The 71,271-nt window shown below is 33.4% G+C and overlaps 9 protein-coding genes across 11 annotated transcripts; 6 read left to right on the top strand and 3 right to left on the bottom strand.

Annotated features, from left to right (window-relative positions):
* Positions 1–3,282: 3,282 nt before the first annotated feature.
* LOC126688279 (uncharacterized) lies at positions 3,283–4,655 on the bottom strand. Its single transcript, XM_050382919.1, has 2 exons — positions 4,252–4,655; positions 3,283–3,623 (listed from the first exon to the last, which is right to left on the bottom strand). Exons 1-2 carry the CDS (start codon positions 4,588–4,590, stop codon positions 3,447–3,449), a joined length of 516 nt encoding a protein of 171 aa, XP_050238876.1. The 5' UTR covers positions 4,591–4,655; the 3' UTR covers positions 3,283–3,446.
* A 3,599-nt stretch (positions 4,656–8,254) lies between these two features.
* On the top strand, positions 8,255–9,229 carry LOC126686667 (uncharacterized). Its single transcript, XM_050380813.2, has 3 exons — positions 8,255–8,730; positions 8,816–9,082; positions 9,194–9,229. The coding sequence occupies exons 1-3, from the start codon at positions 8,551–8,553 to the stop codon at positions 9,227–9,229; spliced, it is 483 nt and encodes a 160-aa protein (XP_050236770.1). The 5' UTR covers positions 8,255–8,550.
* A 15,398-nt stretch (positions 9,230–24,627) lies between these two features.
* On the top strand, positions 24,628–26,413 carry LOC126688275 (pentatricopeptide repeat-containing protein At5g59600). The gene has a single exon (XM_050382911.2). The coding sequence runs from the start codon at positions 24,628–24,630 to the stop codon at positions 26,236–26,238; it is 1,611 nt and encodes a 536-aa protein (XP_050238868.1). The 3' UTR covers positions 26,239–26,413.
* A 5,765-nt stretch (positions 26,414–32,178) lies between these two features.
* LOC126688277 (transcription factor PCL1-like) lies at positions 32,179–35,828 on the bottom strand. Of its 2 annotated transcripts, none has more exons than XM_050382916.2 (2): positions 34,595–35,828; positions 32,179–32,493 (listed from the first exon to the last, which is right to left on the bottom strand). In XM_050382916.2, exon 1 carries the CDS (start codon positions 35,727–35,729, stop codon positions 34,635–34,637), a length of 1,095 nt encoding a protein of 364 aa, XP_050238873.1. In that variant the 5' UTR covers positions 35,730–35,828; the 3' UTR covers positions 32,179–32,493; positions 34,595–34,634. The 2 variants fall into 2 exon arrangements, with proteins under 2 accessions (XP_050238873.1, XP_050238872.1); XM_050382915.2 differs by lacking the exon at positions 32,179–32,493 and adding an exon at positions 33,219–33,547.
* A 3,422-nt stretch (positions 35,829–39,250) lies between these two features.
* Positions 39,251–43,335, top strand: LOC126688278 (uncharacterized). Of its 2 annotated transcripts, XM_050382917.2 has the most exons (5): positions 39,251–39,685; positions 40,816–40,984; positions 42,072–42,104; positions 42,235–42,329; positions 42,809–43,335. In XM_050382917.2, exons 1-5 carry the CDS (start codon positions 39,338–39,340, stop codon positions 43,013–43,015), a joined length of 852 nt encoding a protein of 283 aa, XP_050238874.1. In that variant the 5' UTR covers positions 39,251–39,337; the 3' UTR covers positions 43,016–43,335. The 2 variants fall into 2 exon arrangements, with proteins under 2 accessions (XP_050238874.1, XP_050238875.1); XM_050382918.2 differs by lacking the exon at positions 42,072–42,104 and having other exon boundaries at positions 39,253–39,685.
* Positions 43,336–44,352: 1,017 nt separating this feature from the next.
* On the top strand, positions 44,353–49,829 carry LOC126688271 (uncharacterized). The gene is made up of 5 exons (XM_050382906.2): positions 44,353–44,587; positions 45,774–45,835; positions 45,941–48,061; positions 48,174–48,264; positions 49,154–49,829. The coding sequence occupies exons 1-5, from the start codon at positions 44,479–44,481 to the stop codon at positions 49,753–49,755; spliced, it is 2,985 nt and encodes a 994-aa protein (XP_050238863.1). The 5' UTR covers positions 44,353–44,478; the 3' UTR covers positions 49,756–49,829.
* Positions 49,830–50,690: 861 nt separating this feature from the next.
* On the bottom strand, positions 50,691–55,554 carry LOC126688272 (protein TOC75-3, chloroplastic). The gene is made up of 7 exons (XM_050382907.2): positions 54,262–55,554; positions 53,056–53,277; positions 52,851–52,958; positions 52,542–52,733; positions 52,192–52,440; positions 51,438–51,692; positions 50,691–51,233 (listed from the first exon to the last, which is right to left on the bottom strand). Exons 1-7 carry the CDS (start codon positions 55,459–55,461, stop codon positions 50,994–50,996), a joined length of 2,466 nt encoding a protein of 821 aa, XP_050238864.1. The 5' UTR covers positions 55,462–55,554; the 3' UTR covers positions 50,691–50,993.
* An 852-nt stretch (positions 55,555–56,406) lies between these two features.
* LOC126686017 (pentatricopeptide repeat-containing protein At4g13650-like) lies at positions 56,407–58,579 on the top strand. The gene has a single exon (XM_050380028.2). The coding sequence runs from the start codon at positions 56,508–56,510 to the stop codon at positions 58,071–58,073; it is 1,566 nt and encodes a 521-aa protein (XP_050235985.1). The 5' UTR covers positions 56,407–56,507; the 3' UTR covers positions 58,074–58,579.
* Positions 58,580–61,945: 3,366 nt separating this feature from the next.
* LOC126686308 (low-temperature-induced 65 kDa protein) lies at positions 61,946–65,936 on the top strand. Its single transcript, XM_050380348.2, has 4 exons — positions 61,946–62,074; positions 62,899–63,153; positions 63,527–64,456; positions 65,760–65,936. The coding sequence occupies exons 1-4, from the start codon at positions 61,981–61,983 to the stop codon at positions 65,801–65,803; spliced, it is 1,323 nt and encodes a 440-aa protein (XP_050236305.1). The 5' UTR covers positions 61,946–61,980; the 3' UTR covers positions 65,804–65,936.
* Positions 65,937–71,271: the final 5,335 nt, after the last annotated feature.

Here is a 71,271-nt window from a genome sequence, read left to right as displayed (position 1 = left end):
ACTAACTCTTTCATTGAGTTTTATAGATTCAGTGACTGTGTGCTTTAAATGATGCGTACTTCTCCATATCGGCCTCAATGAATTTTGGTTTCACCGACTTTTTTGCGGTCTGAAAATGATTGTCGCACACAAATGTGCCTGACATGTTCTCCTTCAGAGAAGCAAGTTCAGCTTTCTCACAAAGACGTTTTAGTTCTGCAATTGTAAAGAACTTCGTATCTTCAGCTATTCCTTTAAGATTAACATCGCATCCTATCTTTATTTAATACAAGATGGATGGATTTCTTGCCCTGCCAAAACGCCTTGGACGCATAAGAGTAATACGATTTGTGGCAGCTAACATAAGAATTCCCTTACCGAAACAATGCTGCTTAATATGAATTTTATAAGTGTGAGAAGGGGGCGCGAGGGGGCGAGGGGCGGTAGGCAAAACTACAATATTAGACTTTCTTAAAAGTATATAATTCATATTAAAAAGGTATAAAATTAGTATGAGTTTATTCGAATAAAAAATGTGAATGGGGAGTTTAAAGTTCAGTACAACTAGAATTAACAGATAAAATACGCTTAAAAATAATTCTAATAAAATTAAATTCTAAAATCTTTAATTAATGCACTGCTTAGATAAGAGTTTAATTTATACATGACCCGTGACTTTGCTAACATATAAGCTCTAATAAAAAGATGTAATTTATATAAATAATTATATAAGAGTAGAAAAAATTACATTAAAATCAACATTAATTCATATAAATAATTATATAAGAATTTAATAAATAATTAAACAAGAGTATAAATTTGATTTAAATACTTTTAATTGTTTTTACTATAGGCAAATCGATATGAATTAATGATTCAATAAGAGTTATTATTTAAATAAATCACTACTATTAAATAATGTACGCATAATTATCTAATTTTGAATTAGCTTGAATTTTCTGAATATATGAAAATCCCATACTTAAGAAATTCCTAATTAGAAAACTTCCGAATTTATGGAGAATTTCTAAACAAGGCCACACTTATTGGATAAGTTTTAAAAGTATATTTATTTTAAAACTATAAGAATCAAATTCAAATAATTTAACACAACCCTTTTTTTACTAACTCTTTTATTGAGTTTTATAAGCAATGACGGGAGATTGTGCCTAAGGATCACTATTATGAGTTATGACAGATACTTTGACTTTTGACAGTATGGAAGATTTGGAAGCATCAGAACAATCGAATATTTCAAAGAAAAACAAGTCCAAGCGCGGAGGTCACTTTCGATTGCTTTTCAAAAGCAGCTTTTATGTTTAAAAGTTTTAATAGAAATTTTTCTTATTCAGGCATGGATTTTTTTAAAAATTCTTAATGTATTCTTTTTTAGGATGCAATTTTTAATCTCCTCTCTAAGTCATAGGCCATAGCCTCTAGTGTGCCATCTAGTATGTGCAACTTCTTGTGTAAAAGTTTTGAGTAGGAGATCTTTGCCGCCTTTGGTAGTCTTTAATATATTTGGATTCATAAAAAAAAAATAACCCTTTTTTTAACCCATTTCTTCAATAAAAAAAGAGAAAATTTCCTACACTATACTATTTCTTATTTTATTTATATTGTTTTTTATCTTTACTTTTGTAACTTTTTTTTACAAAAAATACTTTTTTTTTCTAAATTTACAAATACCTTTTTTCACTTTTGAATAATTTATTTGTTTTTTTATAAACAAAAATCTGGTATTTTTTTAATGTGTGTATTATATTGTATATATTATGGTTTTTTAGTGTAATTATGTTTGAGTTAATTACACCAAAAATCATGACCTTTGCACGTTTTCATGAAAATAACATGATCTTTCAAATGTGGCAAATAAAGGCATAACCTTTCGTTTATGTTCAAATTCAACATTGGCACATTTTTCGGTGGATTTTTTTTGACTTGGACACTTGATAGGTGTGTCGCGTGTCCTTCCATGTCAGTAAAAACGCCCCTAATTTTGGAACAAAATGAAAGGTGATGCTTTTGTTTATCACGTTTTAAAGGTCATGTTATTTCCGTGAAAAGATGTAAAGGTCATGATTTTTGGTATAATTAACCCTTTTTTCTATTTGAATTTAGTTTTATATAATCTTTAAAAATATTGTGAATTAGTGAAGGTGGATGAATATAATAAAATTTTAAATAGAGAAAATCTATTTTTTTAAATCTATGGAGGAAATGAAATTTGGAGTATAAAATTAAATTTGATTACTATTTTGTTTATTTGTGTGGATGAGAGCTATTGGCTAAAAATTTGTCATTTTGAATATTTTTGATTAAATTGAAAATTTTGATTTTATATATGAAAACAATACTATGATATTAGCGAAACTCATATTATGCCGATTTAAGTATGAATTTTGCACTGAACATTTTTTATTATTGTAAAAAAAAATTAACAGAAGATATGTCAATCTAGAAAAATAACATTAGATTAAGAGGAATGTTTTAACTAATTCGTTACGTTTATTATTTATGTTTATATTCGTCCACTTTATTATTATATAATATTTAATTAATGTGATACATTATCTGTTTGTTCAATTCAAATTGTTATTTGTTACATTTTATCATTAAAAATATGAATTCCGAAGCGAAACAAGGGTTTCGTACTAGTACAATATAGACCTAATAGTGAAAAAAATCAAACTTTTACAACTTGTTGCAATTTAAACCAAACTTTTTAAGTTGTTGCAATAATAACCAAATTGGTGGCTAAATTAATTGTTTTCAATTAAGATATTGGACTATTATAATTTTTTGATGAACAATAATATATTAAAAGTCACAAGAAGTGACAAAAAATTCAAAAAAACTCAAAAAAATTCACACAAAAAAAAATGCAATTTGGCCATTATTGTAAAAAATAAATAAATAACAATTTGACTATTATTACATAAATTAAAAGGTTTTGTTTAAATTGCAATAAGTCGTAAAAGTTCGGCTTTTTTTTCGCCATTAAGCCTATAATATATAATTCCAGCTCATGGGTAATTTATAGTAATTGTTTCATTAGTATCGTTTCTCTTTTTCAACCATCATTAAATTATTATTTATATTTTAATTGTTTTTAAATTTATATTTTTTAATAGTTGGAGAGGGGTTGAGCGCTTATCGTTTATACCATTTGAGTTACAATTTATTGGTTTAAATTTACATTTAATTATCTGATAAAAATTATGTCTGATAAATTAATAATTTTAACAAAGAATACACATAGTATGGTTGTTCAGTAGAGTTGCCACTTAAACCGGCAAGCAATGAAAACGTAAAATTAAGAGATATTAATTCAAATGACAGTTCAGGGACCAAATGAACAAAATCCGTACAGTTGATGGATCTTAAAATGAATTAATCCAACAAAGAAACACAATTGCTCATCAAAATTGCAACATTTATAGGTTTTACATAACATTATAAATTAATCATAAATCATCAATATCATCATCATCATTAATTTTCTGTCCAAATCCTCTCGGACCATTTCTTGCCCGAATCTTTCTCTTCTTCCCACCCTTCTTTTTCTTAACTGCTGCTTCATCCTTCTCAAACTTCTCCTTTTGCCTGTTCTGTAAGAAATCAGTCACTCCTAGGTATATTACCTGCAAATCCATTTTCCCAAATTCTTTAAGAAATCATAACGAATAGCTAGATATTTCTTAAGTTGCACGGAAACAGAAATAGAACTTGAAACTAACGAAACCGTCTGACATTTTTAAGGACATGATACGTGAGAAAAACGTGTAAATAATAAATTTATTCGAATACATTATAACTATGGTTGCAAACTAAATCACGAATTTCAGCGTGATATGCAATTACAACACAAATTTTGAAACTTGACGTCAGTCACTAACTTTTATATTTTAGCAAATCAGTGTACTGAGCTAAAATAATAAAACGTAGACGTATAATTTACAACTACATCAACATCTTTGTTATTTAATGATTGGTCGATGTTTCAATTTGCCAAAAAATGAAAATTGCTAATTAATATTGTCAAGTTTTAAAATTCGTATTGTTATTGCAAATCAAATTAAAGTTCGTAATCAAATTTGCAATTATCCCCTATGACTATTCAAATTATAAAATTTTATTCATATATTTATAACAATCATTGAAAAAATCATTCAAACATATTCAAAATTTAAGTTTAAATTAAATACTAAATAATTTACAAATTTTAATACTAAATTATTTACAAATTCTGAAGAGAGAATTAGAGATTACCCCAATAGTGAGAATGGACAAAACAGCAAATGCAATTAAGAGAAGCGTAGATATAACAGTCGCCGTCGGATCATTACTAGCCGCCACTACTTCCGGTGGCGCCGCTGTCTCCGGCGGAGGCAATAAGCTGGCTTCATCAGCAGAAGCATAAATTCTCCAAATCTGACTCTTTTTTCTTTGGACTAAAAAATCTTTGGTTCGTTTAGTGGAGATAATAAATGGACGTGATGAACAATTAGAGTTGGGATAATTTTTAGAAAATTTTGGATTTGGAATGGGAAAAAAAGATTTTGATGAGTGTAGAGATGATGATGATGATGATAGTAATGTCATAGCCATGGCTCATCTGCTACTAACTCACTGCTTTGAGGTAGTCGCAGCTAGTCCCCAAGATTTGATGGATATAATTTTATGGACCAAAATGACCTTTTTGGTATTTTTATTTCAAAAAAAGTTCTAAATTTTTATTTTATTTTTATAAAACTTATTGAGCATCCTTGTGAATTTTAAATTTTTATTAATTATTTTTTTATGTTGATTTTGTTTTATTTTAGAATTATTTATAATTTTTATGATCAAATATATTATTCTAAAATATTATTTCAAATGTACTGGAATTCACAAGTTTTTTTATATAATATAATTTTTTATTTTCTGTTATGGAGTTATTATCTCTAAAAATATTTGATCTTAAAATTAATTTGATTTAAACTAAAGTTACTATTATAATAGAGTAATCACACAAATTATGCACTTTAAACTAATTTTTATATTAATATTACTTTTAAAATTATGTAAATTCAAATTAAAAAAAAAATAAAAAAGTATAGTAATCTGATACAAATCTTGATGTTAAAATTCCAGTATATAATGATTTGAATAGTGTAAATTCTATCCCGATTTAATAAATAATCAGTGAATCTAATTTTTTTTTACAAAAAAATGTTGCGGGGACGGAATTTTTACCTGTGACTTCAAGGTTATGAGCCTTGCGAGCCACCAAGCTGCTCTACCCCGCGTAATGAAGAGAAGTACCGAAAACTAATCTAATGGACAAATAAAGATTGAATGCGCCCCTCTACCATATTTGTACAAATAAAATAGCGTATTTATACAGAATGGTAAAGAGACCCCTCTACAACGGATGATTATAAAAATGACTAGAAAAATGAAAGGAAATTTTTAATGCTTATTAACTCGATCTTGTGTTTTTTTTGTCAATGTTAAATAGTTTGTGAATTGACCGATTCAAGTATGTTCTTACTTTAATTCAAGGATATTTTGTTAATTAGTTCTTACTTTAATCAATCGAGGCAAGAATTTTCAAGTTGGATTTTCCTGGAGCGAGCTTGAAAGCTTAAGTTTTATTGTTGATCTAATTTCCAAATATAGGTTAATAGTTTGTTTTCAATTTTGGGATTTTAATTATTATCTTTGCTGTCATATGTTTAGTATGTTTTAGAAATGAAATCTGGATTTAGGAAACTTCATTCAAGAATATTGTCAATAATCAAAATTATTTGATGAAATTTCTAAAAAATGATATAACAAAATAAAGGCTTAATTATGTAAAAAATCACAAACTTTAACGTGTTTTGCAAATTTAATATAAATTTTTAATTTTGGCAAATTAATACACAAACTTTTGATTTTTGGCAATTTTAGCACCGATCAATTTTTCGTGAAAAAAATGTTGATGTGTACACTGGAATATCCGGCGTCCACATCATCATTTTTCTCTATTTTTTTGAAGAAAAATTAATCGGTATTAAAATTGCAAAAAATCAAAAGTTTATGTATTAATTTGTCAAAATTGAAAATTTATGTTAAATTTGCAAAACACGCTAAAATTTATGATTTTTTTACGCCATTAAGCCTAAAATAAATGTCAGTGCGATTACTTTTATACTAATTATTACTGCAATTTTTTTTATATGAATCACTGAAATGAAACATGGAATTCAAAGATTAAAAATTAGCATAATACTCCTTCCGTTTTAAAATGGTTGTTGTTTTAACCATTTTTATATAAATTAAGTAAACAATAAATATGTCTAAATTTATAAATATTTTTATTAAATTAACCCTTCTTGAAACTGTTATCATTAATTATTATGACTCTTTTTTTATATTTTTATATTCTTTCAATGGATTAATGAGGGATATATGTAAAAAATAGCAATATATACTTTTTTGATATTCTAAAGTGACAAGTATTATAAAATAAAAAATTACTTTAAAGCGACAACTATTTCAAAATAAAATGAGTAGATTTCTTGTAATGACAAAATATTAAAAAAATAATCGAGCAGAATAATTGAGCGGAATTCGGCCAGCATTATTCTTAACAACGATTTATGCTGAAATATAATCTCAACCCTGTTAGTGAACTGGGAACTGGCCAGTGGTCCGGTCTAAAAACTGCAAAAAACGAATAGCCAGTCCAACCAGGTTGGACCCGATCAAACCGGTATTAGTTAAACCGATTGAACCGCTGATCAAACTGGACAAAGAAAATTAGCGATGGAGCTAGTCCATTTAAGATTGCTAATCAGCGATAATGAATGACTACATACTCTTGCCATTTACTATCTCGATTAAAGAATTAGCGATGGAACTACAGTCGACCCTCTAATAATTAATATACATGATGGATCAAAAATTTATTAATTATTAGAATTATTAATTTATTTAATTTGTTTTTACTTATTCATCTAATAACTTCTCTTGAAATTTTCCAAAGAAACAAAAAAGTCATAATTTTATGATATTTCAGCTTTCACCTTATAAATTAAGGTTAGTGTTACCCCAATATATTTCAATAGAAAAATCTCTCTAGTAATTAATATCCCTATAGAATATATTTTAAATTTATTAATTATTAAATAATATAATTATTAATTATCCGACGTGAAACGGAGTTGGTTCCCTCAATTTTCTATTAATTATTATAATTTTTTTTGATGAATAATTAGTATATTAAAAGCCACAAGAAGTGGCAGAGGACCAACGCATTAAGCTTTCGCACAAGAAGTGACTCACAAAAAAGCACACTAGAGGCTTAGGCAAAGAGCGAAGGAACAAAATCAAAAGTCTGAAAATAAAATACAACAAGGACTTCTAAAAAAGTCCAAACCAGAATAAGGAAAATTCCTATTACAGATTTTATAAAGATAAGCCGCCCGAGTAAAGCAAAGAAAAATCACATCCTCTTTCACCGCATTCTTGCTTTGAAAAACTCGCCCGTTCCTGCTTTTCCAAATTTCCCAAGTAATAAGATAGCCAAGTAATTGTCAAAGACCCCAATAACGACTCAAAGTGACTACGCCTTGCCACCGAAACATGAAATCTGTAAACGAATAAGGAGCAACCCAAACAATGTCTAACATATAATTATTAGAATTATTAATTTATTGAATATTAATTATTAGAGGGTCTACTGTAATATTTTTAGTCAAATAACTTGATGTCAGAATCGAATCTAAAGTTGATTTTAGTAGTATAAATTCTATCTCAATTTAATAAATATTGAATAATTTTTGTATTAATTTTTAATTTTTAAAAAGTTTGTGAATTGACCGATTCAATTGTGTTTTTATTTTAACCATCGAGGTTAACACAAGAATTCTCAAGTTGGATTCTCCATTGAGCGAGCTTGAAAGCTTAAGTTTTATGGTTGAACTGATTTCCAAATATATAGATTAACTGCTATCAATTTGAGATTTTAATTAATATCTTGGACATTATATGTTTAGTACATTTTAGAAATAAAATCTAGATTTAGGAAATTTCATTCAAGAATATTGTCAAAATAATTAAAATTTATTCGATGTATTTGTTACAAATGATATAACAAATTAGATGTCACTACAATTGTTTTTTATACCGATCGTTACTACAAACTTTTTTTTATACAAACCACTGAAATCAAAATTAGAAGTTAAGATTTAAGAAATTAACATAACTTTTTTATAAGGGAAAAGGGTCAGATACACCCCTAACGTTTGCCCTATGGGTCAAGTAGGCCCTCAACGTTTGGAAAGGTGCAAGTAGGCCCCTGACGTTTTGAAAACGTATCACTTTTCCCCTTCACGCTAACTCCGTTTCGTTAACCGTCTCTTTTTGCCAGCGTGTTAACCTCGCTGCTGACATGGACTAACCCCTCTGGCCAAACGTCTGCTGACGTGGATCGAACCCCTTAAATCATCCCCAAAATAAATCACTTAACTTCTTCTTCTTCATTTTCCCCCAAATCTAAACCTAAATTCAGTTTTTCTTCTTATTTCACAAACAGAAAAAATGGTTTACTCAACTTCATCATCGTCCATCAGGAATCGGCAAAGAACTGACGAAGAGGTGTACGAATACGATGGTGGTGACCGGTACTGTAGATGCTATTCAAACCCAATTGCTCGAGTTTATACTTCATGGACTGAAAAAAATCCTGGGCGAAGGTTCTATGGATGTCGAAGTTATAAGGTATAGGTATTTCCACTTTGTTTTGGGTTTGTTTGTTTATTCTTGAATTGCAGCTACTGAATTTAGGGTTTTTAATTTTTGTTAGAGAGGTGGTGGCTGTGATTTTTTCGAGTGGTTTGAGGAGCCTATGAGTGATAGAGCCAAAACTGTAATCAACGGTCTCATTCCCCGAAGGTCTGAAGAAGCTATCATGAATAATAATTTTTATACTTGGAGTGATGAAGTTGACTCACTGGCGAATGAAATCAGGAGTTTGAAGATTGCAGAGGAAAGAAAAAATGTTGAGGTGATTTCTGCAAGGAAGAAAATGAAGATTGCATACACTATTGCTGCTATCTCATGGTTGGTTGTTGTATGTATGGTTATGTAATGATGGCTATATAACAGATTTCTCTAAGTTTAGGATTAGTAAGTTTATGAATAATTTGTAAGTTTGAGACAATGGCTGTAATGTTATTATCAGTTTATGAGCAATATGAGCAATATGAGCAATTTATGATCCAATTAATAGTTTATGATACATTGTTTTAGTGCAATTTATGATGCACTAAGTCAAACTCATTCCATTCAAAACTGTAAATAACAAAAACTTGCATAAAAACTAAACTACTGTAAATAACAAAAACTGTCTGTAACAAAATATAACTAAAACTTCCAACAACTAAAACTTGCATTAACAAAATATAACTTATGGCAATGTTTAAAGCCATTACAAGTTCATCATGAACATCCAAAAAACAGTAACATGATCTAAGCACCAACTTAGGCAATGTTTAAAGCTGTGCTGGCAAAAAAATTTCCTAAGGAACTGCTAGGCAACCAAACCAGGCATTGTTTAAAGCCATGAATACTAAAACAACTCCTAAGGAAATTTCAAAAACAAAATTATGCACTAAATGTACAAGCATAAACCACTAGTCTTTTTTTCCCCTCTTCCTTGTATTCATTGCAACAGCATCATTCTTTTGTCTTTCTAACTGTGATCTAGTGACTGCAGCAAGTCCTTTCCACTTTAACCCCCCTCTTGGCTTGAAAGGGAGATTCTCTGGATACTTAACATCAGATCCACTTCCCTTGAAACCAATTTTTCTTGAAGCTTCACTGTCATTGCTACTGGACTTCAACCTTGACACTCTATCCTTTATTATGTCAGTCTCATTTGGTATGGAGAATCTGACATTTGGATCAGCAGCCATTGAACTCCCAGCAGCAATATGTTGTTCCCCTAACATACCAGGCTGTTAAGAAAGTTAAACATTACACATTACAACATTGTCACACCATACAGAATATCAAACATAGAACAAAGTACAAATATCAAATAACTTACATGTAAAATGGTGTCCCCTGAAACTGGATCATAACTGATTCCAGCTCCAACCTTAGGCCTTCTGAAATTATAACTTCTCCTGCTAGGTTGACTTGATTGGGTAGGTTGACTGGATTGAGTTGGATGAGATGCTTGAGTGAGCTGTGAAGCTTGAGACAATGGTTCAGGAGATTGGGCTTCAGGAGACATAGGCTCAGCATTGTCGGTTTCAGGAGACAGAGGTTCAGCATAGGAACTTGCTGTTTGAGACTGCTGCAATCCTGCCTGTGATGTTTGTCCTTGTTTCCCCTACAATAAAATAAGCAATATGTTATGATCATACATTACTGAACCACCAATAAAGAACTTATTACAAAAACAACCTTAGTAGTACCTTTTTTTTGCATGAGGCTTTGTTATGTCCTGCTTCTTGACAATGTCTGCATCTCTGCTTCTGCCCCTTTCTTGCCAGTTTCCCACTCCCAGATGTTGGATTTGGCTCATTAACATTTCTGATGCGCTTCTTCCTTGGTCTACCAGGCTGTTTTTTCACTTCTGGTGCATCCATAGGCAGGTATTGATCACATTTCATGAACTTTTTCCCAGGCACTGGTTGAATGGTGAAACTGTAGGTAGCATCATATTGGGCCCTATGGTAGTACCCTGAGATGTGATCCAGAGGCTCCATGCCTAGATGTGTGATTGCACAAATTGCATGTGGGCATGGAATGCCAGACACATCCCAAACCCTACAAGTGCATAACTTCTTATCTATGAAGACTGTATGCTTGTCATCACCTTCCCCAATCTCAAACCCATGATCACCATTCCAGACTGCCTTGCATCCTAAAGACATGTCTTTATAGTCATGGAACTTTTGCATACTTGCAGGACTCCAGTCATTGAACCATGTACTGCTCTGACTCTTCTTACTAGCTATTCTCTCCATAACCTTAATTCTGATATCCTCAAGCATGCTCACTATAGGTTTGTACCTTGCTTCCTTTATCCATGAGTTGAAACACTCAGTGATGTTGTTGTCTACCATCATTGATTTGGATCTATTGCTAAAGAATGCTCTGCTCCAGTTGTGTGGGGGGTACCAAACCAGATCTTCTGCAGCTTTCTTGCTTGTTTCCCCAATCTTCTTCAAATTATCAATGAATTCTTCTTCATAAGTACTCCATGCACATATCCAAAACTGTTTTTGCAAGTGTCCTCCACCCCATTTCTTGGACCAGTTAGCCCAAATGTGCCTAGCACACCACCTATGTTCAGCACCTGGAAGAATTTCTTTAACAGCTTTAATCAATCCCTGCATAAGACACAACAATCACACATCATAACTCATTGACAGTTTCACATAATAGTACTAAAAAAGTTAGAAAAAACCAACCTTTTGCATATCAGAAATAAGGGTAATTGATGACCCATCTCTTAGTTGTAATTCCTTAGTCAGCATTTGCAAAAACCACCTCCAGTTGCTTGTGTTTTCAGTGTCTATAACTCCCCATGCAATTGGGTACATCTGTTCATCAGCATCTTTTCCAATGGCTGCCAGTAATTGACCCTTGCAATTACTCTTTAAAAAACAGCCATCTAACCCAATAATGGGCCTACACCCATGATTCCACCCCTGTTTACATGCATCAAAGCATATAAACATGCGCTTAAAAACTCTCTTTCCAGCCTTCAAACTCCTCCTGCATACTTGTATTTCTGCTGCTGTCCCAGGATTTAATCTTTTCAAGGCAGCTGCATAAGCTTCCAAATACTGAAACTCCTTCACAAAACTGCCCTCTAACTCCTGCTTTATCATCCTCTTGGCCCTCTTACACATTATTTCTGAAACACTAACCTTAAGTTGCATCTCAACAATGTTCCTCAGTTCCTTAACCTTAGTTTCAGGGTTTTTACAAATTAGAGGTCTGAAGTGGTTTGCTAAATATTTAGCTGTAATACCCCAAAATATTTAATTATTTAATTGGACCACGTGTCCATTTTGGATTTGCCAGAGTGGCAAAATCGGAAAGTTTTCCGATAAATAAGTTTTAGTAGGTTGGTTTTGGAAAATTAATTATGAGAAAATTAAGGTTATATTTCAATTCATAAGTTAGAATTGGAATTAAGAGGAAAAAATGGCAAGAAAAGCCCAAAATAGAGTACAGGGACCAAAGTGGTAATTTAACCACTTCGTGTCGAAAATGGAACTTTTGGATTTTGACGGGAAAGTATTAATATCGGGTTTCGTATTATTTATTGGATATAAATAATACGTATAAGTTATAATAAAAGGATTTATCGATTTAGTTATGGACTAAATCGTATAAAAGAAAAGTTTAAACGATAAATGGTAAGAAACAAAAAGGACAAGGACTAAAATGGCACTTTAGCCAAATGATATAAGAAAGAAAGATATGAATCAGAGAGGGAGCAGAAGGATCGAGAGAAATGGAGGAAAATATCGACGATACCGTCGTTTCGCCGCCGTTTCGCCGTTCGACGTCCGATTCAAGTGATTTTCGCGGCGATTTCTTCAGAATCGAATCCTCTATCGATCCTAAGCCTCGTTTCAAGGTAAATTTCAAGAAATTTGGTTGAAAAGTGATATTAAAGGGCTGTTTTGTATTAGGATTGAGTATTGGTTTGAATTCGACGTTTTTGAAGTTATTATAGCGTTTTAATGAAAACCGAGATGCGGGTTTCGTATAGTTGGATGTATAGCACGTCGGGATAACTGAAAAGCCCCGGAAAACGACTTTCCGGAGGGCTGTCATGAGTGTGCGTTCGCACACATTGAGTGTGCGTTCGCACACTCCCTAAGTTTTAGGGTGTGCGTTCGCACACTCACTGTGTGCGTTCGCACACTACCCTAAACTTGGCAGATTCAAAATCCCAACGGTCAGTTTATAGATTTGCCTCTTAGGAACGCGTCTGTCAAATTTCAGCTCGATCCGACGGTTCAATTGGGAGAGATCGTCGTTTTACTAAACAGTGTCAGTGTGCAGGCAGCACCTGCGCACTGTCCTGAAAACTCCTTAAAACTTCATCGAAATGAAACTAAACCTTAAAACTTAAAAGCATTATACGTATAGGAATACGAGATTCACGTCTAATCATTAAACATTAATTATTTATCAGACGTGTCAGAGCAGAGAGGTCAGTAGACGTTGGATAGCAAGGGCATATCATTTCATCGACCATATTTGTGATTGGATTGCGGTCACTGTGAGTTGCTCTTTACTTTCGTGTATTATACATATAAAGTTATTTTATATTGATATATATACTGTTTTTACGCATCGCATGTTAGATGATTTGATTAAATATTATATGTTTCTATCAAATGTATATACGAGAACTAGTATGCGATCCGAAGAAACTAGCTACCTATTGGGTGTCAATAGGCTGTGTGATCACCAGTATCGAGTCAGTCTAGCATGTTTGCATTGAGAAATGACTTGACACAGCTTGGAGCTGTTGATGAATATGATATTTACGATTGGGTTATGATTTCGATACGCAGAGTGAACTCGGCTACGGTGTAGCCTGGAAGTCCCCGTATCGAGTGGCTGGGCCACCAGCGAGTTGGACTCGCAATTGATATTTACGATTGGATTGAATGATATATGATTATTCGAGAGATGTGTCGCATGCTAGGATATTAGTTTCTCACGGATCAAATACATGTTTATATGTTTTATATTATTGTTTTATTGAGATGCGATGCTATGTTTTTATAATAATACCGTTAGTAAACTGCGAACTCACTCAGTATTTTCCCAAATACTGACCCCTCACCTTTGATGTTTTCAGGTACTTAGTATGTGGACCTAGCTAGAGGCCAATTTTGAAGTCCAGAAGTCAGTTGTATATGTTTAGTATCTGACTTCTGTGAATGCTGCAGTAGTGGTCCCGCGTTGACAGAGTCGTAGCCTAGACAGCAGTACACATTGAGTGTACATATTACTTGCTGTCCAGTTTAGATGTTTTGTAGGCTACGTGCTTTATATGTTGTGCACGGCACTAGGTGCCAGTGATATGTTGGATACACTAACTGAGGAACATAGTACCGCGAGGCCAGTTCGTACGAGGTACGGTAACCAGAGCCCGCGAGGATAACAGAACAGTTAGTGTGAATGTGTGTGTATACATGTTATGTATACTTGCTTCTGTTGCTTTATGTTATTTGTTTATTATTTGCGAAAAATTAATAGTGATTTAAGGCTTGCTACGGGTTCCGGAGCTACCACTCCCGTTCCCTAGCGCCGGTCGCGGCTCAATAATTTGGGTCGTGACATTAGCTGAGACAATAGGGTTCTTAAAGGTCCTATAGCATTTGTGTTCTAAGTGTAAGGTTCTCAGAGTCAATCCTGGATGGTCTGAATCTTTGGACATGAACACAAGAAATTTACATCCCTTGTCTGTCACACATTTGGCCCTGACACGTCCTGGTTCATTAGGATGGATTTTTAACTTCCTACCCACAGCAACTGCATAATTAGCTATAGCTTGTCTGGCTTCTTTTGCATCTGCAAATGCCATCCCTAAGATGAAGTGTGTACTGCCATCTGACTCATTATAATTAACCCTCTCAGTAGGCACCTCTGCAAAATCACTATCACTGTCTTCATCTTCCTCATCAACACCTTCTTCTTCATCACTACTAGAGCTGCTACTACTTCCATTATCAGGTACAACCTCATCATGCTGCCCAACACTCACACCCTCAGTTCCACTCACAGCCTCACCCACTACCTCATCCTGCTCTCCAACACTCACACCCTCAGTTCTACTCACAGGATCACCCAGGACCTCATCCTCCTCCCTAACACAGCCACCCTCAGAAGGGTCAATCACAGGATCAGGTAAGACCTCATCCTCCTCCCCAACACAGCCAACCTCAGAGGGCTCACTCACAGGATCAGGTAGGACCTCATCCTCTTGCCCACTCACATTTTCAATAAACCTATCACCAAGTCTAGCAGTTCCTTGTACAGCTATAGGCAATGGACTATTTCCAATTACAGGATCATTCTCATCCTTACTAGCATAGATGATAATGTCAGTCTTCCATGAAACCCTATGTATGTGGTTCAGTATTGTTCTAATGGACTCATCATTTTCCACTATCATCAAGCCATTACTTAAAGTTCTCCCAGGCTGTAAAAAAAATATTTTAAAAACACTAGGGTAGTCCAATTCAGTAATGTACTTTCTCCTAATTTGGTCCACACTTAGGTAGTCTGAGTCAAAATTAAATTTCATATCTACTTCTCCACCCACATAATCCAAATAAGGTTCAGCAACCCAGGTCCCACCATAGTTAAAATAAACATCAATTGATTCACCCATGTCTGCCACAAACATATACAAACAACATAAAAAAACAAGTATAAGCACAGCAACCAACTTTAATGTCTCAACAACCAAGAAAGCAATAAACATATACAAAACAATTTTACACATTCTCGTGTCTGGACCACAAACAGTAACAAACTATAAACAATTCTACTTAAAGCAAACAGTTTTCAAAAACAAAATTGCAGTTAACAAATCTTACATCTACACCATGCTTAACCATTTTTCGAGAACCCACCCACTAAATCTTACAAAATACAAGGGGAAAAGAAAAACCTGTAGATTACGAAGCGCTTCCCTCGCAGTTAAAGCAGCCTTTGATTTTTAGAGTTATGAGTCTTCGATTTAGGTTTTCCTGCGACTGTGGTGAAGAGCCACGGCCACCCTCAGATTTGAAAGTATAGAGTCTTCGATTAATCTCTCCTGCAATGGATAACCCCAATTCGATTTTTCAAGTTCTGACTTCGTTTTTTTTTTATTTTGCGATTTATGTTATATTAGATTTGGAAATTAGGGTTAAGTGATTTATTTTGGGGATGATTTAAGGGGTTCGATCCACGTCAGCAGACGTTTGGCCAGAGGGGTTAGTCCATGTCAGCAGCGAGGTTAACACGCTGGCAAAAAGAGACGGTTAACGAAACGGAGTTAGCGTGAAGGGGAAAAGTGATACGTTTTCAAAACGTCAGGGGCCTACTTGCACCTTTCCAAACGTTGAGGGCCTACTTGACCCATAGGGCAAACGTTAGGGGTGTATCTGACCCTTTTCCCTTTTTATAATGATAAAATGTTAAAAAATAATTGAGCCGAAGAATTAAACTGAATCTTCGGCCAACATTATTACTTAGCATATATTTCTGATGAAATATATTTTCAATCCTGTTCATGAACAGAAACAGTGCTTATGAACAACATACTCTATATTGTTAATTGGTCAATTGTAGGCGGCATTGTTACAAAAAAATTAATTTTTATTTATCTTATCTTTTTGGGCAAACATAATACTACAACTTTGACAGCCAATAACATAATACAAAAAAAGTTTTGATATTTATGTAAGGGTTAATTACAAATTAATATACAAACTTTAGCCCAATTTGTAATTATAACACGAACTTTAAAACTTGGCAAATTGGTACACCGATTTTTATTTTTTGGCGAATTGATACACCGAACTGAAAAACACTAACGTGAACATTGTCATATACAGCCACGTGTTGTTGTATGATTGGTCGGTGTACTAATTTGCCAAAAAATGAAAGTTGGTGTATTAAATCGCCAAGTTTTAAAGTTTGTGTTGTAATTGCAAATTAGGGTAAATTTCGTGTATTAATTTGCAATTAATCCTTTATGTAATAAGACTTATCTTATTAATTGTCTAACAAAATTCAGCCTTAACTAATATATATTAATATGTATATTCAATTAAACTCGTTTTTTGCAAATCATATATCTGCAGTGTTTTTTTAGTATTTTATTTTATTTTGATATGTTAACTTTCACTAGAATTGCTGCCATAGTTGATGGCACGGGCGCCTAAAGCTCTCATCACCACTTCAACAATCTTCGCATCATTACTCACAATCATTTTCGTTCTCTCTTTGAAAGAAAGGATGCTTTGTTCTCTTAGAAGAGAAAACATAATTTTTCTCAAAAATATCTTCTTTACCTCTTTAATAAGTTATAATAATTCTATCCGCTCAAGTATTGATTGTAGTATTCGTTATTAGTAATTCATAATTAGTTTGCACCAACATTTCATGTAAAAGGTATTATTAACAAAATCAATGACCATATTAAAATATAAAAGAAAGGAAAAAAAACCTACGAGATAATTAAAAGTAAAATAATGTTGCCAGAACAATAATAAAAAACAATCGATAATATTTATGCATCCGAATACATCTACAATTACAATATAAATATATAAAGTAAGACCATGAGTAATGCATTTATTTTAATTAATAGTTCTTTTTTTTTTTTACACATTTGTAATAAGATGACATTTTAGTATTTTACTATGCAAGACAAAATAAATAGTGTGAATAGCAATACAAAATTTGTGAATTGCCATGCTATTATTATTATTATCCTTTGTTTAATTACTCATGCATTCTCTACTCTACTGAAGACCTTAACATTTAATGGATCACACTCAAAAAACTCAATCATATACCGTTTATTTCACTCATCCTCATTTGGGATCAACGCTCGTGATCAATCAGTACACAAAGGAAAATTACTGCACACCCACTTGATCATTAATGGCTTGACTTCTTCAAAACATTTTGCCGCGAAATTCATCTCGTTATACGTTGAAACTAAACAGATATTTATGCTCGTAAGGTGTTCGACAATATTCCCGAACCAAACATCTATCGATGGATCGTCCTTGTTGGAGCTTACCCCCGACATGGATGTTATCAGGAAGCGTTGATGGTCTTTTATGAAATGCAAAACGAGAGATTAAAACCTAACAAGTATGTTATTCCAAGTGTTCTTAAAGCTTGTGGTCATGTGTTCGATATCTGAATCGGAACGATTTACATGCTCTGATTTTTAAACATTCGTTTGAAGGTGATGTTGTTGTTAACACTGCATTAATTAATATGTACGCAAGATGCAGACAAGTTGAGAATGCAAGAGAAGTGTTTGATGCGATGGAAATAAAAGACTTGGTGGCATTGAATGCTATGGTTTTAGGCTATGCTCAACATGGTTTTGCACAGGAAGAATTTTATTTGGTGGAGCGAATCCGAGATATTAAGCCGGATTTAGTAACTTGGAATATCTTGATTTCAGGATTTGCACAATGTGGTGACAAAGTAATGGTTCAAAATTGGTTTAATTTGATTTCCAATAATGGCGAAAAACCTAATGTAATTTCTTGGGCTTCAGGTATTTTAGGGTTTGCATGAGGGTACAAACTATTATGATGAGGGTACAAATGTAATTATACATTGACAACAAAAGATTATTTAACAAACAACAATAATGATAGTTAACACAAAACAAATAGTAGGATATAACCATCATCTGTTAACTATGATCAAATCAATAATATATATAAAACAAAAATTGAAGCGTTATCCTATTTAAAATTATAAAAAAGCACTTGTAAATCCATCAATTCCAAAAAAATTGTCCACTGAATATAAGATCTTCTAATTCCTCTCCAGTTTCAACTTATTCATATTTATATTTATTTTAGTATTCTAGATGTAAAGTTACACAACAAGCAATTAATATCATTATCATCCTCCTCATTTAAGAAATCTTTAAAGGGAGCTCTAATGAAAAAACAATACAATCATCCACCACGAGTAACTCATCAAGACATTCCCAATCAAGAACGTTTGATATAAAATCTTCCTCTACATTCAGCGGCAGAACCATGATTTTGTTCAAGTCCGGGTTAAAAGACATGTAGATAATGGACAGAATATTTTAAAAAGCTCATCTTTAGTTTCATTTAATTATACTATGAACTTGTGAAATCGTTAATTTTATCCAAATCTCTATTTTCACTTTCGATTCTACCAGTTTTTTTTAATTGGTCTCTTTTTCACTCGAAAGAGATTCAAAAGACCTTTATAAATAACTTATTTGAACTCTTTTCTACTCGAAAAATTCAAAGTAAATGACTTATTTAAATTTCTTTTTAAAAGGAAAAAAAGACCAAATTAATACTTATTGGTACAATTGAAAATGAAAGGTGCATATTTGGACAAAATTAACGATTTTCCACTATTAATATATAATTGAAAAAAAACTAAAGGTAAGTGTTTTTATGATATTTTGCCAAAATAATAATAATACAATTTACAAAAAATTTATGTTAATAAAAAATAATAGCAAAAATCTGATATCCTTCTATATCAATCTCGATAACCACGGGGTAATTATATCCTTCGGGTCTATATACATACCTTGAAAATGTTGTAAATTTAATTAACCAATAAATAATGGAATAAATAATATACTTTTTTTTTCTACCAAAACAAAATCATTTATAAAAAAATTAAAAAACAAATTATGTTGAAATCTCTAAAATATATCATAATTAAAGTTTATTTAATGGTTCTTCAGTTTCAATTCTGTTAACTCTTAGACCTCTCCGTCAATTTCGGCACTTACTTTTAAATAATTTGGTACCCCACATTTAATTTTGTGAACGAGTTGGTCCATCATTTTTAATTTTATTAAACGATTTGCTAAACTCACTTTTAAACGACTTGGTACGTCAGTTTCAATTTTGTTAAACGATTTGATCCTCCAAATTAACAGAAGGATCTCCTAGTTAACAGAATCAAAATTGAAGAACCATTAAATAGACTTTTAAAATAAAAAATAAAAAACTGTTAATTATAGTATACCTCAGAAATCTCAGTATAGTTTGTTCAAAAATAAAATCATTTATTAAAAAATAAAATCAAATACCACAAACTTAAAATCAATTATTAATAATATAAGATCAATTATTAATAAAATGAAATAATAACTATTAAAAAATTACTTATACCCTTTATGACCAAATCAATTTAAATATATTAAAAATAATAAAATACTCATTATGTATATATATGATAATGATAATGAAAGGGAGAAAAATTTATTCAAATTGGAGGTGTTTGAGTTTAGGAAAAAAGTTGAATTAGAAAGATGAGAGAGAATATATATATGTGAAAATTTTGTATTTTTAAATTAAACATTATTGATAAATGATAATTGGAAAAATTAATAGAACATTATTTATTTAAAAAACATTTGGATAATTTAGATATAGAAAGATAAGTTAGAATTTTGTGCCTGGCCTTAATGAACATTATTTATATAGAAGAAATGGACTGCTACTCATAAAAGAGAAACATTCCCGTATAATCATTTTGAGAGGCCTAAGGGGCCAAAATTTGGATTAAAAAGTTTAGCCTTTAGATTACTCTTTTTTTTTTTTAAAGAGAGAAATCTCTGACAGTCCGAGCTAAAACTAAAAATAGAATTGCCGCTGCTCTCGATTCCACAACGCATACACTATGTCGCACCAGACTTTTTTGATTTTCCGAAGGCAGCTCAGATTCTAATTTACACAAGTTGCCACTGTCTATATTAATTGCATTTGTATTTAACCCCGTATTACATTTTGTGTCCTCTTGCAATTGTATTTCTTCTAATTCGGTACATATTTTAACTACATTCTTTTCAAAACTTTATCCCTCGTCATAATAGTTTGTACCCTCATATCGATATTTTGTCTTTTATCCTTTTAACATGTAATAGTAATTTTATTCGCTCTAGTATTTATCATGAGTAATTAATTTACACCAATATTTCAGAGCTTCGTATTAAACCTAATATTTATAAAGTCAGTGAAGAAAATAAAAGAACAATCAAACTAGTCGTCGAGAGCCCTTTTCTAATTCCGTATATTAATATGACTTTTTTGAAATAAATTTGTACTAAGTTGTGCAGTTTAGTATGGAAGATAAAATAAAAGGCGTGAATGCCTTTAAATTAGTTACAACCCAAAATTGGTGACTTATCATCTATAATTACCCATGCATTTCCTATTGAGGAGCCTTACATTTAATGGACCCCACTCAAACAACTCCATCATACACTTTCCTCCCCCGTAACGGATACGCTGATCAGCATCCTTATTTCCTTCTCCAGCAGTCTGCCATGAAACACAATAAAATATACAAAACTGTAAAATTAAATTACGGATGTTGCGAGTTTTCTATGAGTTATACTGCTACGATTTCTTCATCGCCGGAACTCTCATCCTCGTCATTCTAAAATTAAGTGAAGAACGCCGATATTAATCACTTAAAAAAATGCTTACCTCTGAAATAATAGTACTCTCTTTACCGTCATCTACGTACACGTCGTCTAGTTCTAATTTCTAAACGCAAAAACAATTAAAGAAAACCTCATTTAGGAATTTTCATTCAAAAAATATAGCCATAATAATCGAATTTTATTTGATGAATTTTTTAGAAGTGATGTGATAAAAAAGATTTCTTGCAAAGTTTTGAACACTAAAAAGATTTCTTGCAAACTTTGAATTTCTATGCAAAGTTTTGAACACTAAAAAGATTTCTTGAAATAGTATATCTTTGTATTGAACAACATACTTTATCTTTTGTTGATTAGTCAATATTATCAAAAATGTAACTCTTTGAATAATTATTTCTCATTTCTTTATAATTTGTAATTAGTTTACTCCAATTTCTTAAATAGTATAATATAATATAATATAATATGCCGTTTAGATAATTTTAGGAGTTAATCATATAATCTAATAAATTATATAACATGAATCTATATATAGCAAATGTAGTTAACATAAGAAAAGTTTGGATTTGCTAGCATAGGAAAATGCGTTTAATATAAGTTAAAATATAAAATTTGTGATTTATTTTTCTTGATGTTATACTATATCATTACAAATACACCCTAAAACAATAATCATACACTTCTCATTTCAATTATCATCACTAGTATAATGTGAACTTTTAAGCATTATTATTGCCGCGGTCATTTATAGACTTAAGCTTAGATTATTTTTACATACGGTGTTAATAATAATCGCACATTACTTAATAGAACAAATATAAATAATTTTCACCAATTTATAATTAATTACTCCCGCTAATATTTCTAATATACGGTCTCTACATTATTTTCTCTTTCCCACCATCCTTTCTAACTTTCGATTTATAGTCCTAAGTCCGTTTTTGCAGGGTACAACTGATGGATCAAGTTGGACAAAAGCACAATCATACACTTGTTCTTTCAATTATACTCACTTAAATATTATGAAGCCCTAAACATTATTTTCATGATAATCAACATACTCAAGTTTAGATTAATTTTCACATACGGTCCCTATATTATTACTTTTCTTGTTCACCATCCTTCCCATCTTTTAATTCAGTCCTAAACTCTTTTAGTTTTGTTTGTAATTCATATACATTTAAGTTTATTTAATTTTTATGTATAATAAGTGATGTGATGCTAATATGTACACATTTTGAAGTCATTATAAGTGATGTGATGCTGGAGTTATATATACACAACTTAAAGAAAAATCAGTTTTAATAAGATTCAAATTTTGTATCTTTTTGCTGTAATAATTGTAATAACATTAATTAGTTGCAATTGTATTAACATTATTTGCATCTCATTAATCTCTCCCTAATGTTTTTTTCTTCTATTGAAGTCTTTTTATTTTAATGCATAATCAAGAAAACTTTTCAATTTTAATTACAAATTACTTACACTGTTGTTACAAAAATTTATATATATTATCTTTTAGGACAAACACAATACTACAACATTGACAACCAATAACATAATACAAATAAGTTTTGATAGTTATGTAACGAGACTCATTCTTATTAATTGTCTAACAAAATTCAAAAACCTTAATTAATAAAGGCGTATCAATTCAGCTAAGCGTTATACTTTCAAACAAAATTGTTTGTGTTTAGATTATGGATTATAGAAATCACCAAGTTCAATCTCTGTAAAGCATACTTTCACTATATTTTTTTAATATTTTATTTTATTTTGGTGTGACAAATTTCAAAAGGAAACTACAACCATGATTGATGGCTGAGGTGCCAGAGTCCATAAAACGTTTCTACTCTCGAAACACTAACCCTAAACACCACTCCAACAATTTTTATATTTTTTTAATAATAATGCATTTTCTTGTCCTGAAAGGATGCTTTGATTTCTTGGAAGGAAAATCCATTTTTTTTTCAAAAATACCCTTTTTACCTCTTTAACATGTTTTAATAATTCTATCCGCTCCAAAGTTAGTTTTAGTATTCGTTTTTAGTAATTCGTAATTACTTTGCACCAACATTTCAAATAAAAATTATAATCAATAAAATTAGTGACCATATTAAATTATAAAAAAAAGGAAAAAAAACATACGAAATAATTGAAAGTAAAAAAATGTTGCCAGAAGAATAATCGAAAACAATCGATTATTCTGCATCCGAATACATCTACGATTACTTTTTTTTTAAAATATCTATATAACTAGTATAAAGATGAATCCAAAACACTGTTCATTAAGGGTTCATTTTACTAAAACCCCAAGACTTTTGAAATAATAACAAACTAACCACTATAGACAGAATAATTTCAATGTCCATTTTGGTATGTTCCTTATAGTTCTCTATTAAATGCCCAACACTTCCTTACTTTATTACCAAAACACCAACTATTGCTAAATATCAAAAGCCAATTTTGATAATTTAATTACAACAAAACCATCCGAGTTGCATATTTATGCACACAGATGGGGTCCACGGACCCCACTCTTCTTTTTATAATCTATTTTTAAAATAATAATTTTATTTATATATGTGAAATATAATAAAAATACAATCCTTTAAGTCCTAATTACTTCCTACATTGGTCCAAATCTAAAACTAATCACATTTTCACAAAAAATATAAATTTGATATTAATTTTAATGATAACAATAGTAAATTATAAATTTCAGCCAAAAAATTAAAATCATTTTTAAAGTAAAATATTAACTATTTTATTTTTAAAAAGTTCATTAAAATATACTATATATATTTTTATTAGTTTTACTATTAAATTTAAAATGCATGTTTATTCTATTATATATTCTGTTGTATGTTTATTGTATATTTATATTTTATAATATTTTGTATATATATTATAAATTATGCTTATATAAAAGATTTGTTTATATTTGAATCTAAAAATTATCAATTTTTCATTTATCTGTCTCGATATATATTTTTTAAAAAACTAAATAGCCGCATTTAATATAACTTATAATTATCTGATATACCATTATATAGTGCTTAATTAATAGTATAATATATTATCCATATTTTATTCAAAAAAATGTATGCTATCATGTTAGATAAAATATTAAGATTTATATAATCAAACATATAATTTGAATATTAAAACAATAATTTTTTCCTAAACCGTCAATATTTATATAATTTAAATTACTGAATTCCAATTCATATTTTATTAATTTAATCAATTTCGAAGCGAAGCGAGGGTTTTACACTAGTAAATATATAAAGTAAGACCATGAGTAATGCATTTATTTTGGTTAATAATTCTTTATTATTTTTGAATTTTTTATACATTTGCAATAAGATGACATTTTACTATGTAAGACAAAATAAATAGTGTGAATAGCAATACAAAATTTGTGAATTGCCATGCATTCTCTACAGAAGACCTTAACATTTAATGGATCACACTCAAAAAACTCAATCATATACCGTTTATTTCAATCATCTTCATTTGGGATTAACGCTCATGATCAAGCAGCACACAAAGGAAAATTACTGCATGCACACTTGATCATTAACGGCTTAACTCCTTCAAAACATTTTGCCGCCAAACTCATCTCGTTATATATTGAAACTAAACAGTTATGTTATGCTCGTAAGGTGTTCGACAATATTCCTGAACCAAACATCTACCGATGGATCGCCCTTATCGGAGCTTACTCCCGACATGGGTTTTATCAGGAAGCATTAAATGTCTTCTATGAAATGCAAAACGATAGATTAAAACCTAACAAGTATGTAATTCCGAGTGTTCTTAAAGCTTGTGGTCATGTGTTTGATATCCGAATAGGAACGATTTTACATTCGATGAGTTTGAGGCATTCGTTTGAAGGTGATGTTGTTGTGAACACTGCATTAATTGATATGTACGCGAAATGTGGACAAGTTGAGAATGGGAGAAAGGTGTTTGATGGGATGAAAGTGGAAGACTTGGTGGCATTGAATGCGATGGTTTTAGGCTATGCTCAACATGGTTTTGCAAAGGAAGGATTTTATTTGGTCGAGCGAATCCGAGATATTAAGCCGGATTTAGTAACGTGGAATATCTTGATTTCAGGATTTGCACAAGGTGGCGACAGAGTAATGGTTCAGAAGTTGTTTAATTTGATGTCGAAAAATGGTGAAGAGCCTGATGTGATTTCTTGGACTTCAGTTATTTCAGGATTTGTGCAGAGTTTTCATAATGCGCCGGCTTTTGATATGTTTCGACAGATGTTGGAACATGGGTTTCATCCCAATTTTGCAACTATTAGTAGCCTATTGCCTGCCTGTGCGGCAACGGCGAATTTGAGGTTTGGGAGAGAGCTCCATGGATATGCAGTAGTGACCGGAGTTGAAGAAGATGTTTATGTGAGGACTGCTCTTGTTGACATGTATTCCAAATGTTGTCTAATATCTGAAGCAAGGTTGGTGTTTTCTAAAATGCATGAAAGAAATGCAATTACCTGGAATTCGATGATTTTCGGGTACGCGAATCATGGATACTGCGACGAAGCTATTGAGCTTTTCGTTCAGATGGAAAAGACGGAGGGAAAGAAGATCGATCACTTGAGTTTCACAGCTGTTCTCACTGCCTGTAGTCACGGTCAACTGGTGGAACTCGGGCAGCGATTATTTCGTTTGATGCAGGAGAAGTACAAGATTGTTCCGAGATTGGAGCATTACGCGTGTATGATTGATCTTCTTGGTAGAGCAGGAAAACTATCCGAGGCGTATGGTATGATTAAGACGATGCCGATAGAGCCTGATTTGTTTGTGTGGGGTGCATTGTTGGGAGCTTGTAGGAAACATGGAGAAATAGATCTTGCTGAGATTGCAGCTAGGCATTTGGCTCAGCTTGAGCCTAAGAATACTGCAAATCATATGCTTTTGTCAAATTTGTATGCAGATGTTGGCAGTTGGGATAGTGCTGCAAAGTTTAGAAAGAGAAAAAGGTCTAAATTATTTTCAGCGTGCAGTTGGATAGAGGCTGTTTGATAAGTTTTTGAAGAAATGGTGCTTAGAGATGCGAGTGTGACCATTCAATTTGAACCACAAGGAACGATTATTCAAGTCGGAATCATCCTGAACCAATCGTATAGAGGATCCCTATTTCGGTGTCTGAGCGCTTTAACAGAACTTCAAAAAAAAAATATGTGGCTTGGTTTTGACTCTCAAGCTCAGCCTCATGGTTAGAGGATTCCTCACTTCTTTCTCTTACTCAAAACCGTGACATTACAAATTCCAGTCGCATATCTAATTATTCTTTACACTTCAAACCGAATCAAACCAAACTGAATATTTTATTAGAACCTAACTGAATGTATAAAGATCTAAATTATTTCTAATCAAACCAAGCTGAACTTGTAGGTTTAATTAGTTTTTTATTTCATATTTTTAGTCCGACTTGTACTCAAAGTTAATTAAAGTTTATTGGGGAAACTCAAAGTTAATTGAAGTTTCTTTTTAAATTGATGCAACTTCCCTCAAATCTGGTTTCCTGATAAATAATAATTACTGCAAAATTGTATCATTAATTTTTTTGATCCCTCGAACATGTCTCTTATTTAGTTGCTTGTAGACACAAATGAGATTGACTATGACTTGGTGAAAGCATCAAACTAAAAGTATTCAAAATTCTTATAAAATCGATTTGATTCAGCTTTGAAGGTTTAAAAATCAAATCAAAATTTCAGTTCGGTTTGAACTGAATACAGACCTTGTTGCAATGACCAAAAATGGGAGACAACGAATATAAAAAAAACTCTTCACTTCTACCATCCAAAATTAGAAGATACCTCAATGGCAGGGTCTCTGCTATCTAAAACAAGGTCTTATATGTATAATAACATTGTCACAGGACTTTCTTTCGTCAAATATTGCTTAACAAAGTAAATATAGTTGTCTTTACTTGTGAAATTGGGGTGTGTTCCTAACCGAACCGACCTAAAAACCGAACACAAAGAGATATTTGATGTTATCTGAGTCAGAGTATCTCAATGTTTTGCAGTATCCGGTGTACACCAATTCAGACCTACCGGCGGTTCCATCCATTGAGGCATCAGATCCTGTGCCAACGATCCAATCATCTGACTCCCAGCCAACTACTACTCTGGAGGGAGATACGGACACTCAGACACGAGAGCCGGGGCCACCTCGTCTTCTTCACATCCTTACTCCAGAAATACAGCAGAAATACCAACATCTGAATAGAGACTCAATTCTGACCTTGGATGAACAAGTGGAATTAGCGGTGGATCTCATTAATGCCACCAGTAATACCACGTTTCCATATAACTACACAATGTCGCAAGAAGAAAAGGAAGAGCTAAGAACCTTGCTAACGGAGGTGAATACTCAAAATGGCTCAAGTGATGCTTCCCAAGGCAATACAAGCAACACTCGCAACACTACTGAATCAATGGAGGGAGAACACACTCCTCCAAGTGACAGAGGATGGAAGAGAAGAGCGCGGTTGACTGGAACTCCACCTATATATGTGGCAGCAACAAACCCAGAACCACCAAGTGGGATGGAAGGGAAACGTAAACAACCTTTGTCTGGATTTGATCTCAATGTCTCTCACAGCCCACCTCGAAGAATGTTTAGAGGTGGAAGCCAAACAAACTGGGTCCAGAGAACTGAGGAAGAAGTGAAGGATGCAGACAGTGACACTGAACATGGGGAGGAAATAATTCTGAGGGTGAAGGAGGCCGACCCGGATGGGCCTCCGCAAGGGAAATGAGAGCGATATCCTGGAATTGTCAGGGGTTGGGGAGTTCCCTGACAATTCAACACCTTAAGCATATCTGTAAGGTAAACTCCCCGGAAGTCATATTTCTCATGGAGACAAAAAACCAGGCGAAGAAGGTTTTGAGGGCAACAAAAAACCTGGGATTTCACAATCATTTTTTGGTGGAGCCTAATGGGAGATCCGGAGGTTTGGCAGTCCTGTGGACTGATTTTTGTGACTTATCTGTTCAAGCCTTCAGTGAATACTTTGTTGTATGTTCCATGAATCTCCCTGGAGGATTGAAATGTGATGTAGTCTTTTGCTATCTTAGCCCTGTATTAGCTAGACGTAGGGATCAGTTTAGAGGACTTGAGCTGCTGAAATCAAGTCTAGATCAAGCTTTTGTATTCTGTGGGGATTATAATGATATTATCAGCCCGACTGAAAAATTAGGGGGCCTTCCCTATCTCTCCTCCAACCATACAGATTTTCAGAATCTTCTCTTCAATCTGCACTTAATAGACTTGTCTTTTCTTGGACCACCCTTTACATGGTGTAACCGTAGAAAATTTCCGGATACTATTCAAGAAAGACTAGATAGAGTGTTATGCTCAACTGACTGGATCCAGAAATTTCAGTCAGCCTCAGTTGAACATCTGCAGGATATAGGCTCTGATCACAGACCTTTACTGCTACACTTCAATAGCAAGATGATCAAGCAACCTCCAAGATTTATCTTTGACAGACGATGGCTCAAATTTGCAGAAGTTACAGAAATTGTGCTGCAATGTTGGCAACAGCCCTCGGATGGAACAACTATGCATAGCATTCATCAGAGGCTCAAACTGATCAGGAAAAGCCTACAGGTCTGGAAGAAGGGTACAAAGACTAATTCAAAAATTCAGATTGACAAGATCAACAAGCAATTAAAAGAGGAAAAAAATAGACCCATTCAAAGGTTGGATTGGCAACAAATTAGACATTTAGAGAAGGAACTGTGTGTTGCTAACATAGAAGAGGAAATTTACTGGGCACAAAAAGCACGACAAGATTGGCTTAAACAGGGGGATAACAATACAAAATTCTTCCATGCAAAGACAAAACAGAGGCATAGACGTAATACGATCAATGGAATCTATGATGCAGCTAGTCATTGGTGTACTAAACAAGCAGAGATCAATACTATTATATGTTCTTACTTTCGAGAAATTTTTGCATCTTCTAATCCGACAGGTATTGACTCAGTATTCCATGATTTTCAAGGGAGAGTCACAGACCAGATGAATGTCACCATTACAAAACCAGTGTCTGCTCAGGAAATCCGAGAGGCAGTTTTTTCCATAAATCCTTCTAAGGCCCCGGGGCCGGATGGCTTTACAGGAGCTTTTTTCCACCAATACTGGAGTATCATCGGAACAGATATCGTACAATCCATCCTACAATTCTTCAATGAGGGACGATCCCTGAAAAAAATGAATCATACACTGATAGCTCTTATCCCAAAGGAGGAAGCAAGCACCACTGTCAAAGACTTTCGTCCAATTAGTTTGTGCACCATGTACTACAAGATTATTGCAAAAATCCTTACGGCTCGGCTACAAAAAATCCTGCCAAAGCTAGTGGACTCTTCCCAAAATGCTTTCATTAAAGGAAGGTCAATATCAGATAACATCCTAGTGGCACATGAATTGCTGCACTTTCTGAAAACGAAAACTCAAGGAAAAAGCTGCTACCTGGGTCTCAAACTGGACATAAGTAAGGCATATGACAGGGTGGAATGGCCATACCTTAAGGCCTGCCTCCAAGCATGGGGTTTTAATGGAATGTTTATCACTTGGATAATGGAATGTATTACATCGGTGAGCTACTCCATCCTTATAAATGGTAAGCCAACAGATTATTTCTATCCAAGTCGAGGGCTGCGTCAAGGAGATCCGTTGTCACCCTTACTCTTTGTGCTGTGCGCGGAGGGTCTATCACATCTCATCAAGAAGGAAATAACAAACAACAATATAACTGGTATCAGGATAAATAGACATTGCCCTTCAATAAGTCATTTATTTTTTGCAGATGACTCGATGATCTTTGCCAAAATCCAACCAAGTACATCCAGAACTATTCGAAGAGTTCTCTTGCAGTATGGCCAAGCAAGTGGACAGATCATTAATCTTCACAAATCATCAGCCATTTTCAGCAGAAACACAGAAGCCTACTGCATCAATAACATCCTAGCAGAACTGGATTTAAGGCTTATGCAAGCAACAGACAAATATCTAGGATTACCAGCACAAATCCAGAGATCTAAAAACATAACTTTTACTGGGCTCATCCATTCTCTGGAAGGAAAGCTAAGTGGGTGGAAGGCTAAATTCCTATCTCAAGGAGGAAAAGAGATCCTAATCAAAGCAGTTCTTATGGCTATTCCGGTATATGCAATGATGTGCTTCTTGATGCCTAAATCCTTATGCCATCGTATCAACAAACTCATCTCTAAGTTCTGGTGGGGTAAAGCTCAAGAGGAAAAAGGTATAGCATGGATCTCTTGGAAAAAGATGTGTATGAGTAAATGGGCAGGAGGGTTGGGTATTCGAGATCTGGAAGCATTTAATAAGGCACTTCTAGCTAAACAATGTTGGCGAATACTGCAAAATCCAGACAGTATACTTTTCCAGATTCTAAAAGGGAGATATTTTAGAACAACCTGCTTTCTTCAAGCTACAAGAGGCAATAACCCATCATGGGGTTGGCAAAGTCTTCGACAAGGACTGCAACTTCTTAAACAAGGCATCAGATGGCAATGTAACAACGGGTCTCAAATCAGAACGATGTCTGATCCGTGGATCCCTGGCTCTCCCCCCTTCATCCCTATCACAAGACCAGGGGTGGATAACCAGAGAATCCCTGACAGGGTACATGATCTCATTGATCCTTATACCAATCATTGGAAAACAGATTTGGTGAGATCCCTCTTCAGACAGGAAGACACGGAGTCCATCTTATCAATCCCAGTACCTTACTGCTATACGGTGGACAGGATAATTTGGCACCATACACTGCATGGTAAATATACAGTCAAATCAGGATATTACATATTCATGCAAAATAAAGAGGAAAATGAGCAGATACCTCCAGTCCAGCTTAGCTTGTCCAGACGCGACTGGCAACATTTCTGGAACCTTAAGATTCCAAACAAAATAAGAATCTTTCTATGGAAGGTTTTTCATAAAGGAATTCCGGTGGCAGAGGAAATCAATTGGCGAGTTAAAACAGACATCCGATGCCCACATTGTGCTGATAAGGAAACTGTACATCATATGTTATTCCACTGCCCTTTTTCTCAACAAGTATGGTCGATGACAGAATTACATCTGATTGGGAGGGCCATTCCAAATGAGCCCTTGGATCTCATCTGGAAAAATTTAATAACAGCCCTTGATGAGACGGAAGACTCCAATCAGCTCATATCAATCTTGTGCTTCACCATTTGGTCCATTTGGAAGGCTAGAAATGCCAAAATATTTACAAATAAGGATTGGACTGTGGAAGAAACTAAAGCTCATGCAGTTCAGTACAGACAGGAGTATGAGGATGCTCAATCAGTTGATAAAAATAGGGGTGAAGGGGCTGGAAATGGTGGAAATGACACCTCAAGAAGGGCGCCTAATGTCAGTAGAATTCCAGATGACGAAAGATCTGACGCCATAAGGATTGAATATGATGGGGGTACAATGCAGGAACTGAAAGCGGGCTCGGTTGCTGCCATTGCAAAGAACAGGAGGGGAGAGGTGATAGGTAACTTTGCAAGGTCTTTCCGAGGTATCTGGGATCCAGGGACGCTAGAGTTCCTTGCACTTCGGGAAGCAACGATATGGGCAAAGCATATGGGGTGGCGAAAAGTGATTTTCAAAGGAGATGCCATTCAGGTCTCCAATTCGATTAATGGAAAAGAATGCCAATTAGCGATAGCATGGGGAATCTGTCAAGACATATGGCTAACTTCAACCTCTTTTGATCATTGTCACTTCAAATGGATAAGACGAGACGCTAACAAGGACGCTCATCGGCTGGTTCAAGCGGCAAAACACAGATTCCGCCTTGATAGCGCTCACATTCAAATTATTACTTAGTAGCTTCTCTTGTAATCTACTAAGGGTTAAAAAAAAAAAAAACACAAGATATCAAGCAATTAAAGACCAAGAGACAAATGACTTTGTGCCAACATGTGCACATCACAGATATTCACTATTTCATCAAAAAAAGAATTTTGTACTATACTTTATTGGATAATTCTTCAATAAAGATAAAGAAAAATAGCATAAAGTGCTCTAATAGTTAAAAAAAAAAGCATAAAGTGATTTATAGTGAAAGTTTTTCATTTCTTATTCACACACAAACTCCTTATCCTCTCATAAAATCCTTTACCAGATTCTCCATTTTGGGCCATTGGGGATATCATCTTTTGATTGTACCAATTTCAGCTTACAGATTCTGCTTGTAGTCCCACCAATCACTTGTGTTGCCTAATAAACAAAAACTTACAAAATATTGAGTGACGGGTAAATGAGCAAAATCAGAATCAGCAATCCGGATAAATAACAGTTAGCAATGAGAATTATGAAGAGATTAATGAAAATCATATATAGAACTCTGGCCGCCCTATCAGCATGCCTTAGTCACCTATCTTTAACCCTGCACTTAGATAAAATGTAAATTCTGCCTGATCGTTCCGTAGCCACAAAAATATCAGTTACCCACCTTGGGCAGCTGGTAAAGGTGGCGTAAGGAAACTTTAGTTAGCCTATGGTATTACTCCAGTCCGGTATTACCACTGCCAGACAGGGTTTCAGTGTCAAGTAACAACCAGATATCAAGTGCCGGTTGCACTTGAGGAGGCGTGTTAAGAACGTAAGACATTACTACAATAAAGTGAATATAATGAGTTTATAATTTTGACCTAAAATAAATTATCAAATAATCTACATGATTGATGCTAGTTCAGCCATCAAAGACAATTATGCCACCCTCCTTCATCAAACAAAATAATTGAAGCACAGCACCTAAATGTATAATAAAAGAGCATATATATCAAAATTTAACACTAAAATCGTATGGACACAAGATATAAATGCTTCAAATATCCGGATAACCTCGATGTGTTCATTAGCATGCAACTACTGCAGCAATTGATGTTGGCACAACTTCAAAAGAATAAAGAAATGATTATGCCATATAAAAAACAGCATGCTACGAACCGTAACTCATGACCTTTTATTCACTTTTTGAGTACTGAACAGCAATTTATTTAACATTTTCAGATTAAAGAATAGGTTAAGAATTAAGACATGACTTTGTCATTATCTGGAGTTACTATTATGTTTTGTTCCTGTTGCTTCCCTAAAATAACAAAAACAAGATACATATATACGGAGAGAAGGATTCGTGCAAGCATCATGACTCATGCAAAACCTCATCAACATTGGAAATGACTCTGAACTGCCACCACATTTTTGCCAACCCAAGTTGTTCATCCATCCAATGTTTAAATGTATAAGAATTTTGATCAAACTTCAGAATCTACAGAAAACAAGTAATATGAACTGTAATTCTTGACCAGCCAGATGACAATAAGTACCAAAGTGAAAGCAGACAATTAGAGGAGACGTAAAATCGTGGAGCCTGCTAACGAACTTTGTCAAAAAAAGAAGTTAAACTTCAAACCTGTATTATATTACTCCAATCGGCAAACTAAAGTGAAATCAGTTTGATAGAAATACCAACCACAAGAAAGATAGGGCCATGGTGTATTTTTCTAAATAGATAGAGAAATAATAAATGATTGAGTAACAGAGGTAATACGTTGATGTTCTGGGAAAATTGCCATGTAGTACTTAACTTTTCTTTTATGTGAAGTGCCACAAGGTAATATCATTCATAAGTGAAATTAAAACTAAATGATCAAAAGTGGAAATCTGGATATAATCATATAAACCAACATAAAACAATCCACCATTGAAAATAACAGTGAAACCGAGTACTGACTCTAAAACAAAAGTTTGAAGATGACAGATATAGCAGCATGCATACTCCATACATCCACGACCATATTTCAGTTAACGGCTGCAACATAAGGAGCATTTAAACACTATTATCTAGCTAGAAGTTTGTTTTTTCCATTCAAATGAACACAGTTTAATATTACCGAACACTGGACTGGTGAGTGGTGGCCATGAAAACCAATGCATAATTTTGTCAGATATACAAATAAAGCAGGCACCACATTATGTACCCTGTTCCAAACATGTTAAAACAGTCTAATTTGGATTTGAGCCTAAAGTGAGGACAGAACTTTAAGAATTAAATTTCAATACTTTGCAATTTAGGAAGTTATTTCTATTTCTATTTTCTGATCTTATTCTTCTTTGTCAAATGATTTCTATATAAGGAAAAATCAAACAAAAAAGATCCCACCTATTTATAACAAACAAAATTCACCATCTAAATTAACTCATAACCAGATTTAGACCTCACCCTAATCATTCAACAAATATAAATTTACACTTATCCAATTCAATCAACCAAACTAAACAGATCAAATTAAAGAAATAACAAAAACCAACTAACCTCCATCTTTTTACCAATAATCCATGTCAAAACTATAACATCACATATGATGCTGATAATTATTCCCATTCCAATCTCTCTGCTGCTGCTGATGCAACATATTGTACTGATTATGATTGCTTCCATTTCCCATTTGCATACCCATATGCCCATACATAGGCATTGTCATCATATGACTCCCCATTCCGGGATGATACGGAATCGGAACAGGGACCGGTACCGGTACCGAAACCGCCATTCCGCCGCGGTGTCCATTCCCATTTCCGGGATGATACGGGACCGGAACTGAAACCGGAACCGAAACCGCCATCCCGGCATGGTGTTCATTTCCGTTTCCGTTTCCATTTCCGCCGTTGGCGTCGCGGTTCCGTCCGCCTTCACCATTACTATTGCCGTTTTCGTGCAAACTTTCCGGTACCGGAGTAGAAGCAAACAATTGATGATCAGTAGCAGAAGGTCCTTCATTAGAAAAGCCTTGCATTCTCTTTAAGTACAGCCGATATTTCTGCAAATGACTCGCCACATTCTCCCGAGTTAATCCTTCAACGTTCATTAACTGCATAATCGTCTTCGGCACGGCGTTTTTAATTCCTAAATACGCCACCACATCCACAAATCTCTTATGCAACTGCGGCGTCCACACTAAACGCGGCCGTTTTAAAGCCCTCGCCGCCTGATCTTCTTCTCCTCCGCCGCCGCCGCCTCCTCCGGAAAAATTCTCCGGTCTCAACACGGAATCCGCTTCCTCGGAGTCAATCCTCCGTAGCTTCTCCGATTCCTCCACCGTCGCCGGATCACGTGTCTGGTCATCGTCAACGTCTTCAACCTCATCGTCGTTGATTTTATCGTTGTACGATTTGAATTTATTCGAAGATAAATCGCCTCCGCCGGCGGCGGCGGTGGAACCGAGATTCAAGAGAGTGTTATTCGATTCACGGTTGACCTCAAGAATTGTTCGGTGAGGTTCCGGTGAGATACTGAAAGCTGAAGCGAGTTCAGGCGGTATTAACAGTTGAGATAACGGTGTTAGGTCGTCGGCTGAAGGTAAGCCACGCTCCCAATCCATAACTCTATTCTCATCGTCACCGTTAACGCCGTTAGCTTCGTATACACTCATCCTCACTTCCTCACCCATAGTTACAATTTTTTCATTAATTTTTTTTATTCAAAGTTTTTGGATCAGAGTCAGAGAGAAAGAAGCAGATATTTGTGTAAGGTTTGTTTGGAAGAAAGGAAAAGAAAAAGAAAAGGAACGAAAATATAAATTATTTTTGAGCAAAGGGTCAATGTGCTCCTCGAATTTATGTCTCGCGATAAAAAAATCATTTTTAACTTTATTTAATTAATTAAGTTTCCAAATTTGATTTTTAGTATCAAATAAATTTCGAAGGACTAAATCCACCACGTTATTCCTGAACTGAGCTAATTTATAACACGTCATTATAATGACGTCAATATTGTGATAAATGTGTATTTATTTTAATGGTGATATTATATTATTAACATCGTTATATTGACGTGTTATAAGACGATTAACTCAGTTTACGGATAACGTGCTGAACTGAGTCTATTTAAGATTTTTTTTTTCAATTTTTTTTAATTTAGATTAAGTAACTCCTATTTTATATACCACAAGCGCGTGATTTATATGACTTCAAAACACAAGTTTGGAATTTAATTGATTAAAAAAACTAAACATGACTTATCAGAACTTGAAACTTAAATATGAGGGCTTAATTGATCTTTTATTCAATCATTTTTTGAATTTCAGATATGTTTGGTTCGAGTGCCAACGTGGACGGCTTAATTAGATATTTTGGATCCTCTAAAATATCTAAAAACCCTTGTAAATATCAAATTGTCAATATCTCACTCTCCATTTTAGATCCAGCATCTTGCACTCGCTTTAATTATCTGACGCGTGTCCATTTTCTTCTTATTATCCAATAAAAGATTGCCGTGTAAGATTGTCGGTGAAGTGTGTGATGAGTTGGTAGTTGCCAAGTAGGCAGAGTGTGTGTACTTTTTGAGGTTATTATGGTAATTTCCTATTTTGAGTGCCGACTTTACCTTTTTTATTCTTAAAAGGTTATTGGGATTGGACCAATAGGAGAAGAGAAAATTGGTAGACAGCTGGATTCGGTAACTAGGCAACGTGGGCAATTGGAAACTACAGATTCCATTTTAAAATATTTATATTTCCAAATTTTCATTTAGTACAATGCGATCCTTAAAATTAAAAATCAGCACACATTAATCCTTCATTTTACCTCTGTTTATATTTTTATTACAAAAGTTGATTTATATTAAATTTAAGCTAATGTCTCAAAAACCACCCACATTTTAATCCCTTTTCAGTTACTAGAATATGGCTGCACCTGCACACTGCTGAGTTTTAATTTATTCATTTATTTTGTCAAAATAACTTGTCGTTTTGATTTATTTTTTAAAATTGAATCAGGCGTTGTAACACTTTAAAGCTGCAGACTCAGTCTGCTGCTTCAACCATTCAACACCGGTCGGCCAGGTGAGGAAATCGGTTCCTAGGGTTCCCACCCCGGCTCCGCCCTCCCCCGTTTCCACCCTACACATAATTTTCCAAGTGTCCATGTCTTAACTTTTCGTTGGAAATCTAATGGAGATCTTTTTAGAGTTAATTGTTGAAGGAAGTACCTCTATAATGCAAAAACTGAATAACATTAATAATGATATCTTCTTGGGTTTCATGGAAATATATTAAGCTTAGAGCATACTAAAAGCAAATTAGTTGACAATAGTTATAGTTATAAGCATAATGTTAGTTTTTCACGCCGCCGTCCACCTTCCACCGCCATTAGATCTGCTCCGGAGCAGATCTAAAGAGGAGAGAGCTCCTCGTTTTTCCGGTGAGGAGCTGCTGCTTCTCGCCGGAAAAACGAGGAGCAAAAGTTCCTCTGAAAACGAGGAGTTGATGCTCCTCAGTTTTCCGGCGAGAAATTGGATGGAAAAAAAATAAAAAAGTGTCCCTGTATTTTAGTTTAAATAAAATTGACTTTTTAAGTTTTGAAATATAAGGGGGAAAATTGAAATTTAAAATATATTAAGTATTAAATCAAAAAATGAAAAAAATATCGAGTACTATTTTGAATTTTTTATCCTTCGTAATCAGAGAATGTGTTACATTCTCTCAGAGAGGGTGCGATTTGTTCGATTTTGCAAAGTTGCGGGTCTATTTATATCAAAATCGTCCAAAATGATTTTTTTTATATTTCGTGTCAAGTTGAGTGGTGAATTGATCTTTTGTTTGTCTAGTTACCATCTTATTTCCATTTTCTATTTATTATTCTAAAAAAAAAAGCTGAGATAATTAGCCAACCAAATTAACTAAATCTGTTATCCCATTTGATTAACTGAGCCCGCTAGTTAATTAAATTATAATTAATCACCACCTTTATCCATTAGCCCATTTGATTAATTGAGCCCACTAGTTAATTAAATTATGATTAATCACCACCTAACATCCTCTGGAAACGAGGAGCTGATGCTCCTCAGTTTTACGGCGAAAATTTTAGTGGAAAAAAAAATGAAAAAGAGTCCCTTGATTTTAGTTTAAATAAAATTAACTTTTTAAGTTTTGAAATATAAGGGAAAAATTGAAATTTAAAATATATTAAATATTAAATCAGAAAATAAAAAAAATATCGAGTATTATTTTGAACTTTATGCCCTTCAAAACCAAAGAATGTGTTACAGTCTCTTAGAGAGGGTGCGATTTGTTCGATTTTACAAAATTGCTGTCTGTTTATACCAAAATCGTCCAAAATGATTTTTTTTAATATTTCGTACCAAGTGAAGAGGTGAATTGATATTTTGTTTGTCTAGTTACCATCTTATTTCCATTCCTATTTACTATTCTAAAAAAAACTGAACTAATTAGTCAATCAAATTAACTAAATCCATTAGCTCATTTGATTAACTGAGCCCACTAGTAAATTAAATTATGATTAATCACCACCTTCCCCTTCCCTCCCAACCCCCACCCCCACCCCCACCCCTCAAATACTAAATTGATCTCTATAATATTTAGAAAAAGTTAAAATAAGTCATTTATTTTTAACTTTTTATATGAAAAAGAGTTCAAACGAGTACTTTATAAGGATTTTCATGAATTTTTTCTGAGTGAAAAAGAGTCCAATTTGATTTTGAGGATGGAATTAAAATCCAAAAGTGCCAATTTGGGTGCATCTGATAAAATTGGAACGTCAGAATGCAACTGAAAAAAGACTAAAAGGTGGGGAATTTTTTGGTGACTAAGCCATTAAATTAAGTCCATTAGCCCATTTAATTAACTATGCCAACTAGTTAAAGTATGTTCTCGTCACTTCGAATGATATGTTCCCAGTCACATTAAGAACAGGATGACCAGTTGGTCGTGGAAGGGGGCGACAGCGGTTTCCGGCGGTGGCTTTAGTTAGATTAGTTTAGGTATTTAATTAAAATAATAAGGTTTAATTAGCATTAATTATAGTATTAATTATATTTAGTTAGTAGTAAATTATAATAAATTAGGAGATTAATTTAGTAATCTCACTCTCTTTTTGGGTGTTTTTGTATCGGGCGTATTTGATGCTAAATGACCAAGTTATAGGTCTATTTATACCAAAATTCACGAGAGCAACTTTTTTATATTTCTTGTCAAATTTAAAGGGTGAATGTATCCTTTGTTCATTTATAATCTAAGATTCAAGAGAATGAGTAAGTTTAATGATTAAACCTCAATGGTGCAATAACAATATGTATGCATTATATCCTCATCCAACACCAATCAAATTTGTTTATCTTCCCAATTTTTCTTCAAAATGTTATCATTTCTTGCAAAATCAAGTCATTCAATCAATACCCAGCTGTAGATTTAGCTACGGAAGAGCTAATTTTACACCAATTCTCAAGAATTTCAAGAATAGAAGAAGAAATTATGTTCCTATTTTGAGGGCTAGTCGTAAAGAATCTCCTTACGAGGTTTTAGGGGTTTCTCCTTCTGCAAACCCTAATGAAATCAAAAGGGCTTATCGAAAACTTGCTCTGAAATATCATCCTGATGTTAATAAAGAGGTAAGAAATTTGATTCAATTTTGAAAATTTAATTTTTCAAGTTATTGGATTTTATATATTATGACTTTGTTTCTCACATTGGATTACATTGTCTAGAACAAATTGAGCGGATTGTTGTAGTCTAGGTAGCACGGAAACGAGGAAACTGGACACTTTGACACGGACACGGCAAAACAGTGTTTTAAGGTTTCCTATATAAAAAGTGAAGTTTCGTGTCTGAAACGTTTTCGAAACGGGTCACATGGATTGAATGAAGTGTCCGTGCTACTTAGGTTGTAGTTATTGAGTTAAAGATAAGATTTATAATTCTGATCAATTTTAGGGTTTCAGAGTGAGTAAGTTGCTGTAGTATTTTTCTAGTGGAAGAGCTCAAATGTAGTTGGTTGTTAAACTCATTTTGGGTCTAAATTGGACATTGATATGAAAATGTAAGGCGGTTTCGGTGGTTTATAATGTTTAGGATTTAACTATCAAATTAACTTGGATTAGTAATTTTTAGTAGGTGGTTTAGTAAAATATGCAAGCGGTTTGAATGGTTTGTAATATTTAGGATATAATTATTAAATTAACTTAAGTTATCAATATAGGGTCAGTAGTTTAGAGTTAGAAAATTAATTTAGTCAGTTGGATTCAAATTGTTATCAGTGGTATCGAAGTCGGGACTAGAGAAAAGGGATTGTGGCGAACCACAATACTCGGGTTGTGGTCTGGGTCTCTGGACCTGAGATCGGTCGTGACAATGAAAACGTGGATGTTGTATTGAAAATGTGAGGGTGGGTGTCATATTGAACATGTGACAGTGGTTTGAATGATTTATAATATTTAGGATTCAGCTTTTAGTTAACTTAGGTCAATTATATTGGGTCAGTGGTACAGACTTACAAGTCAATTGATTAGTTAAGCGAGACTGTTAGAATTGGTGTAATAATCTTGAGAAGTTCAATCTAAATGGCTGTATGTAATACCAAAATATAACTTCTTTATTCAAAATACATTATGTAGCTGTCTCCTTTAGAGCAGAATCTAAAGATAACAGAATTAATCAGTTTTGTCATTAGCTATTGGACCATTAAAATTGTAATTGTAATTAAACATATTGGTTTTCTTTCTGAAATTCTTTTGGTGGACAGAAAAATGCACAGGAGAAATTTATGAGGATTAAGCACGCATATAATACATTGCTGAACTCGGAATCTCGCCGGAAGTATGATGCTGGAAATTCATCTGGTTTTTCTTACTCCGGTTCTGCAAGAAGTCAGAGTAACAATACTCAAAAAGAGGAGGACTTCTATGGATTTGGTAAACCTTTTGACCTGACCAAAAACTTTCTGATTTTTCAACTTTCAAAGAAGTTATTTGCGTATTAAGTTCATTGCACTTTTCTACTTGTTAATTACATATTATCTGCATTGAGGTAGCTACGATTGTCTGTTTGTCACTTTATAGATGTGTGAAATGTTGAATTGAGTTACTTGGTCAATAGCCTTCTTATTGGTTTACAAACGGTCATTTAGTATGCATTTGATGAAGCACATGTTCGTAGTAATCCAACTTTTCCTTCAAACCGTGTAATTTTAGGAATTACTTTAAGTTTCCCCAATGAGTATCTAATCACTAGGCTGGATCAATTTCTAATTGAAGAATACCTGAAATGCAACACTTTGGTTAAATTTTGTGCTCATGTTTTTATCATTCTGCAAAGAACAATATTGCTATGTCACCATGGTGCTGCTGTAAGATTACTTTCTTTCCATATGAGGGTAGCGGATACAGTTGATTTGTCATGCTCCCAACTATAAACCAATGAAGTAGCCCTAGTGCGAATCTAACAATACCATAACATTAGGCATGTGCATCGATCGGTTCGGGTTTGGAGTCGAATTAGTCAAAATTCCAAACCAATCCGAACTATAGGTCCAGACCACATCTAACTGGACCAAAATTTTCGGTTTAGTTCGGTTAACAAATGTACAGCGGTCGAGCAATCGGTGAAATAGGTTTTCTCTACTCTGAACCAATTTCAAACCATTTGCTAGAGGTTGTAACAATCGTACAATTCCACAACAACGTTGCTCAAAAACCATTACTTCACATTCAACTAGCAGTAAAAAGGCTACTCCTAGTAAAGTAGTAGAATTATCAAGTCTTTCAGCTGGAAAATGCCAATTCTTTCTAAGGCGATATATGCTTTATTTCTTGCTTGCAGTTCTCTCGAATGGTCAACTTTTGTTCTCTGATAAAAAAAAACTGATTTTTTCTACTATCTTCTTACGAACCTCCAAATTAACATAGGAAATGATGTTTTCGAAGATTTCTGATGTCTATTTGAAGGCATTATTAGGATTTAGCTTTGCAAGTTCTTATACACGACCACTTTATGCTGCAGGTGATTTTGTGAGGGATGTTCAAATAACAATAGGTAGCTTGCACTGTCTATGATGATCACAATCTTTTGTTCTCCTGTTGTTTCAACATCTTGGGGCATCTTTCCTTTACCGCTTTACATCCATGTTCTTTATAGTTCTCTGAGTTCAATATTAATGTTGCAGGGGACTTTTTTAAAGATCTTCAAGAAGAGTTTCAGAACTGGGAAGCTAGTGCTTCATCACAGGGGAAACCAAAGAGCTTATGGGAGGAATTAGCGGTAGGCCTTTCGTCTCTTTTTCAATCCTAGTTCATACTTTCTCCGTTTAAACACACACCAGCCATATTGATTATATCCCATATATTTTCGCTTTTCAGAACTGGCTAATTATTCAAATAAACTACTAATCTTTGCGATATTTTTCAGTTCTTACTAAATTCTTTAACTTTGTCAATTTTGGTTACTAAATTCTTTAATTTTGTCAATTTTGTTCTAATTCAATTTTTTTACTTATAGCCTAATTGTAATTTTTGTACGAGAGTGTGTATTTACTGTCGCAACTGCTGAGTTGAACCCGTTTTGTTGAAATGTGGAATCCATTTGTGCAATTAGACTTAATTGAAACAAAATCTTTAAAATCTGGTTAAAATTGATAAATTAGAAGTTTTAGTTAAAATTAATGAAAGATGTATAACTTCAAATTTTCCGAATCATTATGCCATTCAAAATAAACTCACATAGATTTTCTTTTGTTACAGGAAATTGGGGAAGAATTTGTGGAATTTCTAGAGAAAGAGCTTAACATTACAGATACGGAGTTTGAAGCTAATGATTTGGGATCTAAGGAGAACTCATTTTCTGGTTCCGGGACAAAGAAGGAAGGTGACAGGGGTAGCAGCATTAATGACAATATCGACGAGATTGAAGCCACACTTGCTCAGTTGAAGAAAGAATTGGGATTATAGCAGTGAAATGTAACCGCAACAAGCATCAGAAATTGGATTGGTAATAATCTGATCTACTTTTATCACGTAAATTTCTCGGCAAAATCATCGATCAAAGGCAATTTCTGCTACGCGTAAGAATGTGTGATGTTAATGGCTTCAAAATTGCAGTTTTGGAAAAAGTTATGCTTTAATCTTTTATGCATTGGCCTTGAAAAACATCACTTTGTAGATATTGAAATTGTAATTTGAAGTAGGAAGCCAAGTGTATATGCATTCCTGAGTTTGATCATGTGCATAATTCACCTTTAAGAAATATATGAATCATTTACTTTGTTCAATTCTACCTTAAAATTCATTATGAAGTTTTTTTAAGAGCAAAAGACCTTAAACTTGGGTCCTAGTTAATTAATTCACACTTAGTAATTTGTTTTTTTAGTAATTTTAATTAATTAGGGACAAATTCTCTTTAGTTGTAGATAAATGGGTTGCAGATTATATTTAACATGAATATGATTAAATTTATAATTTAATAAAGACAAAATGTCTTGAAAACTACCGATCTTTTTTATTTTATTTTTTCAATTCCATTCCTACCTTTTAAAATTGCTGATTTTACTCCATTTTGCATTTCGACTTTCAATTTTACTCTAAATTATTAAATTGACATCTTTTATCCTCTGATAAAATTCAATAAATTCAATAGTCTTTAATATTATAAATAAAATAAAAGTTCCTTCTCTACAAATTCAAATAATAATAATAAATAATAATAATTTTTCAATTTAATATAAATTAATGAAATTAGTTTTTCACATTTATTTTGACATTTCTTCGTCTCCGATTCAGTCGATGTCCTCCTCTGACTACACCACCGCCCACCTCCGATCCGTCGCCGCCCTCCGACCCGTCAAACAAGACCTAGTTCATCTTCCACGAACCAGATCTGATTTGGTGGGTCGGGGGGTCAAACATAGTCATGGATGCATCTAAAGATTTGGATAAAATTGAGATTCTCAATAAACTTCTGGATTTGTTGGCTTGGATCATGAAGCCTTTATGAAAATGATTTTACTTCCTTCAATTCCCAATAAAATTGAACGAATTTGCAACTAATTGGTAGAGAAGAAAATGGAAAATAATAATAATAATATTAAGTAAAGGAAATTACAAATTAGCAAGTAGGGTAGAAGGCTTGGAAAAGAAGCCCTGGCTATGGAACCTCTGCCAGACATTGCTTGGATTAGAATCAAAGTCAGCCAGGGAAAGTTACATAACGTCCAGTGTAAGATTTTTCAGAATTTGATTAAATTTTTTTTTGACTGGACTCTCCACCTTACCCAACTATGATAGAACCTTCCCAACCAGAAAAAGAAAAAAAAACATAAAAAGAAGACCACCATTTTATCTTATCGGAGAGCAAAACATTAAAATACATAATGCGGAAATAGTTTTACCATTTTTTCACTTGTGTTCGAGCTAAGATGGCGAAGAGATCGGAGTTTGCACAGAAGCTACTCGATGATCTTCGAGTACGGAAGGAGAGAATGAGTGCATCTCAGAGCTCAAAAAGTTCAAAGCCAAATGGTGGAGGTAAGCTCACAACCTTACGAAACTACTCTCACATTGCATACATGCTGGGATGTACGAAAACCTTATGTAGCGTGAGTTTTTCCGTTTCGGACCCGTTTTCGTAAATATTAAAAGTTAGAAACTCGTTTCCTAAAAGGAATTATGATACATGCATAGGAATTATGATTGAAGCAAGTTATGAAATGATTTGGCTGAGTATAGCGTAGCGAGACCACTGCTTCTCTTCTTTTAGGTTTAGGTTTTGTGACATTGGCCTAATCACTAATCTATTTTCTTAAGACCAAATGAATTAATATACTATATTTTAAATTCAAGACTTCCTAAATATAAATAAATTAGTCTTTTACGTTTTTAAATATTTTTATGCTTAAATTTCATTTTTGTATTCTGTGTAAAGTTGGGAAGGGATAACTTGGAATAACATAATGCATGAAAAATAATTTAAATTTAATAAAAAAAATTTATCTTTTTTTTTTTTGAAAAATAAATAAATAAAAAATAAAAAACAAAAAAATTAATCTTAAAAGCACCAGATTTCATAAATCCACCAATATGCTTGTTCCAATCAATTTAATATTTAAAAATAACCATAGTGATTATGCTGGAGGGAGTACTACCATTTTTTTCAAATTATTGATCAACTCCAAAGGTTATGAAGATTTATTTTTTTAGGAAAGTGAAGAAAATTAATTGCCAATGAGAAAATTAGACAATTTCTAGAACTGAATATCTAGAGACATGATTTTTCTTCTTTAATTAACTTCAGACAACTAAATTAGAATATGAACTACTCTAGAGAGGGTTTTATAGCAGTGTTTTAAAAACGGGACCGGACCGGCCGGTCAAACCGATTAAACCGGGAACTGGCCAATGGTCCGGTCTAAAACTGTAAAAACGAATTTTACGGTTGGGCCAGATTGAACCGGATCGAACTGGTAAAAAAACCGGAAGTTAAACCGGTAAAAAACAGTGAACCCTACTTTTTTTTTATTTTTTCTAAATTTATTAAACCGGTTCAACTGGTTGCCTCACCAGTTTAGCCATCGGTTCGGTATTTAAAATACTGCTTTATGGACAAAAACCTTGACTGCTAACATCTGAAGACATCATACATGTGCGGATTGAATATTTAAACTCCGTTTTGTCATAGATGTAATGATTTTGTATATGCCATGCGCCTATACAGATGCATACACTCATTCCAGAGCGGCTTACGACGGATCCAAAGAAATGTTAACACATCAAACTGTAAGTTATCATGGCTGAAAAATGGAAGCAGATCTCACAAACTTCAGTTACTTAATTGTCTCATCAGAAAGAAAAAAATATACCTAACTTGTTTTACTCCTGCAGGCTGGCTTTAGAAGTACACAGAACAGGACTCATAGAGGCCATAAATCACTCTCCGTCGGAGATGCTGCAAACGAGATAGTTCCTTTTGGAAAAGGTCAAAACTCTCGACAAATAGGAGATTTGTCGATGGCATTGGCTTTTGCCCTTGAGAATGGAGGAAAACTCCGAAGAGTGGACTCGTCGGGCAATAGTTCAATGCTAAGTTTCCTGAACCAAATAGGAAGAGGATCGGGAGACATGAGCAAGATGGCAAGAAACACTCTCGATAGGAGTGGCTCATCAACTAATAGTTTCCCTGCCCTCTCTGATTTCCATGTCAAAGAAATATCAAAAGGGGCACAAAAATTGAATCAGATACTTAGAGCTTGCTCCAATGGACTAAATTTTGACGGATATTCGATAGAAATTGGAAAGGAACTACTGAAGGGAGCTATGGATCTAGAGGAATCCTTGAGAATGCTGGTGAATATGCAAGAAGCTTCTGAATACATGACTAATCAGAGCAAAACTCGAATCACATTGCTTGAGGATGACGAAGATGAAGGCGACCACACAATGATAGTAGCTGACAATAAGCAACTTGCTCGTCCAATATTCTCTTTTGACAAGCATTCAAGAAACTCTCATTACATTCAGGATGCTGCAAGGAGTGACCTCAAGAAGAGACTGATGGCCCCGAATAAACATTCAGAATTTACATATTCTAGCCGTGATGCACACAATTTAAGTGGCTCGGATTCTGCTTCCCATAGGCGATATTCTAGCTACGGCCTTAACATAAATAATCTTGCAGCATTCTCAGAAGAGAAGAATGGCTCAAGTTCATCAATTTCCAAACCTGAAATAGGGAGGATTCCAAATGTAATTGCAAGATTAATGGGGCTACAAGAACTCCCGGAGAATAATAATGATTCAAAGAATCCCACAGTGAAAGAGTCTAGTTCCAGGGAGAAAATGGAGGGAAGATCTAAAAAGAAAATTGCAGAGGGCAGCAGTACACCTGTACGAAAAGAAAAGGATATTGGAAACGTTGCATCTCCGATCAGAAAACATAAACAGATACAAAACCATCCAATCCAGGAAACTCAATACGATACATATGGCTTGCAGGCAGAAAGGAACCTAGCGAGTCATCAAGCTAGCTACGAAGGATCTTTTCATGATAGAAAACTACACCATAATAATGTAGAAGGGACAAAATCCATGAGAAGCTCAAACAAAACTAACATGAAAATAGATCATCATCAAGGAAACAGATACCAATCGAGCCAAATAATGGGAAGTCGAAAAGATATCCCGGAAAAAGAGAGAAAACATGATAATGTAAAGCTAAAGGAACTAAAGGCCAAAGAAAAAGGAGAAACCGAAGAACTACTCCTAAATGATCAGCAACAACGCGCGACACAACAGAAACAGAATAGATCAGAAGCGTTAATGACACTAAAAGGACACGAAGAATCCAATTCCGCCACAGTTAAAGCAGAAAGGAGAAATGCACACAACCTGTCATCCAACAATCAAGCAAAGTCTCTAAACAATTTTGCATTCCAACAACAACAAATGCTCCAAAGTTCTGAGCTGCAAAAGCAGCATGCAGGAGAGAGTGAACAGCAGAGTGTTAAACAAAAGATCCAAGTGAGAAGACCAGTAGGAAATGAATCAAGGAGTTCTCCAAAACCCGCATATGACTCTACGAATTTTCCACAAAAGCGTTCACATAAAAACAAACCAACACTGAGTAATGAGTGCTGCACAAAAGATATTGGAATAATGCAAAAACCTGAAACTCCTAGAAAGATTGATGAACTAGTAGCAAGAAGAAGCGGAAATCCCCAAAACTTATCGAGAACACTGAAACACCAGACTTCCATATTACAAGAAGCAAAGCAGAGAAGACCAGGCAAACTTGGCCGATCAAAGGAAGAAGAGCAAGTGAGATCCAGCAGATCAACGGAAACATGTATTCTCAAGTCCGACAGATCCATACCAAGCATACCACAAGCAAACGTGTTGGAAGAACTGCAGAGTCGGGCTGAAAAAGCTTCCAACTCGAGTAGTCTTCCTTTGGATGATGAATGTTGCAGCCGTAAAGTTCAACAAATCTCAACATTTAATCAAAATGTAAGCATGTTTCATAGGTCTTTACACAAACCACAAGCTATTTTTTTTTATAGCAAAAGCTCTTGCCTCTTTAGTAATGAACTAATGAAAGCTTCTTATGGGTGTTGTGCAGTCTTCACAGATGGTAAATAATCAACAAGCTCAAGAGCATGATTTTCGAAAAGACAACCTCAGCTCTCACAGTAGAATATTACCACTTGATCGTGAGTAGATCATGACTTATTTCACTTCTTCAATCATTGTTTTTATTGTCCATCAAGCAACTAAGTTGCTTGGAAATCACTACTAGATGTCTGCCATTTAGCGACATATTTTTCCGTCGCTAAACGGCCAAAATCCGTATGAGTTTACCGACAGACAGCCGACAAATTCAATCAGTGCAAAGTCTTCGTCGCTAAACCATTTAGCAACTGACAAACAAAATACTATTGACAGATTTATGCTATTTAGCGAATGGATTTTTTTAGATTTTTTTTTGAAAAAATAATTAATTTTTTTTAACTAAATCGAAAAAACTATTCATTTGAATTATTATTTAATATATTGATCACCCGATAGGTCACCCATCGTCACCCACCCACGATTTTTACAAACTTTCCATTAGGTCATCCATCGTACCATTCTTCCATCGAAACCTCTTTAATCCTAAAGTTTTTGAACACTTAACTCCATCTTATCAACTCAAATTATATCTATGTATATTATATTTAACTTATAAATAAAAAGAACAAATTATTACTTCCGCAATCTAAAATAATTATTTTAAAAAAAAAATACTTTTTCATAATAATTATTGTTGTAAAAAAATTATTATTGTAAAAAAATATTTTTTTAATAATATTTTTTAAAAATAATTTTTTTAAAAATGTTTTTTAAAATAATATTTTTTTTAATAATTTTTTCAAATAATTTTTTTTTTAAATAATTTTTTTGGCGACAAGATTTTGAATCAGTCGCTAATATCATATTTTCTAGCAGTGAATCATTTTACAGTCTGAATAACACTTCATTTGTGCATGACAAACATGCACCAATAAGCTCTTCTAAAACAAAACAATTCTAATGCAATAGTTGATATTGAATGTTTTGCAGGAATTCATGAAGAAAAATCGAACCACAAAAAAATATCAACATTGGAAACAATAGAGCCACTGACAGAAAGTGAAAATCATCTCAAGCAAATACTACTGAAAAGCCAACTATTTCTCAACACAGCAGAAGCACTTTTCAAGCTCAACATTCCTTTTGACATTCTGAATGCCAAGGGTGGTCAAGATCATCCTGATGAAGAGAGCAAGCTTCTTTTAGATTGCGGATACGAAGTAATGAAAAGAAAAGGAAAACGAAAAGACCTTAGCGTTCACCCGTTCGTGAAAATTAACATCACTTGTCTCATGGTAAGATCGTTGGATAATCTGATCAAGGAGTTGCATAACGACTTGGAAAAATTAAAATTCTACGGTAGAAATCATAACGCGGAACCTATTGTGGAAGACTATCTAGTAAAAATGCTTGAAAATGATATTTATGACAAGGATCCAGATGTGAATTGTATGTGGGATTTTGGATGGCATGAAAAGAAGGTTATATGTATTGAAAAAGATGATGTTATAAGGGATGTGGAGAAGCATTTGCTCAATGGATTGCTTGATGAGGTTACTATAGATCTCCTGCTTGTATTTTCATCAAATTAAGAGGATTTTTGTGTGTTTTGTGTGATATTTATCCGAGATAAGCTTGAAATATAATGTTTATTTTATTGATAAAACCGCGATGCTTCTCCTTGACTTTTTACTCAAATGTATAAGTGAAAATAGCATAATGTTTAAATAGTTATCAGAAGTTCATAATTCATCAGTAATTGCGAAAACAAATGATAAAAATGTATCACATTTCATCAGACGAACCTCTGTTTGTCTGAAGAGACTCGTCTGAGAAGACGATGGGTTCGTCTTCTCAGACGAAGTTTGTTGGAAAGGAGGCGCCGACGGTGATGGTGCCCGCAGATTTGATGGGGATGCATGTAAAATGTACAATAAAGTCTATTTATTTTATTTTTTTAAAAAAAATATTTGATTGGCCAATGTCAACCATCGAACCTAATACGCCAGCGCTGATTTGGCTAGTCATTATCGAACATGTGGTATTTTATGTTCGGAGGGTCCGACATGAAATTTTTTATTAACGTGAAGTACCTCCATCAAAAAAGTTCATTAGAGTTCAAATTCAGAGCCGAACCAAACATGAGGGTTCAATTCGTACATTTGGCCAAAGAATTTTGTTTCTATTGTTGTCCTACTAATCCTAAATTAAAATTAAAATACAATTACAACAAAATTGGAAAAATTTAAGAACTTTGGTAGTAATCGATAATGAATAGAAAAGTATGAATTTTTATATTGTGTTTAAGCCTTTATGATTACTTTTACAAAAACAGTTACTAAATAAGTTTTTAAAAAATTAATCATATTATAATCATTAACAAATAAATTTCATAAAATATTAGTACAAAATTTATTGAGCATTAGAATAATTAAACAAGAGCCTAAAGAGAACATTGTAACTTGCTGAAATATCCAAATGATAGGTTAGCGAGTTGGAAACCAAGATATAGAAATATAGAACTGTATACAGCAAAAGTTTTGGCTCATTATATATAAATCATACACAACACAAAATTTATTCACCATTATCAGCAACCATAAACATAAGTAGGGGTGTCAATTTTCTCAATATCTCTAATCTCATCAAACAGCCAGATAAAACAGACTAACAACCTCCTTTTGAAAAAAAAGTGCATTCCGATTAAAACATGTCTCGATCTAGCTCCATAATGTTATAGTCCGATCAACAACTCCGGCTGCTCTTCCAAAAAAGAATGCTAATGGCCGAATATACTAAGAAGAACATCTATGTAACCGCCGGTTGCCTTTCAATATCTCTCACCAAACCGGAAAAATAGTGAGCCAGTGCCTGTGTTGTGATCAACGGCGTACTCCGCTCTCACTAGACCCAGCTTTACACCGACACCATATGATGAACCGTGACCCATTCTCCTGTAAACCTCTGTTGGATTTCCCTTCACATCCTTGGAACTTCCTAGATCATTTCCATGCTCCGCAAAAGCATACACGTGTGTGTTTTTCACAGGTATCCTTATTTCAGCTCCAAGCTGCAGACAACAATGAAAAAAAAAGAAATCATTTATTTATCTTCTAAAATGTTTTGCAAACATCTTTTCTATTCTTAAGGAATTGAGTTGGAATTCCATACTATATTTCGTTTGCTTAAGAATTCATCTATGAATCAATTCTCAACAAAATTAATGAACACACACCATAACATGCGACAACTTGTTTCATTGAGTACTTCTTACCTCGAGAATGTTTCTAGCTGCTCCTAATTCACCCATGTTGTAGCCTCTTACAGAGTAAGGTCCACCAAGGATGAAAGCATCATAGCTTGGAAGATCTCCTACACACCCACCATAATGCCCATTTAGGACAAGGATAGGTGGTGGTGGTTTACCAGCACCTTCTTCCACTTGCTTCAGTGGTATAAACTGCGTGATAGTAAGTTGGTGACGGTTAAAGAATGGAAATTTGCTACCAATCCCAAGGCCTTGGTCCACCTGCAGTTCACACAAAAGATGTCAATATACTTCATATAAAAGAGACAGATCGAGATTGGAAAATATTCTTGTACACGAAGAGAAAACGACTACACAATGTCAAACTCATAATCTATGCATAGCAATATTTGAACTGGATAGCAATTTTTTCACAGCATAGCAAAATTTGAACTCCAGGGCTGCATAATCTTTTTAGTCAACCTAGAGCATTATGCAGCTCAGGAAGAAGCAATAGCAGTGTACTAGCTTCCATTTCAAATACACTACTTGCACTCAAAATTCTACTCAATACTTGTAGTCCTAAATTTAATCAGACACCAGAATTTTTTTCTTTTCCTAATCTCACTATACACAGAAAATAGAGATAACAAATGAAAGTTTGTATGTAAAAGCAAAAACAGACACAGAGCTTAGTGGCTCAGAAAATGTTTTACTTGACATCAACGCTTACAATAAAACTAATTGCAAACACCCGTAAGATTAAAGAGGACGAGTTTACCTGAAATACATTCCTCTCACCAACTACAGCTCCATTTACAAACTTCGTGTTATCACGAGTGATATTTGCTTGTAGAAATGCCATTCGGTCAATACCAGTACCGCTGAGGGTTGTTGGAGGTCCGTCTGCACTAACTCCTCCACTTGGCAACACTCTTTGACCATTTGCAGATATATGGCTGCTTTCATCTCGTGTTGTTATCTCTTCCATCACAATTCCATAAGTAAATTTACTCTGACGGGTGAAATTCTGTTTCAAAAATTTTAAAAAGCACATGTTAGATAAACACTTGATAGAATTCAAAATGCTTCTGAAACAACATTAGACATGTGCAAGGCATTGCCAATTACCTCAGTAATGTTGGCTTTTAGGCCACCACGATCAACCCAAATAGGAGGGACTTCATCCACTCCTGGCCCACCAGTAAAGACTGGACTAAGTTTTCGGCTGTTGAAGCAACTTGCACGAAGAGTGCGGTTGCGTGGATTATACACACCATCCAAATATGGATGAACATACTCTAGCTTAAAGGCAAGATCATCCTGATGGATAGATTAACCAAGTGCATTTACAAATATGAAATATTAGGCAAAAAATAATGAAGCATTTAAGATAATTGATGAGGATTGAGGAAAAGATAGATATTCATGATAAGTCACCTGAGGCAAAAAGAAATTGCTTGTGGTTATTGAACCAAGAATGGATCTATTCAGCCCTTTGATATTCCGATGTTCAAAAGAAACAGTTCCACCTGGCTGGAATGATGCCTGAACATAATTTTTAAATTAAATCATGGTGTTGAGCCTCAAATGAAATCTCTATTGATTTTCCAACAAATCCAAAGTACATGACTAAAACACTTACCAAAGTGGGACGCCCTCCACGGCCAGGTACAATACTCCATTCAGTGCTAACTTCAGCTGATTTTGGCTCGAGTTCTTTAAGCTTGATCTCAACAATTATTCCTCCCTCATTCTTCTCATCAGGCCTTGGGTTCACTTCAATATTTGAAAATAAGGCTAACGAGTTTATGTTCCTGAGAGCTTGTTTTCCAGCTTCAATGTTAAAAACTTGACCTTGTCGAAGCTGCAGGTCACCAATTAAAATACAACCACTGAATCAGTGCAAAAAAGTTTGGAACTTGGGGCTGAATATGAATACAAAAGTTAACAATCTTTCAATTGGAAGAGCAAGTCTACAAACTCAGCAGATAATTTCTGATGTAAGGAAGCACGCATGCACCTAAAGTGAAAACTAAAATTAAATTGCAACCCAAATTCACGCACCGATCACATAAGTAAATAAGCCCTCATCATATATCACCTTATCAGTTACAAATGACAAACAACCAAAAGCAAAAACAGGATTCTGGGTCCCCTGTTAGGAAACATACTCTAAAAACTAACATAACAATACTCAACTACATCATGTGCCCCAAGATTAAAAGTTAGACATTAGAATAACAGTCACACATTAAATGATGTAGGGATCAAGGTGTGTAAACATGTAGTCCTAGCAAAATTCTTCTGGACTTCATAATCACTAACTCCTAGTGGTTAACAAGCATTTGTAGGGTACAATGACTTCAGAAATAAACAAATTTTGCCACTCTACTAGTTATAGAACCTAATTTGCTGCAAAATCAAACATATCCATATAAGATCTAAGCCAATATTAAATCTGCATTGCTTAAAACCTGACCTTATTGAAGCTAAACAGCATAAATTAGACTTTAAACACTGAGAGACACTATGTAGGATGTAGATACAAAGTAACAATCATTCAGTTGCTATAGCAGTTCCAATTACAAGCAAGGTTTGATACTGAACAATAACAAAGTAACAATCATTCATTAACCTCCATGAAAAACACAACAGTAGAAGTAAATCATGTTCTCTGGACTAAAAATTCACTTAACAGCAAGTAACACATCAAATGATAAATTTGTTCATCAAGTTATGAATAGATAATTCTTGTTCCTTAAATAAGCTTTCATGCAAATTTGTTCAATGAAATCAAATAATAATTGTGCTAGTAACCGCATTCTTAAGCTCAAGCACATTCCCTTACCAGCTTAGGCAACTCTCTTTTAACAACAGGAAGTTGAGTATTCCCTTCGACAACATTCCCAAGTTTATCCTGAAACTGAAGAGCCAACTGCGTAATATCCCCTTCAACAACCTCACAAACAACTTCTTTCGTATTCAAATTCCCGAAATTCACAACCTGAGCACACGCATACCCTTCATCATGATACCATCTCTGCACTCTGTCTCTAATCTTCTGCAACAATCTCGCGCTAACCTTCCCTTGATCCCTCAACATCTGCAGCACTTCTCTGTGCACAGACATGGGCAACAAACACGGTCGCGCCTTCTCAATCCTCCTCTTATAATCCTTCTCTTGACTCCTATAATACTCCAATTTCTCCTTATCAGTCATATCAGCATCCATTTCGATTGGTTTCGACTGCTGCATTAAGCCTACGTTAATACACCTAAACTTATCAGCTGACTGCCACGTACTCTCGGTGAACGAAATGGTAACCCCTAGGGTTCCGTCGGGGTTAGTTTTGCCTTCCATGTCAACCTTCTCGAACATTCCGCAGGTAGCTAGGGTTTCCAGCTCCTTTTGTAGCTGCGCTTTGGTGTAAATCCCGCCCGGCCGGAGCGACACCATTTCGAAAAAGGAATCCTCAGTGCCGACGGTGGCGAAACGACGTCGGTCGAAGAAAAGAATATCGGAGAGTTTATATTTCTTAAAACCGCTGAGTTTGTTTAATTGAACTACTATGTTAGCTGGTAATCCATGAGAGTCAAACTCTTGCGACTGTGACTCATCAGCAATTGCCGGCGCTGGCGTAAACAGTTTGTTCCAAAATCCTCCGGAATCTCCGCCACCGCCTCCACCGCCGTTTGAGTTAAATCCGTCTCCACCTCCACCTCCACCTCCGCTACCTCCACCGCCGCCGAAGAAGTTACCATTGAAGGGGGAAGAGAAGGGAGTGAGGCGGAGGAAGAGAGTGGAAGCGGCGCAAGCGGAGGCGACGGAGAGAGGAGTGGTTAGGGTTTTGAGGAGGGAATGTTGTTGGTTTTTAGGGTTTTGGGAAGGGGAGGGGGATGATGAGGAGGAGAGATCACATTTAAAAGAGGAAGCGCGTGGTCCGGTGGCTGAAGAGGAGGCGCGTGAATTGCGACGGGAGGGTAAGGAGGAGGAGGAAGAGAGAGGAGCGTTGGTGATGAGATTGGTGGGGGCGGCGAAGGAGGACATGGCTGAGTGTTGAGTGTGGTGGAGAGAGTGGCGAAGAGATAAATGAAATGAAAATGGGGTTTTAGGGAAGGGGATTGGGTCAACCAGGGTGCGGTTTAGCCACTGGGTTAGCCATTTTGGGTTTATGGTTAGTCACTGATCCCGGTGTGCAAATTTAAAACTATGCAATAGAGTCTGTCTAAATATAAAAGATATTATCCCTTAAAAATAAAAAAATTTATTAATTATTTTTATTTCTAGTTTTGTTTTTCTCTATCCCTTCAAAATAAAAAACGCCTCGTCTCACTTTATTTATCATTTTTTATATTTTTGATATCTTAAAATAATTTTATTTTTATGTTATTAACACATATTTTCTTTGTTATCCTTTATAATAACGGGCGTGATATGTAAATTAATGAATAAAATTAATTAACAATATTATATTTCTAAAATAAGAACGAGGAGTATAGAATAAATACATTAAAATATTTAAAATAGTTCTAATATGCGTGAAAAAAGTGACAAGCAAACTGAAAACGGATGGAGTATTATTTTTGATGTCCAAAACAAATATAATTACTAATAAATTTATCATAATTAACCAACTTTTCAATTTTTGTTAAAGTTAAATCTTTTCTATCTTATTAATGGCAGTTATTTATTAATCAATAATTTATTATGATTTTAATCCTTTTTTAATCAAAATATTAAGATTTTAACCCAATGTGTAAATTTGTGCATCAGATTAACCCCACGGAAGACCCCTACATACTATGAGCTTGCGTTTCTCTACTTCTCAACTTCGACGCAACCTACACACAGCTTTCAAACCCACCAATCTTCTCCTTTCCCGCGCTTTACTTCTGCACAAATACCACATCACCAGTACCACAGAACAAGATTACTCCTGCCATAGCTACCAAATCTCCGGTTCAGTCCTTTTTGCTCAATTTCTAACAAATGGGTCCTTTTCAAACCCTTACTTCCTCAACAAACTTCTCTCAATTTGCGCCAAATTTGCTTTTATTTACACGGGTATTCAATTACACTCCACAATTATTAAAATGGGATTCATTTCAAATCCCCATGTATGCAGCGCTGCTGTTGATATGTATGCAAAATGTAATGAGATTCAAAGCGCTCAGAAGGTGTTCGATGAAATGCCTGAACGAAATGTTGTCACTTGGAATTCGTTGATCTCTGGGTATTTGAATGCAGATTGCCCATTTGTTGCTGTTCAATTGTTTGTCAGTACTTTACGGGAGATAAGATATGTGAGTTCGTTTAGTGTTTCGGCTTGTCTTGCGGGTTGTTCGCAATTGAAGGATGGAGTGGTCGGAGCTCAAGTTCATGGACTGATTATGAAAACCGGGTTTGATTGTAATGCCTTCGTGGGGACGGGTTTGGTTGATATGTATTCGAAGTGTGGCTGTGTTGATGATTCTTGGCGAGTTTTTAATTCTATTGGGGATAAGAATGTTGTTACTTGGACTTCTATGGTTACTGCATTTGCACAGAATGAACAACATGATGAAGCAATGTATTTAGTGAGAGAAATGATGCGGTTTGGTATTAAGGCAAATTGTGTGACTTATAATAGTTTATTAAGTTCGTTTTCTAGTCTGGAATGTATGGACTGTTGCAAGCAAATCCATTGTTGTGTGATTCGATCCGGTTTTGAATCTAATTCTTATATTGCTGTTACTCTTGTAACTGTTTATTCAAAATGTAGTACCAATGTTGAGGATTTTAAAAAGGTGTGCGCTGGTGTTACATTACAGGATCAAGTTTCGTGGAATGCGGTTATTTCTGGTTATTCCAATTTGGGAAATGGTGTCGAATGTATAATTTGTTTCTGCAAAATGAGGCATGCTGGTATAAATGCGGATTTGTACACATTTACTAGTATGTTGGGAGCAATAGGGGCTGTTTCAGCTCTTGAAGAGGGTAAGGAAATGCATGCTCTTATCGTAAAATCAGGGTATGCCACCGATGTGCACGTTCAGAACGGGCTTGTTTCGATGTATTCGAGATGTGGAGCTATCAATGATGCAAAGACGGTGTTTTGGTTAACCGAGGATCGTGATGTGGTCTCATGGAATGCACTTCTAACAGGATGTGCTCATCATGGATACGGTAATGAAGTTATTGAATTGTTTGAACAAATGAGAAAAACCAAGATTAAACCGGATAATACGACATTTCTTGCTGTGTTATCGGCTTGCAGCCACGTTGGTCTCGTAGATAAGGGGCTTGAGTATTTCAACTCGATGAGAGTTGATGCATCATTTGAACCTCTCAAAGTAGAGCATTACGCTAGTGTTGTTGATATTTTTGGTCGAGCTGGATATCTTAATGAAGCTGAAGCCATCATTAGTGGCATGTCTATTGATCCAGGGCCCTCTGTATATAAAGCTCTGCTTAGTGCTTGTTTAGTTCATGGAAATAGAGAAATCGCTGCACGATCTGCGGAAAAACTTATAAAATTGTGGCCTAATGACCATGCAACGTATATATTACTGTCAAATGTGTTGAGAACATTAGGCTCTTGGGATGATGCAGCTGATGTAAGGAAGTTGATGAGCGAGAAAGGAGTAACGAAGAAGAATCCGGGTTATAGTTGGATATGAGATTACAAATGCACGAGGCATTTGTCACATATTAGTTACGGCAGTGGTAAGAGGTTCATAGACGGATTTTGAGACTGTTGTATGGCGTGCAGTGATTGAGTAAGAAAAGCTGTTGGAAAACGCCTGTATTGCTGAATCAGAAGGCCGTTGAATAGCAGATTGGGAAGCATGGCACTGGTTTAAATTCTGAAATGCTGGTGGTGAAGTCTCTTCTATAGTACAATTTCTTAATCAACCACAGGATGAGAGGTGATGGTTTCTGTGTCTTTCCAATTTTTGACTGCTAATAAGTTCAAAAAGAGCTTAGGATGATTAAACCATAAGTGATGAGATAATTATTGTAGTAATTGTTTTAACTAACCTTTTGGGTTGGGTTGGGGGAAGACAAATTTACTGAATAATCCTTTTCAGTTTATTGTTAAATAAAAGTTTTATAGTCATTAATTAATTAGCTGTTTAATTAATCGCTATTGTAATTAAAATTCTAATTAGAACAGGTAGCTAAATTATCTCCAATTTAGTTTTTAGTATGTAAAAAATAACTAAATTGTCTCCAAATTAATAGGAATACCTATCTTTTAGTTTGATTGAACTACAAAATTAAAATAATATATTTGGCAATATATTATTATTTAAATTTCTATTTTATTATTTTTAAAGATATTATTAATAAAATTAAATTAATTATTTAATTATGGTTATTATAGAACCAAAAGAAGAATAAATTCAGTATGGAAAAAAAATTTAATAACTGAATATATTATATTTATTTTTACAAAAATTCTTAACTAATTTAATATTAATTATAAATAAAAAATTGATATAATTATAATAAATTTACTAATATGTTCATTGACGAGTTACGTTACGAGCCACGTGCATAGCACGTAATGCGAAACTAGTTCATAAAAAATGGTGGATTTTAACTTTTCCATCTAGAAGGTGAGAATTTAAATGAGGGTTTTTAGTGCATGAGAAAATTTAAAAATACATGAATTATCATGCTATTTTTTCATACTAAATAGTGAATTTCGGCGAAATTCATAGATTGCGAAAAATCTATGAATTTTATTCGTCCAAATTCCGCCAATCCAAACGGTAATTAAAACATGAATTCCATAATTAAATTTTTATTTTAAATCATTATTGAGTATTAAATTGATAAATAGATTTCACATTTTCTCTACATGCTCTATTATTAGAAATAATTTCATGTTCAATAGTATCTCTTTCCCATTGTCTTTCATATGTTTTCAAGTCAAAATAGACGTTTTATTACTGATAAATATTTGAAATCAAAACATTCTTTATAAAGAAAAGGTTCCGCAAAAGAATCGGACGTATATTTCCTCGTTGCAATAATAAAAGGTAGTTGGATCCACTATAAATGTAATATGGTCCATTATCATAGAAATGACAATTCGCATCTCAAAACCATCTGAAATCTTGCTGACTCATAGAACATCATAATAATTTTTGCGATATATAGTTTTAAATTACATTTAACTTCCGAATAAGATGCAAACTTCGTAACACAGTCGACGAGAGCATGTTAGCCTAAGAAATAATCTGTACTACCTAGATCCCTAAAATCTAATCCGAAAATTAGCTACTAAGTGCTGAACCTATTTTTCATAATTTACCCAATTCCCATTGTCCTCCATTCTTCAAATTCTCAAAAGTGATAAAATATATGTTAATTTAGTTGACATCCATGCCATTGTATAATAACTTTAATTGCAAAATAGTTTGATTATTTTGTTTTCTTTTTCTTTTAGTTTCGATCTCTTTCATTTTCCTTTTTGAATTCAGAACTTTTTCCAGTTTCCCAACTATTTCTAGTATACAACATTAGAAAAAATATGGCCTCTACATTACATTTACTCCAATAAATCAAACCCTCTACCCTCACAAAAAAACACTATCTATATTATAAAAGAGTTCTTCCATATAATTTAAAATAATTTATTTATTAATAATATTATATTTATTTTCGAACTTAGTTTACTCCAATATTCTAATATATATTTTTAAAATGATTTTTTATTATTTAAAAAATATGTCAAATTTATTCATTATAATCTGGAAAATCATCTTTATTAAAATAGAACTGAAGATGAGTGCTATAAATTAGTAGTCCGTAATCATTGCTAAAGTGTGTTAAGAGTCATCTTTATTTAGTGAGAATCAACATGTTTATATTCACATGAATATCATGCAATGCAAATACGGCCATACACTTTACTAATATAGCATATTTTTTACATATTAATATTTTTATTATAGCAACTAGTAGTAAATTCCGTGTATTTATGCTGAATTAAATTTTCTAATGGATGAGTATAAAACATATATGTGTGTGTGTCTTTGTGTGTGTGAACCTTATGTTGTTGTCAAGATGGGCAAACAGAAACTAAAGACGCTAAGGGTGTTAAGCTGACTGTGTATAATCATGACACCTTCAGCAAAGACGACAAAATGGGAGATGCAGAGTTTGATATCAAAGCATAACTTATACTGATGGCAAGGTCATTCAAGACCTCAGATTAAAAAATGTGAAATGTGGAACTTCAACTGCCATGGATTGACCTTCCGGGTTCAAAAGGATTGGTAAATCATATTTGTTTTATGATTTTTTTTTAGTTGCATGTGTAGGATCTATGGTCCAAACATGAACGTTTGAAGCCTTTTTAATTTGCATGTCAAAAATTCTTTGTTTTTCTTATAATCCATAAACCTTTAAATATTGAAGATCTTCTTCAATATTATATTTTATTTATTTATTGTTTTTTCTTTAATATTTTTATTTTATTTTGTTAGTCGGCTTCTATTTTCTAGATTCCACTTAAAGAATATGATTGCAAAGATCGAAATTTTAAAAGTTCAAGCGATTTCTTGGTATAATCGATCAAATTTCTAGTTAAAACTCTCGTACTGGAACTTAGTTCCGTGTTGAAAGCCATAATGGTTAGCGGGATTTAGGCCTAATTTTTCTTTTTCGATTATTACTCGTTACTCGTATTTTTAATTGTTTCATATACTACTAGATTAGGGTATTTGAAAGACCATATCTTTTTACTTCTTGTTATATGGCTTTAATTATTGTACTTTAATCTTGTTATTCAACGGTTCTATTTTGGTTAAAAAAAATAACATTGTAATAATATTTTATCAGAAATACTAGAATTAGTAGCAAATATTTGAGCTGCTAATAGTGCTAAAATTGTTACTATATTATAGCAACAAAAAAATTGTGACGTTGTTCAACATCTTGGACTAGCCATCTATTAGAAGGTATTGTTAAAAGATCATCAATTTTAATTAAATGGATAGAGCAAATATATATTACCGCTAATAAAATGTTATTTAAGTGCTTGGCAATAAAACTTGCTGTAAAATATTGTTTATAATTTAACTATTGACATCAACTTTTAAAATTATTGTTGCAAAATGTCTTTTTAGTAGAAAAAAAATAGTTAATGAAAAAATTATTATTATTATCAAATACAATATTTTTTATATTGATGCTTAATCTGAGGTAAATGTTTATTTTTCTTCTTCTTTAATAATCTATCCTTTTTTTTCAACATAAATTCTCTTACACAGCCAAAAAATTCGTTTGGTAAAACATGAGCTAAGGAGAAGGAATACCTAGTCAAATTCTATTTCAGGATGTTAAATAAATATAACCAACAATTAACCATCAATAATTATTTAATGTATTTAATTGCCATATGGATAAAGGGATTCCACAAATCGTCTACCAAATCACATGTGGCTCATTTTATCTGCCAATTCAAGAATTTCCGAAAATAGTGGTTAACTATATAATATTAATGTTGCTCTTTATATATATATATTTCAATAATCATTGAAAAAGAGGTTGAAATTAATTAAACGATCAAAAATGGCACGTATAATAGCTCAACTTGATGGCATTCATAGACATGGTGAACCTCCTAAAACTCCTACTTCCCCAACTATAGAACAACTTCTCCGAGGTAATACATTTTATTTAATCACCATCATATTTTTTTTAATAATTTCTTAGCTAAATCGGGTTATCACGTATAAACATTGCGGACTATGAATTTTACTCACGTGAGAAGGATTCGTATTGAATATGTTTAAGGATTAAAATATTAAAATATTACTATACTACAACGGAGATGAATTAATAAATACTTGATTTTATATAGAAAGTTCAATTTACTGGACTTTATGCTTTTTAAAGAATGATAACCATCGTTTCTTTGTTATATTTTAGTAATCGGACTGCACCAACACGACGAAGTTCCTATAATAATTTAAGCAAAAATTGCTTAATGACAAAAAAAATTTGCATAGTTATCCAACGTGATTGTTGTCTCACAAGCAACTTTATTAGCCATAATTACTATAATATTTCTCGTTGATTCAAAAATAAAAATTTAGTTACAAAAATATAACAAATAAAATGATGATAACTATTCAATAAAGAAATAATAGTTTGATAACCGTAAAAAATAATCCTTTAATTTTATTTCAGACGACTATATTCTATCATTCTATGACTGGGTGAAATACACTTTAAATGTCGTCTGATTTGACGCTTTACATAGTAATATATTTATATGTTGTTACTAATTATAATATCAATTTATTTAATTGGAAAATTTTAAACTAGTTTTCTAAAATCTAAAATAATAAAAAATATAAATTATGTTGATACGAATTAAAATTTTAGTATCAAATAGAATATAGTATATAAATATAGCATTACTCGGACTTTAACCCCGAAAACGATGTCTCTAATTGTATTTCCGGTGAGTTTTTGTGTGTGCAGGACCGGACCCTTCGAGGTGGTCACCTCGGAGCTCCCCAACATTCGGGAGGGAACATGACATGGAGGAAGATCATACTCATACCCCAACACATAGAAAATCAGTTCTTGCCAAAGTCAAAGATAAGGCTAAAAAATGGCGAAACACGCTCAGCAAAAAGAAGCACAATGAAGATGGTAATGCTACACCTTCGTGGGGTGTTAGCTTGGAGGATGAAGACGACGACGATGAAGATCCTGAATACCTTGGAGCTCCAAGTACGTATTTAAATTAAAGTTAGACTTAGTAACTAAATAAATTCAGCATTTAGGGAGAATTTTAATTTAATTATGGCCTATTGTGATTTATTTCGTTTCAATACATTTGAAAATAGACTGCAATTGACAAAATTAAAAGATTTGAATATAATATGAATTTTTATTTGAACTGAACCAACCAGTTGAATGGTTCGACTGTGAACTGAAGGTCACATAGGTTCAATTTTTCCATATAACCTTTTTTTACAGAAAATATTATTTAGTTGTTTTTCATTTCAACATTGTTCGGTTTCAACTTTTACGTTTCCATAGAATTAATTTACTCATTAAAACATGTTAAATCAATTCTTCAACAATTCCATTGCAATTTCAGTGTATGAATCAGAAATGGCACCTGAAGGTTACAAAGAAACAGCTAGACAACATCCAAGAGTAATTCCTGCAATAATCGAAAAGCATGTTCCGACAATTAACACTGCAAAATCTGTTCGAACTACTCCTAGTCCTCGATCTGCATCGCGAACAACACCGCAAGTATCACCGAAAGCTGCAACAACACCGCAAGTATCCCCAAAAGCTGCAACAACACCGCAAGTATCACCGAAAGCTGCAACAACACCAACAACATTGTCGAAAACAATGTCGGAGACTGTGGCAGAAAAACTCGCGCCAGCATACGCCACAGTAACCGAAGCTACATACGCCATTGCTTCAAAAATTCAAAGTCTCGCTATTTCCGCCCCTGAGCAGCAAATTCCTTCTCCGAAAACAGAGAGTCCGCCTTCGAAATCCTCGGTTTCACCGAAATCGCCAAGATCGCCTGCGAGCTCATTAGCAACATACTCAACTATAAAAGGCACATTGGCACCAATTATTGCACCAAACTCGTCGAACCAACCAACACGAAGGGCCTTAACCCGACAAGAATCAACTAAACATAAGGAAGTAACATTTGCACCCGAACTAACTGCTCCCGCGGCAATAGCAACGACGAGTAATCCGGTGAGTACGACGGAGCAAATTTGGGATAAGGGAGTGTCGGTAAAGGAGTATATAATGCAGAAACTGGAGCCGGGTGAGGATGAAAAGGCGCTGTCGCAAGTGATAACGGAAGCAATTAGTCCGAAAAAAGGATCGGGTGATGTGAGTGTCGTCGAAAAGGTTCGAGAAGCTGTAACAACTTTGCTTAGGAATAATGGTTTGGCTCAAAATCAATCTCAAGAACAACAACAGAAACGTGTTGTTTTTCATTCGGCTCAGAATTCTGCATCAAATATTCCTATGTCAATCAATGCTCATGAAGGTACATTTTATTTATTTGCTATCAAATGATCTTATTGATTAAATTTCAGCATGAATTTCACAATAGCATTAAATGTTTCAAAACCATGTTAATACAATTAATATTAAAACGTTGAGTTTCTTATTGTAACACAAACTACGTTTAAAAAGAAAAGAAAAATTATTATTTTAGTTAACATAATTTTATATATCTATATTCATCAAAAGAAAATTATATATCTATAACTATGATCAAATTGACAAAAATATTCTTAAAAATTATTTTAACTGCTTGGTCCGTAAATTTTGTAAATCTTGATAATTATTCAACTAGTAAATAAAAATATTGAAGGATCTAATTGATATTTATATTTTAGTGACTTAATTCATTTTTATGACAAATTAGTCCATAATTGAACAAAAATTCATTATATTTTAAAAAATTATTTATTTAACTTCATGAAAAAAATTATGTATATATTTAAATATTTTTATATAAAAAAGTTTTTCCAAATTTAAACTAACTTATCATAAAAAAATTAAGATATTGAATTATATCTTCTTTTTATTAATTACACTCTCTATCTTTTTGTTTATTTTTAGATAAAATTGTCATAACTTGTAAAATTAACGGATCAAAGTGTCTATTTATTTATTTATACTCCCTCCGTTTTTGTTTAGTTGTCGCTTTTGGGTAAATTGCTAGTATTTTAAAAAGTGTTTTTTGTCTTAAATTACAAACGCAAAAACTAGTATAATTCTATTTATAAATTCCATTATTGAAAATTTTAATTTTAGAAATAGAGTTATTATATTAACCGACTATTGGATGAGTTGTTAACTTACTATTTTCATAAGTGTCTATTTATTCTTCAAAAAAAAAAATTACATTACTGTTGTCATAGTTATGGATTTATAAATGTTGCCTTTAGTTTATTATCATACACATGCAATGGCGTGCTCCTAATTGGAGAAGGATGGATTTAAAATAAAATGCAAAGTTTATGGATGAGATTGAAAAAGTTCAAAGGTTAGGATAGATTAGATAAAAAGTTATAAACTTATGGATAAAATAATATATATATAGATACATAGAAATATTATAATATTAATTACCATATTAATGTTTCAACGTTCACATTTTTTTTTCTTTTATAAAACTGCTTGGTGTTTTATATTATAAAAAATTGGTATAAAATTATAAATTTATATTAAAATTAAAAAATATACGAAAATTTATTAATTTTTTTACAATTGTTCCTTTTGTGTGTGTCTAAAATAGCATGAATGCATGCTAACAAATATGCATTTGCTGATATATGCAGTTGTTGAGGAAGAAAATTATGGACGAATACTTCAAGCCAACTAATGAGGAAATCAAAATGGCTAATAAGGAAAATGTATTAAACTATTTAATTTTGAAAAATATTTGTCTTGTATTTTTATTTTTGTTAGTTCTGTTCCAGTGATCTGTTTTTGACTTTTGTAACATTTTTAAGTATATAATATTGTGCAAAAAATATAACAGAACAAAAAAATCCATTATGCTTAATTGCAAATCCAATCAGAATTCAATTTTGAGTGCTAAAAGCCATATGCAAAATGCCAATCACAGAAGAATAATTTAATTTTTAGGTACATATTCATGTCATCCTCTTAACGATATACTTCAAGTCATTTTCATTAAAATATTCATAAGATTAATTTTAGAATTTAATGTTTAAAATTTAATTTTAAAATTAAACTACCTATTACAGATAAAAAAAAACATTCATCAAATAAAATTTTAAAAGGACACCATCAATTTTAAATTGATTAAGTTTTCCATGAATATGTGTACCGATTACAAATCTTATGAAAGCGACGAGTGAGACCTAATTTAAGTGGCTAAAGCACTTTAGTGTATTTCTGAGATTTTGATTTCGAGGCTCAGTAGGTCAGTGGTTTAAGGCCGATTAAAAAGTAAAAAATCTAACGACTAACTACTAACATAATTAGCTAGATTTTAGCTTTCTTTAAAAAATCTTATGAAAACGAATAAACAATTATATAAAAAAAAGAAGAAAAAGTTAGAATGGTGACTATTAGGTTAATAATATTATCATTAAACAAAGAAATCCATTATCATGTGTAATCATTTCTTATTACGAAATGCTTAATTTAAGAAAATGTCGGTTTAATATGTTATATGCCATAAAGAAAAAGGCAAATGAATGTTGCTCGTTATGTGGTAGTTAAGCATTTAATTATTAGAAAAATTAATATCACCTCTACAAGATTAGATATAGCATAATGTTTATTTCATAATCTTAAAAATTTATTAGTTTTTCTGACTTTAAAGTTCTACATAATTATAACCTGTATCAGAAGAAAAAAATTCACCTAAACAAAATTACAAAAATAAAATAAAAAAAGATCTAAATGCACTAAAAATCACCAATTTTTGCGTGTTTTACATCTTTAACATAAACTTTTAATTTTGGTAAAAAAATACACGTACTTTTCAATTTTTGCAATTAAGACACCGGCACAATTTTGGAAGTAAAACGGCACCGTTTTGAATGTAAAACGGCACCATTTGGGCGTAAAACGACACAATTTAAAAAAAACGCAAATGTGGTCTTAATTGCAAAAAATTGAAAGTTTGTGTATTTTTTTTGTCAAAATAAAAGTTTATATTAAATATGCAAAACATGCGAAAATTGGTTATTTTTATGCATTTAAGTCATAAAATAGAAGTTTAAAATTTAGAAATGACATTAATTTCAATTAATTTTAAACTAATTTTTTAATTGATTTTTAATTATTTTTTTCTATATATTATTATCAACCTTCCTACACTTTATTTCGTCCATTTTCTTATTAATTTATCGTCTATTAATTTTAAATTTTCTATTTATTGATATTATTATGTTTGTTTATTATATTTATAATCTTTCTTTGATAATGACTTACTATATTTAATTGATAACATTTTGATATGTACCTGAAATAATAATATTCTCTAGTATTATTATTTTTATATATTATTTCTTCAGAAAAATAACGTATCTGAATCCTACACTTACATATTTTTTGAAATCAGGCTCTTTTATTTCTATTTATCAGGATTAAATTTTTATATTTTCAAGTATATATATATTACGTCCCTCAGTTATGGAAATGAAAAATGTGCATATTTCTGGTGCCGTTAGTGCAATAAAATAGATTTTTTATTCATATTTATATAATTTTTTTAAAAAGAATATTTTTATTTTTATTTTTGCTGATAGATGACTTGATATTGTTAATATTTTTATCATAAAAAACCTAAAACCTATAAAATTAAACATTTAAGAATTTAATATAATTATATTATATGTGTAAATTATTAAAATATATACAAAAATTATTATAGAGGCCAGGGAACCAATTTAAAAAAGTATAATAATATAAAAATTAGATATGCATTTTATTATTATTCTGCCAAGACATGTCCGATTTCCAATGCATTAGTTGTATTCTCAAAGTATTTTGGCCTAAAACTGAGTTCCCACTTCCCACCAAAAGCCAAAACTATACAGCTCAAATGATATATGATCTTCACATTATAGACTCCAAAAATATACCTATTTTATATAAGAAAAATTGCATAATCATGAGGACTTATTGAAAAGTGTAACTACTTTATAATGCTGTGGCTGAGCATGAACTTCAAACACAATTCAATTGAAAGACACTGTTTGTGAGATGAATATTTTGCAGTTAGAGTTGAGTTACTATTTCAGTTTCTAATAAGATAAGTATTACAATTATTATATCCAAAAATATTTATAAACTAATCATTATTAGTAGTTTAAATCTTCATTATTTAAATTTCAATAAATGAAATATAAAAGATATAGTGCAAACACATTTTGAGGTCTCTATATATTTACTGATGGTTTTGTCGTGGTCTTGCTTGCTTCGCTCCAACCTGCCAAGAGAAAATAGGTTAGAAGGATTCGAGCTGGTGTTTGGCTCGAACACCCTCCAATGCTTAAATCAGATTCTGAATTAGCTGAAATATATGCTTTTTGTAAGTAACGAATGAATTAACCCTTTTATCTGACTTAAGCTTGTATTTATATCTTCTCCTATTGTAATTGTAGTCGAACTCTTCTTCTAATATGAGATTGCTATGCGTGATCATGAGGCTTCTTAATCGGGATTCTTTCAGCCAACTTCATCTGAGTCTGTTGGAGATTTAGTCAACGCGTGATTGGTTGACTAGGTCTGGTTCTTGGGTCTAGGCTATAAACTGATTGAAACTTCTATGTGACTAGTCATCAGGTCTTGTTTGTGAGCCTGGGTTATGCCCAAGTATCACAATAATCGACCCAAACCTCAGAACTTCCAAGTAGGAGAGGTTGTGCATAGAAGAGCGGATATCGGGAAAGTAGATGCCGAAGTAGGAAATCTCGGAGCCAACTGGGAAGGATCTTATCAAGTGATAAAATTCGAGAAAGGAGGAGCTTATACCTCGGCCTATATATCGGTTTGTGACTTACCAAGAACTTGGAATTCCGAGGTTATTCGAAAGTACTATCAATTTGTTTTTCAGTTGTTTTTGTAATCGAGATGTTAGGGGTTTTTTCACTTATGTTTGAGTTAAAAGCTTGTTGTAAAGCTCAAACATAGGTTTTTCCCCTTATGAATAAAAAGAAAAGATTGAAAAGAAGAAGAAATGTGTATATTCGGTTATTACAAATGGTCTAGGCCAAGAAACGGGCTAGGCAACCAAATGGGCAAGGCCAAACAAATGGAAAAAATAGCAAGTAAACCGACTACATCGCCGAGACAAAAGGAAAAACCAAAGAACTTGGTAATACAGCTAGTAATGTGGTTGTATATCACCAAGTAAAGGAGCATTATAGTTTCAGAAAAGGGCGACTTAATTAGTAGTTGAGAAATAATTTGTTGTTTTTCCGAGCAACAACACTTGGGAATAAATAGAAAGATGTTATTGTCATTCGAGTTAAATAACTTGGCAAATTAATAATTGAAACCGTTGAAGTAAAACATATAAAAAAAGAAAAAAATCGAGTTAACCATGCTTGATTGACACAAGATAAAGGCATTTAAATAAGAAACAAGATATGAAACTTAGCATAAATTAAAATGAGAAAAATGAAAGATAACCAAAACAAAGATTGTATAAAATTGTTGTTATTTTAGAGTCATTATTACAAGATAAAGACCTATTACATGGGCAGATTATTATCTCCTCGAGTATCAGCAGGGGGGTGTCGTTCAAAAAATTATCAACATCTTCCTCCTTACTCTTTTCACCCTCTGACTCACCAGATACGTCTTTGGCTAACTCGTATAGCTCGGGGAGATTGAATTTGAAGGCCTCCAGATCGGCATCTTCCCCCATCTTTGCCTTAACTTGATTGACGATCTTGAGTTGAGTCGCTCGAATCAGTTGCCAGAACTCAAGCTAAACGGCCTCTTCTTTGGCCTTTAGCTCGACCATTTCTTTCTCGATCTCCTTCAATAGCACCGGTCAAAGAATTCCTTAAAATACCAACAACATTGTCAAATCATTTTTTATGACCCTCCTGCTCTTTAGTATGCTGGTCTCTTAAACCGACCTTCTCATGGTCCAATTCCTTGGCCTGTCTCTAGAGCTTTTCCATCTCATGTAGGTCGCTAGCTCTAAGCTCCTCTAGCCCTTTAACCCGAGCTTCAACTAGTTGTAACTTCTCGACAGCCTTGGTAGCCCCAACTATTTGTTCAACCATGTTTTTCTTGGCAGCCCCGACCCGAGTCTTCTAAATCTTGAGTTGTTGGGCGACCATGTTGGCATTAGTCTGCTCTTGCTCAACCTTGCGGGATAGGTCGTTATAAGCAACATCGACCAAATAGGCCGCTTGGACAGCCTGGAAAAATCGAGATAAATGACTTGTTAAAATTAATAAAAACAAGTATAAAACAAATGAAGAAGTTACACAAAAAATGATTATTACATGTAGACACAGAGAAGCTGAAAGGAGGCAAAGATCCTCCGACCTACACTTTTACTACATAGCCAGATCAGCAGGGAGTGTGGTAACTCGGGCCACCTCAGAAGCAACCGAAATATTGTCCAGGCCCACTGCACCGCCGAGATGATGCATGTGCATCCACTCGGAAAACCCTTGAGGGGTGACAACTACAGCACTCTAAGAAATGGATGACTCAACCAGACACCTGCATTTTGAGACTTCGAACGTAGCCTTTTGGCCGAGCTTTCGTTCGCATCGGCCCTAATCGAGTTGAATTACCGGTTCACCTCCAACAAAATTACTCTTAGAGTTACTACTTATATAGAGACATAATGGCTCTTCACCAAATGACATATTTTATGATGAAAGATTTATGAGTGATTATCAAGTGGATTGCAGATGTTATAAAAGAAGAGAGCATATTATTTTGGAAAGAGAAAAATAACAGAATATTTTAAATTTATTTATATTTTTAATAAAATATAAGATTAATAAATTTTTTTAATAAAATAATATAAATTTTAATTTAATATATTTGTTTTTTTATTAATTATAGCTTAAGGGATTCATATTGAACAAAGGATTACTTCCCCCCCCCCCCCCCCCCCCGAACTTGGCCTGAAATATTAAAAAAGCCCAAACTCGCAAAATCGGATCAGGTCGTCGCAAAATTTGGTAAACCTGGATCAAATCCACCCCTCGGACACTCTCGCCCCTCGTTTAAAACACACTCTCAATGATAAAAAGTCTAAAATAATTTTTTTTTTCAATTCTTCAAATTAATTCTTGAAGATATCTATTTTTTTAAAAAAATTTAAAATACAAAACA

The sequence above is a fragment of the Mercurialis annua genome, linkage group LG6 (assembly GCF_937616625.2).
Source record: "Mercurialis annua linkage group LG6, ddMerAnnu1.2, whole genome shotgun sequence".
In the NCBI taxonomy this organism is placed as follows: domain Eukaryota; kingdom Viridiplantae; phylum Streptophyta; class Magnoliopsida; order Malpighiales; family Euphorbiaceae; genus Mercurialis; species Mercurialis annua.
This window is presented reverse-complemented; position numbering and strand designations above follow the sequence as displayed.

Bases quoted from the DNA above. Each gene is read 5' to 3' on its own strand.
- LOC126688278 (XM_050382917.2), top strand. From the start codon at position 39,338: ATGATTAAACCTCAATGGTGCAATAACAATATGTATGCATTATATCCT. The intron at 39,686-40,815 runs GTAAGAAATTTG...TTTGGTGGACAG, and splicing joins ATCCTGATGTTAATAAAGAG to AAAAATGCACAGGAGAAATT. The intron at 42,330-42,808 runs GTAGGCCTTTCG...CTTTTGTTACAG, and splicing joins GCTTATGGGAGGAATTAGCG to GAAATTGGGGAAGAATTTGT.
- LOC126686667 (XM_050380813.2), top strand. From the start codon at position 8,551: ATGGTTTACTCAACTTCATCATCGTCCATCAGGAATCGGCAAAGAACT. The intron at 8,731-8,815 runs GTATAGGTATTT...AATTTTTGTTAG, and splicing joins ATGGATGTCGAAGTTATAAG to AGAGGTGGTGGCTGTGATTT. The intron at 9,083-9,193 runs GTATGTATGGTT...TGTTATTATCAG, and splicing joins CTATCTCATGGTTGGTTGTT to TTTATGAGCAATATGAGCAA.
- LOC126686308 (XM_050380348.2), top strand. From the start codon at position 61,981: ATGGCACGTATAATAGCTCAACTTGATGGCATTCATAGACATGGTGAA. The intron at 63,154-63,526 runs GTACGTATTTAA...TTGCAATTTCAG, and splicing joins TGAATACCTTGGAGCTCCAA to TGTATGAATCAGAAATGGCA. The intron at 64,457-65,759 runs GTACATTTTATT...TGATATATGCAG, and splicing joins GTCAATCAATGCTCATGAAG to TTGTTGAGGAAGAAAATTAT.
- LOC126688277 (XM_050382916.2), bottom strand. From the start codon at position 35,729: ATGGGTGAGGAAGTGAGGATGAGTGTATACGAAGCTAACGGCGTTAAC.
- LOC126688275 (XM_050382911.2), top strand. From the start codon at position 24,628: ATGCATTCTCTACAGAAGACCTTAACATTTAATGGATCACACTCAAAA.
- LOC126686017 (XM_050380028.2), top strand. From the start codon at position 56,508: ATGGGATTCATTTCAAATCCCCATGTATGCAGCGCTGCTGTTGATATG.
- LOC126688271 (XM_050382906.2), top strand. From the start codon at position 44,479: ATGGCGAAGAGATCGGAGTTTGCACAGAAGCTACTCGATGATCTTCGA. The intron at 44,588-45,773 runs GTAAGCTCACAA...GCGCCTATACAG, and splicing joins TTCAAAGCCAAATGGTGGAG to ATGCATACACTCATTCCAGA. The intron at 48,265-49,153 runs GTGAGTAGATCA...AATGTTTTGCAG, and splicing joins TAGAATATTACCACTTGATC to GAATTCATGAAGAAAAATCG.
- LOC126688279 (XM_050382919.1), bottom strand. From the start codon at position 4,590: ATGGCTATGACATTACTATCATCATCATCATCATCTCTACACTCATCA. The intron at 3,624-4,251 runs GTAATCTCTAAT...ATGGATTTGCAG, and splicing joins TGTCCATTCTCACTATTGGG to GTAATATACCTAGGAGTGAC.
- LOC126688272 (XM_050382907.2), bottom strand. From the start codon at position 55,461: ATGTCCTCCTTCGCCGCCCCCACCAATCTCATCACCAACGCTCCTCTC. The intron at 53,278-54,261 runs GTAAGGGAATGT...GGTGACCTGCAG, and splicing joins AAAGAGAGTTGCCTAAGCTG to CTTCGACAAGGTCAAGTTTT. The intron at 52,734-52,850 runs GTGACTTATCAT...TCTATCCATCAG, and splicing joins GCAATTTCTTTTTGCCTCAG to GATGATCTTGCCTTTAAGCT.